At 40.8% G+C, this 72089-nt stretch overlaps 1 protein-coding gene across 1 annotated transcript; it reads left to right on the forward strand.

Annotated features, from left to right (window-relative positions):
• The first annotated feature begins 20974 nt into the window (after window positions 1–20974).
• adgrl4 (adhesion G protein-coupled receptor L4) lies at window positions 20975–49614 on the forward strand. Its single transcript, XM_064989062.1, has 16 exons — window positions 20975–21077; window positions 21600–21749; window positions 26149–26298; window positions 29418–29567; window positions 29852–29922; window positions 30239–30418; window positions 30678–30861; window positions 45128–45241; window positions 45484–45683; window positions 46040–46219; window positions 46964–47167; window positions 47360–47580; window positions 47668–47734; window positions 48001–48092; window positions 48373–48541; window positions 48811–49614. The coding sequence occupies exons 1-16, from the start codon at window positions 21032–21034 to the stop codon at window positions 48871–48873; spliced, it is 2241 nt and encodes a 746-aa protein (XP_064845134.1). The 5' UTR covers window positions 20975–21031; the 3' UTR covers window positions 48874–49614.
• Window positions 49615–72089: the final 22475 nt, after the last annotated feature.

The following is a 72089-nucleotide window of genomic DNA, read 5'->3' on the forward strand; positions in this document are numbered from 1 at the left end:
AGGTACCACGCTGCGCATTGGTCCTCATCTTATTCCACCGACGACGTCCATTACATCAGGGTTCCATAGCCGCAGGCAGAACAGTTGAAACTGGAGCAGCAGCATCGCCAGGTGGACTGGGAACAGCAATGAGTCATCGGGCCAGGTAGTCCTGAGGCATGGTCCTAGGGCTCAGGTCCTCTGAGAGAGATGGAGAGAGAGAAAGAAAGAATGAATTAGAGAGAGCATACTTAAATTCACACAGGTCACCAGATATATCTGGAGTATCTCTCCTGTCTAACAGATCGACCCTAGCCCCCTGACACAGGGCCAAACAGGCAGGATATAACTCCACCACTTTGCCAAAGCACAGCCTCCACACCACTAGAGGGAGATCTTCAACCACCAACTTACCATCCTGAGACAAGGCCGAGTATAGCCCACGAAGATCTCCCCCACGGCACAACCCAAGGGGGGTGCGCCCACCCTAACAGGAAGACCACGTCAGTGACTCAACCCACTGAAGTGACGCACCCATCCTAGGGATGGTATGGATGAAAACCAGTAAGCTAGTGACTCAGCCCCTGTAATAGGGTTTGAGACAGATAATCCCAGTGGAGAGAGGGGAACCGGCCAGGCAGAGACAGCAAGGGTGGATCGTTGCTCCAGTGCCTCTCCGTTCACCTTCACACTCACGACACTCAATCATAGGACCTACTGAAGAGATCTTCTTCAATAAAGACTTAAAGGTTGAGACTGAGTCTGCGTCTCTCACATGGATAGGCAGACCATTCCATAAAAATGGAGCTCTATAGGAGAAAGCCCTGCATCCAGCTGTTTGCTTAGAAATTCTAGGGACAGTAAGGAGGCCTGGGTCTTGTGACCGTAGCGTACGTGTAAGTATGTACGGCAGGACCAAATCGGAAAAATAGGTAGGAGCAAGCCCATGTAATGCTTTGTAGGTTAGCAGTAAAACCTTGAAATCAGTCATTGCCTTAAGAGGAAGCGAGCACTGGAGTAGTATGATCAATTGTTTTGGTTCAAGTCCAGATTCTAGCAGCCGTGTTTAGCTCTAAGTGAGGTTAGTTTAGTGCTTTATCAGGGGTGGTCAGACAGTAGAGCATTGCAGTAGTCTAACTTGGAAGTGACAAAAGCATGGATTCATTTTTGGACAGAAAGTTTCTGATTTTTGCAATGTTACGTAGATGGAAGAAAAGCTGTGCTTGAAACAGTCTTGATATGTTCATCAAAAGAGAGATCAGGGTCCAGAGTAACCGCCGAGGTCCTTCATAGTTTTATTTGAGACGACTGTAAAACCATCAATATTAATTGTCAGATTCAATAGAAGATTTTTGTTTCGTGGGACCTAGAACTAGCATCTCTGTTTTGTCAGAGTTTAAAAGTAGAACATTTTCCTCCACCCACTTCCTTATGTCTGAAACACAGACTTCCAGGGAGGGCAATTTTGGGAATGTACAGCTGAGTGTTGTATGCATTGCAGTGAAAGTTAACATTATGTTTCTGAATGACATCACTAAGAGGTAAAATATATAGTGATCGATGGTATCAAAAGCAGCACTAAGGCCTAGGAGCATGAGGACAGATGCAGAGCCTCGGTCTGACTCCGTTAAAAAGTAATTTACCACAAGTGCAGTCTCAGTGCTGTGATGGGGTCTAAAACCTGACTGAAGTGTTTCGTATACATTGTTTGTCTTCAGGAAGGCAGTGAGTTAGCACTAATACTAAGTTAGCACCGCATCACTGCCCGGTACGGCAATTGCTCGGCCTCCGACCGCGAGGCACTACAGAGGGTAGTGCGTACGGGCTAAGCTGCCTGCCATCCAGGACCTCTACACCAGGCAGTGTCAGAGGAAGGCCCTAAAAATTGTCAAAGACCCCAGCCACCCCAGTCATAGACTGTTCTCTCTACTACCACATGGCAAGCGGTACCGGAGTGCCAAGACTAGGACAAAAAGGCTTCGCAACAGTTTTTACCCCCAAGCTATAAGACTCTTGAACAGGTAATCAAATGGCTACCCAGACTATTGTGCACTATCTCGGTTGACTATAGTGCACTATGTCCCTCCCCCGAACCCCTCTCTTACACTGCTGCTACTCTTTGTTAATCATATATGCATAGTCACTTTAACTATACATTTATGTACATACTACCTCAATTGGCCCGACCAACCAGCATATTGGGTAACCGGGCTATGTGAATTGTGTCCCGCTACCCACCACCCACCACCCACCACCCGCCAACCCCTCTTTTACGCTATTGCTACTCTCTGTTCTTCATACAGTATTTGCATACTCACTTTAACCAGATCTGCATGTACATACTACCTCAATCAGCCCGACAAACCGGTGTGTGTATGTAGCCTTGCTACTTTTATAGCCTCGCTACTGTTATTATTCACTGTCTTTTTACTGTTGTTTTTTTACTTCTTTACTTACCTATTGTTCACCTAAAACCTTTTTTGCACTATTGGTTAGAGCCTGTAAGTAAGCATTTCACTGTAAGGTCTACCTGTTGTATTCGGCGCAGGTGACAAATAAACTTTGATTTGATTTGAGTTGCCGAGCAACAGCTTTTTCTAAAAATTGAGAGGAATGGGAGATTCGATATAGGCCGATAGCGTTTATATTTTCTGGGTCCAGTTTGGCTTTTTCAAGAGAGGCTTTATTACTGCCACTTTTAGTGAGTTTGGTACACATCCGGTGGATAGAGAGTCGTTTATTATGTTCAACATAGGAGGGCCAAGCACAGGAAGCAGCTCTTTCAGTAGTTTAGTTGGAATAGGGTCCAGTATGCAGCTTGAAGGTTTAGAGGCCATGATTATTTTCATCAATGTGTCAAGAGATATAGTATTAAATGTAAAAAAAACCTGAGTCTCTCCCTTGATCCTAGGTCCTGGCGGAGTTGTGCAGACTCGGGGCATCCAAGCTTTAGAGAAAGACGCAGATTTAAAGAGGAGTCCATAATTTTCTTTCTAATGATCATGATCTTTTCCTCAAAGAAGTTCATGAATTTATCTCTGCTGAAGTGAAAGCCGTCCTCTCTTGGGGAATGCTGCTTTTAAGTTGGCTTCGCGACAGTATCAAAAATACATTTTGGATTGTTCTTATTTTCCTCAATTAAGTTGGAAAAATAGGATGATCAAGCAGCAGTGAGAGCTCTTCGATACAGCACGGTACTGTCTTTCCAAGCTAGTCGGAAGACATCCAGTTTGGTGTAGCGCCATTTCCGTTTGAATTTCCTGGAAGCTTGCTTCAGAGCTCGGGTATTTTTTGTATACCAGGGAGCAAGTTTCTTATGACAAATTATTTTTGTTATTATGGGTGTGACTGCATCTAGGGTATTGCGCAAGGTTAAACTGAGTTCCTCAGTTAGGGGGTTAACTGATTTTTGTACCCTGACGTCCTTGGGTAGGCGGAGAGAATCTGGAAGGGCATCTAGGAATCTTTGGGTTGTCCGAGAATTTATAGCATGGCTTTTGATGATCCTTGGTTGGGGTCTGAGCAGATTATTTGTTGCGATTGCAAAATGGTGGTCCGATAGTCCAGGATTATGAGGAAAAACATTAAGATCCACAACATTAAGATCCACAATATTCCCCATTTGCACATGGCTACTAGGCTACACTGCATGAAAATGTACATTTACGGGTTGAACACTCCAGTTTACAATTCACAATTCGGGAAATTTGCGGGCCAGTGTCCAGCCGTGTATGGCCCTGCACAAGTCCCTTATATCTCCAATATCGGACCACTTTTGTGCACAGACGTATACGGGTGTGTATATGTGCAGGAATGGTTCAGTAAATCCCCTGAAACTACCACCCACGTACCAAGACACATCTTGAAATTCCAGTGCACGTTTGACATCAGATGCATTACATCTCCGTCCACGTCCGCCAAATTCTCTCTCATAAATGTCAGTTAATGACTGTGCACTTTTTCAAGGTTGTGCATGCTTATTCGCCCCACTGATTGCTAATGCTAGTCATTGCTAGCTTGCCTTAGTGGCTGTCACTGGTATATTAAAAGCACAATTAATTATTAAATGAATTAATTAATCATTACAGTGAATTATGAATGAATTAGTAAATTTTGTATTATTTTTTATTATTATTAATATCACAAATCCGGGTTCCTACTACACCTTTTCAGAAATCAAATTTGAGCACCACTATCAAGGTTTTCCCAGAATCTCACGACTTAGGTATACTACTCGATAAACATCTCTTAGATCCTTGAATAAAACACACAAATCCACTTAATCACTTCTTAAAGGACGATAATTCATTTCAGATGAGCAGGAAAATGCGGGTAAAAGTATTTGCATTTATGGTAAGCAGGGCCCAAAACTAAAGTAACTCCCATGGAGGCTCGCCCTGGGTCAAGCTGGATGACTCCTGCCAGTGATCTGCTTAATTATTCTTTCATTAATCTTTGCATTTCGAATGTGGTGCTTACCTGCTTAAATGGGTGGCAACAGGTAACCCCAGATGAAGGATATGCAGTTGAAGTCTGAAGTTTACATACACTTAGGTTGGAGTCAATAAAACTTGTTTTTCAACCACTCCACAAATTTCTTGTTAACAAACTATAGTTTGGGCTAGTCGGTTAGAACATCTACTTTGTGCATGAAAAAATCATGACATCATTTGAGTCCATTAGAGGTGCACCTGTGGATGTATTGCAAGGCCTACCTTCAAACTCAGTGCCTCTTTGTTTTGACATCATTGGGAAAATCAAAAGAAATCAGCCAAGACCTCATAATTGTTTTTTTAGACCTCCATAAGTCTGGTTCATCCTTGGGAGCAATTTCCAAACACCTGAAGGTAACACCTTAATCTGTACAAACAATAGTAATCAAGTATAAACACCATGGGACCACGCAGCCGTCATACTGCTCAGGAAGGAGACGCCTTCTGTCTCCTAGAGATGAATGTACTTTGGTACAAAAAGTGCAAATCAATCCCAGAACAACAGCAAAGGACTTTGTGACGATGCTGGAGGAACAGGTACAAAAGTATCTATATCCACAGTAAAATGAGTCCTATATTGACATGTAGTGGCTTCCTTTCGTCTTTACCATAGCCACTGCCCAAGCCTGAAGCGGGGTTGTTTGGTACGCATACAGTCCACTCTCAAGGTTTCCAAACGGTCAAACATTCAATGACATCCAAGGATATGGTGCAACAAAAATGTTTATTCTTCTTATATCAAACAAATAAATGATTCTCCAATCAACTTAAAGCATAGAATACTTGATATGGAAAATACATATTATGACCTGTCTGTATGGTCAAAAAACTATACCGCTCCCGCATCTAGCAAGGACTCCCTCTCCCGAAGGCCCAACTTCCTGCCTTTATCCTAACACACTTACCACAATACAATGAATAGGCAAGAGGGGGGGGGGGGGCAAAAACTGAGTTACACTAACAACAAATGAATATATCTCAATCAGGTAAATATAAATCATAAGGGTAAGTACCTAATATTTCATCATTTACATTAATATTTAATATATTTACACAAATGTACATGGAGCTCCATATGTTCGGTCTTTTATACAAATATGTCCAAATCGGCTCTAACACGACAACCTGAAAGGCCACTCAGCAAGGAAGAAACCACTGCTCCAAAACCGCCATAAAAAGCCTGACTACGGTTTGCAACTGCACATGGTGACAAAAATAGTACTTTTTGGAAAAATGTCCACCCTGTCTGATGAAACAAAAATAGAACTGTTTGGCCATAATGACCATCGTTATGTTTGGATGAAAAAGGGGGAGGCTTGCAAGCCGAAGAACACCATCCCAACCGTGAAGCACGGGGGTGGCAGCATCATGAAGTGGGGGTGCTTTGCTGCAGGAGAGACGAGTGCACTTCACAAAATAGATGACATCATGTGGCTATTGTGGTAAACCATGGGGCGTTGGGTTGAGCGTGCAGAAACTGACACAGAGACAGGGAGGCTTTTGTCCGCAAAAACAACTTTACTAAGACAGAAAAAAAAACATAACCAGAAAATCACTGAGTTTTGGCTTGGTCCTTCTTCTCTCCTTTCGCTTGGTGTCGGTCTCTCCCCGTTCTCTCTTGCGGTGTTGCTGCCGTGCTCCTTTTATTTGGCCTCCACGGCTGGTTGGCACTTTCCTCTAATTACCTCCACTTAGAGCTGTCTGTGTCGGGGGGCCCAGCTCCCGTATTCCCAGCAGAGGGAGCCAACGTCGCCTCACGTACCTCCCCTCTATTACCATCCCCCTTGGTAAACCTCCTGGGATACCACAATATATTGAAGCAACATCTAAAGACATCAGTCAGGAAGTTAAAGCCTGGCGGACCTTGCACAAGCCCCACCACAGTCTGGATCTTCAATTCTTGATCACAGACCACACCAAGTTTGCCCCCAACTGGTGCTTCGGCCTCATCAAGCAGCGCTTCCGAAAAAAAAACAGAATTAACACTTTGTCTGAGATTGCTGGTGTTACGAAGGTCAGCACTGTGACAGGAGTCAACATCCCACAGTTGGTTGGACTGGAGGATGATACGGTGCTGGTGGAAAGCTATGGCTGGCAACAACACCTGACTCTGTATTTCAGGCCGCTGCCACAGATCAAGCAGTACCAGCACTTCAGGTGAAAATAATTTTCCTTGCATTGTATGAGGTTATTTTTCTTATATAAACATGGGAGGTGAATTGATGTTGTGCAAGATTGTAATGTATTCTGATTTTTGTTGTTGTTATTCCCTGTTTAATAGCTTCGATGTTCTGGAGCCTGGTGTTGTTGTCGTCAAGGAGCATTCGGACTGCTGACATCCTTCCTCCAATTGATGGTCTGCCTGTACAAGCACCACCTGGACTGGACACAGCTTGACAAACGTATCTTTTTGAGAAGATCAGGGAGTTTTGCGATGAAGAGTCTGTGGACATCACATGCCCCGCACCAAAGTCAAGGGCAGGACAGAAACAGGCTCTCCGAATGTAGATTCCCTTGTTCATGCGTGGTTCGGACAGACCTCTCATCAGCACTATCGGCAGTGCCTCTATTCAAATGACTCTCACCTAACACAAACGCCATACGTTGCTACTACATATGTTTTATGTATCCTGCTGCTCAGCCACTTTACCCCTGATTGTATGCATATAACTACCTCGTCATTGATATTGATATTGTTCATGTACATGCTATATAGTTTATTTATATTGACACTATCTACTTCTGATATTGCTACTATGCAAGTAACCATGTTGCTGTGCCGTTTACACCTTCCGTAGAGACCCATCAACTTAGCTAAATATTAATACATAAAATGAATATTGATATGTGTGGTCGTAACATGATTTTGTGACATACCACAACAATATCATGTGACCGTATCAAGTGTCCACCACATAAATATATGGTGAATGTATCTGTTTATGTACATGTGCACCTCACTCACTTTCAACTCAGGTTGCATGGCATTTACATTACATTACATTTAAGTCGTTTGGCAGACGCTCTTATCCAGAGCGACTTACAAATTGGTGAATTCACCTTATGACATCCAGTGGAACAGCCACTTTACAATAGTGCATCTAAATCATTTAAGGGGGGGGGGGTGAGAAGGATTACTTTATCCTATCCTAGGTATGGCCTTAACTTATGGAATACTATGTGATACATGCGTATGTAACTGTGTCTATAAAGTATGCTAATGTACTGGGGTGATGGTATTTGGGCAGTGGTGTAAAGTACTTCAGTAAAAATACTTTCAAGTACTACTTAAGTTTACTTAACTATTTATATTTTTGCCAACTTTTACTTTTACTTCACTACATTCCGAATGAAAATAATGTACTTTATTCTCCATACGTTTTCCCCAACACCCAAAATGACTTGTTACACTTGTTTGCACACACTGTTTTTAGATTTCTTCTATTGTGTTATTGACTGTACCTTTGTTTATTCCATGTGTAACTCTGTGTTGTTTGTGTCGCACTGCTTTGCTTTATCTTGGCCAGGTCACAGTTGTAAATGAGAACTTGTTCTCAACTAGCCTACCGGTTTAAATAAAGGTGAAATAAAAAATTATAAACATTTTGACAGGAAATTTGTCCAACTCATTAAATAGCATTTATATATTTATTCACTATAAATTAGTATAGTCTATAAATTGCGCATATAGACTGTCTTAGTTAGAATTAAATACAAATGAAACAAAAAATGGCCTATTGTATAGATAAGAGATCAGATTTTTTGTTTATAAATACTTTGCTACAATGACACACTTAGTTACAGTATCTACCCACCTCATTCCTTTAATTTAGCATGTGCACGTAGTTAGAATACCGTCATGCTTTTGGGATACGTATCTTTTCAGATTTCACAATGGTTTTTACATCACCGGACTCCCTCTATCAAGTCACCTTGAATTAGCACCTGCGTGTTTTGCAAGTTTCTTTATGAAAATATTTATCAAACTCCATTACAGTTGCTAAAGGAATCTCGCTCCACACTCCAGTCAAATTGGGTATGCTCTGCTCCTCGCTCAGCTCTGCTCACATATTCTGACACAAACCACTTTTCCACTCATCATTTGCTGCTCTGTTTGTTATTTACTCATATTATTATCTATCCTGATGCCTAGTCACCTACCCTGCCTTAGTGTACATACCTCAAATACCTTGCACCTCTGCATATTGATATGGTACTGGTCTCCCTGTAAATAGCTCCATTCTTGTGCATACTTGTATATTTCTTGTGTTACTATTTTATTATTAAACTCTGCTCTGTTGGGAAGGGCTTGTAAGCAAGCATTTCACTGTGAAGTCTACACCAGTTGTATTCGGCAAATGTGACAAATACAATTTCATTTCATTGATTTGATACAGAACTAGTTGTTGGTTTATGGCCACAGCGAGACACGCATTCGGGCCATATAGGAAATGTGAGTCCCAACTGCTCCCCTCCCATTGTCTGGAGCCTCAAGGAAGCAGTCCCTGCCCTAACGCCTGACCATTTTTAATAGGTCATGAGATGAGCCAACTGCGGAGCACAGAGCCAATCTTTCCTTTTTCCATAGTACCACTGAACCAGTAGGAACAATGTAGTGTGGGTGGCGAAGGAAAACTGTTGGCAAAATGCAATTATATTTCATGAGTCATTTTGCTCGTTTTGTTGTAGTCAGACCTCATGCTGTATTTCTCTCAACAGAAAATTTGAGTCATACATAACACATTCAAGGCCATTCTGTTTCTCTGTAAAACATTGGGACAGACCAAATCAAGGCCATTTTGTTTCTCTGTAAAACATTAGGACAGACCAAATCAAGGCCATTCTGTTTCTCTGTAAAACATTGGGACAGACCAAATCAAGGCCATTTTGTTTCTCTGTAAAACATTGGAACAGACCAAATAAGGTGTTACATTTCTTGTAACACAGAAACATAATGTGGGCCAATTATAGTTGAAGTCGGAAGTTTACATACACTTAGGTTGGAGTAATTAAAACTCATTTTTCAACCACTCCACAAATTTCTTGTCAACAAACTATAGTTTTAGCAAGTCGGTTAGGACATCTACTGTGTTCATGACACAAGCACTTTTTCCAACAATTGTTTACAGAGAGATTATTTCACTTATAATTCATTGTATCACAATTCCAGTGGGTCAGAAGTTTATATACACTAAGTTGACTGTGCCTTTAAACAGCTTAAAATGATGTCTTTGCTTTAGAAGCGTCTAATAATTTGAGTCAATTGGAGGTGTACCTCTTGATGTAGTTCAAGGCCTAACTTCAAACTCAGTGCCACTTTGTTTGACATCAGCAGCATACCACCCTATATACCACTGCTGGCTTGCTTCTGAAGCTAAGCAGGGTTGGTCCTGGTCAGTTCCTGGATGGGAGACCAGATGCTGCTGGAAGTGGTGTTGGAGGGCCAGTAGGAGGTGCTCTTTCCTCTGGTCAAAAAAAATAATATCCCAATTCCCCAGGGCAGTGATTGGGGACACTGTGTAGGGTGCTGTTTTCCAGATGGGATGTTAAACGGGTGTCCTGACCTCTCTGAGGTCATTAAAGATCCCATGGCACTTATTGTAAGAGTAGGAGTGTGTCCTGGCTAAATTCCCAATCTGGCCCTCAAACCATCATGGTAACCTAATAATCCCCAGTTTACAATTGGCTCATTCATCCCCTTCCTCTCCCCGTAACTATTCCCCAGGTTGTTGCTGCAAATGAGAATGTGTTCTCAGTCAACTTACCTGGTAAAATAATGGATGAAAATCAATAGAAATCAGCTAAAACCTCAGAAAAGAATTGTAGACCTCCACAAGTCTGGTTCGTCATTGGGAGCAATTTCCAAATTCCTGAAGGTAACACCTTCATCTGTACAAACAATAGTATGCAAGTATAAACACCATGGGACCACGCAGCCGTCATACTGGTCAGGAAGGAAACGTGTTCTGTCTCCACGAGATTAACGTACTTTGGTGCGAAAAGTGCAAATCAATCCCAGAACAACAGCAAAGGACCTTCGAAGATGCTGGAGAAAACAGGTACAAATGTATCTATATCCACAGTAAAATGAGTACTATATTGACATAACCTGAAAGGCCACTACGGAAGAAGCCACTGCTCCAAAACGGCCATAAAATAGCCAGACTACGGTTTGCAACTGCACATGGGGACAAAGATAGAACTGTCCTCTGGTCTGATGAAACAAAAATAGAACTGTTTGGCCATAATGGCAATCGTTATGTTTGGATGAAAAAGGGGGAGACTTGCAAGCCGAAGAACACCATCCCAACTGTGAAGCACGGGGGTGGCAGAACCATGTTGTGAGGGTGCTTTGCTGCAAGAGGGACTGGTGCACTTCAAAAAATAGATGACATCATGAGGGAGTGAGTTAAAGCTTGGTCGCAAATGGGTCTTCCAAATGGACAATGACCCCCAAGCATACTTCCACAGTTGTGGAAAATGGCTTAAGGACAACAAAGTCAAGGTATTGGACTAGCCATCACAAAGCCCTGACCTCAATCCTATAGATAATTTGTGGGCAGAACTGAATAGTGTGTGCGAGCAAGGAGGCCTACAAACCTGATTCAGTTACATCAGCTCTGTCAGGTAGAATGGGACAAAATTCAATTTGTGGAAGGCTGCCCGAAACGTTTCACCCAAGATTGACACCTCGTCAACCGACAGTGAAAGTGCAGGGCGCCAAATTCAAAACAACAGAAATTAAAATTCCTCAAACATACAAGTATTTTACACCATTTTAAAGATACACTTGTAAATCCAGCCACAGTGTCCAATTTCAAAAAGGCTTTATGACGAAAGCACACCAAACGATTATGTGAGGTCAGAGCCAAGTCACAGAAAAACACAGCCATTTTTCCAGCCAAAGAGAGAAGTCACAAAAAGCACAAATAGAGATAAAATTAATCGCTAACCTTTGATGATCGTCATCAGATGACACTCATAGAACTTCATGTTACACAGTACATGTATGTTTTGTTCAGTAAAATTCATATTTATATCCAAAAATCTGAGTTTACATTGGCACGTTATGTTCAGTAGTTCCAACACATGCAGTGATTTTGCAGAGAGCCACATCAATTTACAGAAATACTCATAATAAACATTGCTAAACGATACAACTGTTATGCATGGAATGTTAGATCCACTTTTCCTTAATGCAACCGCTGTGTCAGATTTCAAAAAACCTTTACGGAAAAAGCACACCATGCAATAATCTGAGTACAGCACTCAGAGACCAAAACAACCCAAACAGATACCCGCCATGTTGTGTAGTCAACACAACAGAAATAGCTTTATAAATAGCATTATAAATATTCACTTACCTTTGATGATCTTCATCAGAATGCACTCCCAGGAATCCCAGTTCCACAATAAACGTTTGTTTTGTTCGATTATGTCCATCATTTATGTCCAAATACCTACTTTTTGTTTGCGCGTTCAGCCCAGTAATCCAAATTCATGACGCGCGATCACTAGGAGCATGTCAACCGATGTATAGAATCAATCTTTATGATGTTTTTAACTTAGCTTCAATAATGTTCCAGATGGAGAATTCCTTTCAGAAATGCAATGGAACTCAAGCTAACTATCATGTGAACGCGCGTGGCTCTCTGGCAGACCTCTGACTCATTCCCCTCTCATTTTCCCCCACTTCACAGTAGAAGCATCAAACAAGGTTCTAAAGACTGTTGACATCATAGACACTGTGCATTCAATAGGGAATGAGTTGAAAAACTACAAATCTCAGATTTCCCATTTCCTGGTTCGATTTTTTTCAGGTTTTTGCCTGTCATATGAGTTCTGTTATACTCACAGACATCATTCAAACCGTTTTAGAAACTTCATAGTGTTTTCTATCCAAATCTACTAATTATATGCATATTCTTTTATGGCTGATTAGCAGGCAGCTTAATTTGGGCACGCTTTTCATCCAAAATTCCCAATGCTGTCCCCTACCCTAGAGAGGTTAAACAATTTAAAGGCAATGCTACCAAATACTAATTAAGTGTACGTAAACCTCTGACCCAATGGGAATGTGATGAAATAAATAAAAGCTGAAATAAATCATTCTCTCTACTATTATTCAGACATTTCACATTCTTAAAATAAAGTGGTGATCCTAACTGACTTAAGACAGGGAATTGTTACTCGGATTAAATGTCAGGAAATGTGAAAAACTGAGTTTAAATGTATTTGGCTAAGGTGTATGTATACTTACGACTTCAACTGTACATGTTTGCTTCAAAAGATGCTTTCTTGACACAGCTTCTTGTTACACCACCCAAAATGTGAGAAGACTGCAGTGCAGAGATGGCCGAGGGCTCCCTCGTAGTGAAAATGACTAAGCTGAGGAATGAGAACAAAGTCTGAGGACAAGTCCAGCGAGCCAACTCCTTCACCATCAACATTACCATCATCAAACCTGTCCCTATCAACTAACTCTTGTCACGTTCTGACCTTTATTTCCTTTGTTTTGTCATTATTTAGTATGGTCAGGGTGTGAGTTGGGGTGGGCAGTCTATGTTTGTTTTTCTATGATTTGGGTATTTCTATGTTTCGGCCTAGTATGGTTCTCAATCAGAGGCAGGTGTAATTAGTTTTCTCTGATTGAGAATCATACTTAGGTAGCCTGGGTTTCACTGTGTGTTTGTGGGTGATTGTTCCTGTCTCTGTGTTTGCACCAGATAGGGCTGTTTTGATTTTTCACGTTTCTTGTTTTGTTAGTCTGTTCATGTGTAGTTGCTTTATTAAAGAACCATGAATAGTAACCACGCTGCGTATTGGTCCGCCTCTCCATCAACTCAAGAAAACCATTACAGAATCACCCACCACAACAGGACCAAGCGGCGTGGTAACGGGCAGCAGCAGGAGCAGCGAAATAAAGACTTCTGGACTTGGGAAGAAATCCTCGACGGGAGAAGACCCTGGGCAAAACCGCCCCAAGGTGCAGCAGGAGAAGCGGCAGCAGGAGCAGCGTGAGGAGGAATGGACATGGGAGGACGAATTGGACGGAAAAGGACCCTGGGCACAGCCTGGAGAATATTGCCGCCCCAAAGAAGAGCTGGAGACGGAAAAGGCAGAGAGGCGCTGGTATGAGGAGGCAGCACGGCGGTGTGGATGGAAGCCCGAGAGTCAGCCCCAAAAATGTATTGGGGGTGGCACACAGGAAGTGTGGCGAAGCCAGGTAGGAGACCTGCGCCAACTTCCTGTGCTTACCGGGGGCGAGAGAGACTTGGCAGGCACCGTGTTATGCGATGGAGCGCACGGTGTCCCCAGTGTGGGTGCATAGCCCGGTGCGGTACATACCAGCTCCGCGTATCGGCCGGGCTAGAGTGAGCATCGAGCCAAGTGCCATGAAGCCGGCTCTACGCATCTGGTCCCCAGTGCGTCTCCTTGGGCCGGCTTACATGGCACCAGCCTTGCGCACTGTGACCCCGGTTCACCTGCATAGCCCAGTGCGGGCTATTCCACCTTGCCGCACTGGCAGGTTGACTGGGAGCATTCAACCGGGTAAGGTTGGGCAGGCTCGGTGCTCAAGAGCTCCAGTGCGCCTGCAAGGTCCGGTCTATCTGGTACCACCTCCACGCACCAGCCCTCCGGTGGCAGCCCCCCGCACCAGGCTGTCTCTCCGTCTCATCCCTACAGGTGCTCCCGCCTGTCCAGTGCTGCCGGAGCCTTCCTCCTCTCCAGCGCTGCCGGAGTCTCCCGCGTGTCCAGCGCTGCCGGAGCCTTCCTCTCCAGCGCTGCCGGAGTCTCCCGCGTGTCCAGCGCTGCTAGAGCCTTCCTCCTCTCCAGCGCTGCCGGAGTCTCCCGCCTGTTCGGCGCTGCCAGAGCTCCCGCCCCTCAGCCCAGAGGCGCCAGAGCCCCTCAGCCCAGGTCCCGAGCTGCCCCTCTGTCCCGAGCTGCCCCTCTGTCCCGAGCTGCCCCTCTGTCCCGAGCTTCCGCCCCTCTGTCCAGAGCTTCCGCCCATCTATCCAGAGCTTCCGCCCCTCGGTCCAGAGCTTCCGCCCCTCTGTCCCGAGCTGCCCCTCTGTCCAGTGGGGTCATTTAGAAGGGTCGCCATGGTTAGGAACAATAAGGCGGACTAAGACGATGGTGAAGTGGGGTCCGCGTCCTGCACCAGAGCCGCCACCGCGGACAGACGCCCACCCAGACCCTCCCCTATAGGTTAAGGTTTTGCGGCCGGAGTCAGCACCTTTGGGGGGGGGTACTGTCACGTTCTGACCTTTATTTCCTTTGTTTTGTCATTATTTAGTATGGTCAGGGCGTGAGTTGGGGTGGGCAGTCTATGTTTGTTTTTCTATGATTTGGGTATTTCTATGTTCACTTTTCAAAGGATTTAAGAAAAAAAAATACTTGTATGTGTTATGTACCACAATTAGGCCAAGTAAGGCCGACATCTAAAATTAAATAAACCACTCCTAAATGAATCAACAACAGGCCCGTAACAGTATGATAGAAGTGGGGGCATCCTGGAATCAGCAGAGTATCAATCTGGTATGATTTTGCAAAAAGATATGCCTCAATACATGACGCCTCAGTGGATACATTGCATTCAACTGGGTGGAAGATTAACCTCACACTTGATGTCTAGAGAAATGCATCAAGGATATGATGCATAAGTGAGTACATTGCATTCAGTGGGAGGAAATAATCATTGCACTGTGGAGACAGACAAACTAATCCCACAATCTCCTCTCTTTCTTCTTTCTCTCTCTCCCTTTGCCTTCCTCTGTGTCTCTACTTCTTTATCCCCCCTCCCCCTTCTTTCACCCCTTCAACCTCTAACCCCTCTCTCACTTCCTGCCTCCCTCCTGCCCTCCATCTCACCCTTTCTCCCTCCTCTCTATCTCTCAATCTCATGCATGTAAATTATGCACATGATGCCTTTCTCTAGGAATCCATATTGTGTTGCTACTCTCACCCCCATTGAATGCAATGTTTAATGACTTGTGAAGTTGTACCACTTTGATGCTTTTTAATGATTTCATCATATCCATGTGGAGAAATGGAAAGAAGCGAAACATTTCAGAGCTTTATTTTCCAATTAGTTTTTACAATGTCATTGTGTATCAAGCACCTCCAAGAGGTTTTAGCATTTACAATTAATGAGAGATTTCCTGACTTCAAAGGACTGAAGAGGAAGGGAGCAAACAACATTGGTTTGTTCTAGACAACATCTCTTCCTTCCTCTCCGTTAGCACAGTGTCAGAGTGAGACATTCGGATGTTTTTTTCCTTCAAACATTTGACCCAGAACCAGACCTGGGATAACTATAGTTTTAACTATGCTTTGTGGAAATGAACTATTTTTCCAGGGGAACAAATACTTACTTTAGGGGTGACTACAACTATTTGAAAACAGATCCCAAAAAATGACTACTTTTGAAAACTATTTGAATACAGATCTCAGGAAGTGACAACTTTTCTGAAACTATTGGATTGGCTGTATCTGGAACTTGTTGAAGATAGAAATATAATGTATAGAGCACACACAACCTCCTACACTATTCCAATCTATCTGAACGTCATATTTGAACTACACAATACATTTCTATTTTTGTGAATGTCAATTTTCCTGAATGTCCATTGCCTCAGGTGTACATAATCAAATCAAACCAATGATATGTTGTACGCATTAGTATAAATAAGTTGTGACGCTCAACTACTGTATAACTCTTTCAACATGCCACTGAAAAGGTTGAAAGCTGCAACTCATTTTATGATACCTGAAAATACTGCAGAGTAATTCAAAGCCATTTGCAAACATTGCAAATAGCAAGTTGAATGCTTAGCAAAAACAACTTTGAAACTCTTTGTCCATTTGAGGGTAAGTGTTCTTGTTGAAACACACACTATACCATTTTAAAGGGATAGTTTTATTCAGAATACAAACTAACATCATTGCCCACCTAACTTGGCTGTAGTTGATTGAAGAAGGCAGTGATGGGATATTTAGTTTCCTTTAGACACATAATAGCCATATCTTGTTACTGTTAGTATTCTCAACAACTCTTAACATTCAACTGTCATTGTGCCTGTGTAATACAATTGTAATTACATCTGGAGCAACATTTCATTAGCATACATAATACTTTGGTAATTGCATAGCAATGAGCTGAGAGTTTGCGTAACTACTGCACACAAGAGGAATGGTGACTGTTCCTTATTCCAATTGTAATAACTCCATTATTATGCAATTAAAAAGCCATTTCCAAAGTCCTATGTAACAACAATGTTGCTATTGTAATAATCACACATTTACTACACATGTATAAGAACTTGATGTCAAGTGTTACTGTATTACTGATTATGAAAATACATTTCTTAGTCATTTTGAAGCTGCAAAAGTGGTCTAATCTAATGTTTCAGTGATTCCATGTCCCTAATTTATTTCATATTCGGCTATATGCTATATTAAGAAACATATCTACGTAGATGTAGCTGATGCACCACTAAATTACATTTTCTCTGGTAAACGCAATAGATTTTGGTCCCACGTTTAAGTCACCAGTTCATATTCCTTATCTCATCATTTTGTTATGTGTGACTCAGATGTTTGGCATGAGACTTTCTCCTCACCGCCCATAATCTGTTTCTGTCTGTTTCCCACACAAAGAATAGGGTAATTTTGACATTAACAGTGTCAAATAACCATAAATAAAACCACCAACTGAGTGTTACTTCATGCCTTATCTTCAAATGCACATTTGGTATAGAAACATGAGACAAAAGGCTTTATCGTTTTGCATGTATGGCTGTTTTTAAACACAACTAGACTCTGTTGATAGAAATATGCTATCATTCTAGGGCATAGCGGTGGCATCATTTTTTTTTAACAATGGCAAATTGACCGATATTTCAACACATAGCACATGGCTATTCATTATGACAGTGCATTGTGATGTGTGTAATGTCTGACAAGAAACAGTGAAACACCATTCCATACAATGAAATTTGGTATCATTAGAAAATGTGGTGTTATGGAGACGGTTGTCATGAATACCACCGAAGGTGGCTCCCCTTCCTGCTCGGGTGGCGCTCGGCGGTCGTCGGCACCGGTCTATTAGCTGCCACCGATCTCTTTTTCCTTTTCGTTTGTTTTTGTCTAATTGTTTTCACCTGTTCCTTGTTGGGGTTTTGGGATGGGTGTTATTTAAGTTTGTTTTGCCAGCTGGTGTTTATGCGGGCTTGTTGGTTGTTAGGTTTGGTGATGTATCGTGTTTTTGTTTTGGGTTTTCGCTGTCCAGTGTTTGTATCTAGGTTTTGGGTTGGTTTAGCGCCAGTGTTTTGGGCCTTCACCCATGTTTTGGACCTGTTACGATTTGAAGGACATTAAAGCGATTTCCCGTTCATTTCGCTCTCTGCATCTGACTCCTCACTCATTTCACTCACCCGTCATTACAACGGTATAGCCGGTCTACCCCCAGCAGGCATTTCACCCAAAGCCCTTCCTTGTTTTCTTGATTTCATTTAATCTAAATTAATTTTCATAATGTTTCTGTTGTTTGTGTTGCGGCCACTCTATCCTGTTGTATTGTTTGGTTTGGAATTAGGCCTATACAATGCTAATTAGCAAATATACTGTTATTACTCATGAGAACTCAAAAGTATATATGCTAAAATCCTAGTCAATGTCTGCTTTAGAAATAGTTATGAGCATTATGTATGAAGGTGTTTTGCCTGTGTTTATAAACTGGGTAGTTTGGATACTGCGTTCCTGCCGTGTGTATCTCAGACAATACACCATGGATATGACAAAAAAAATACTTCTTTACTGTTCTGAGTGTTACATTCCCCAGGAAGAAACCAAAAATTGTCGCTCAAACAGAAGGGGGAACTAACAAGGAGTCATTAACAACAACCTAAATTAAACAGTTGTGGCTCTAGAAGGGGTTATGAAACACACTCATGGGAGTGAAAGTTGACTGCCAACAACAACTGGGACCTAAAAGACACCCACCATGAGTGCCCACTAAATAAAGGATATTTAAAAAAAAATCACATAGGGAGAGCAAACTTAAGGTGTTAATAACAGCTAACATTTCGATGGCAATAATAAATAGATATGCCAATAGTGGACAACCTTGTTTTACTCCTCTAGAGAGTTTAAAACTTTCTGAGATGTAGCCATTATTTACTATATAGGGTTACTATACATAACTTTAATCCTCCGAGGTGAGGATTTACAGATTTACTCCCGTGTACATCTGTGTCACGGCTGGGGTCCGCCCCTATATATAGACCCAATGCCCGCGACACACGTTCTCCTTCATTTTCTCAGCGGACGTCCATATGGTTTGAGGTACACATTTTCTGAAGTTCACTTGGTAAGTCACTAGTAAGTGTAACATCTTAACGGAGTTACTCCATTATATGGTGCTGTTTTCACTGCTTGGATATTAAACCGACTCAGTAATATTGCAGTTGGTGTAAAACAAAAACAAAAATAATAATAAATCAAATCCATTACCTGGTTGCTGTTTCTTTGTCTGCCTGCTTTTCCTACACAGGTCTTCCCCATTTTTTTGCAGAGGTACTGGGCAATATATTCCTCACCGGGTTCCTATTCCCCCAAGCGGGTCACGACATAAGCTCTCCCAGGGCATTGGACCCCTGCTCCGTGGCCTTGTTGGCTTGGCTGAGCTCATGGCTGAGCTTATGGCTCCCCTTTATGAATTCTGTATTCACTGCCTGGGTTTGAGCCACAGTAAGCTGTTAGTCCCTCTACTGGGCCTAGTGTCCTTCCCAGGAAGCATAGCCGGAGCCACCACAGGCAGAGCCCCTCTGCTGCCAGTCCTGGACGGGGGCAGTAGTCGGATTGCTGAGACCACCTTGAATGGAGGGCATTTGCCCTGCATCAGGAGGTTGATAGCTTCGATGGCTATTCCCTGTTGACCAGTGATAGGCTGTTCCTGGGGGTCGATGCTGGCACTGTTCACCACCGTGAGCAGGGCTACTAGGCTGACAGGCCATCAGAAGCCAACAACGGGGCTTCATTGCCCCCAAAGGCTTGAGAGGTTATGAGGAGCCTACTCACTCAGGTAGCCACTGCACTGGACATCAAACTGGTGGACAGTGATGACTCTCCATCTGTCCCCATCTCTGCTGAGTTCCGCAAGGCCTTGCAGGAGAGTACACAGGAGTAAATTTGTAAATCCTCACCTCGGATGTATCCCTCCGCTGCGGAGTGATACCAATTTATTGGAGTGATCCATATAGCTCACATAAACATGGTTACATGCGTAACCTTTGTTATGGTACCTATTCTATTAGCATTTTTTTGTGCGTGATGTCCAAATCATCCTGAAGTATTTACATTTGATTGTGTATCTCAACAAAGTCACTTATAGACAATTTGGGCATAATGCATGGAGAATACTTATATAAGTATCATAACTTTCATGGGAGTTGTGCTACAAATTATAAAAGTTTAGCATTTGGAAACAGTGCCAGGGAAACTAAAACAAAGCATAGATTTATGTCATACCTTGTCCAACATATAAAGTGTTACCAATAAGCCTTTTAATTTTGGACTTGCACCAGTGTGGGGTTTTTTTCCAATCTTTCTGAGAATTTTCCTAAACAATTTTGATTGTATATCACCCATCATTTAATGACCCTACAACGAATTTTGCAGGCTAAAGTGTAGGGTACGTTTACTTACATTTTCCATAAAATTTGTTTGGAAGACCCTATACCCCAAAAGTCCTCATTTAATTCTACATGCATGTAAATGAACTGAGCAACTCAGCCAGCGAAATGGTCCACCACTGGGAACTTATCAAAGGGATGAAGAGTGAATTAATAGCATGCAGGAAACCATTACTTTCATTTTCCATATTAAACATTTACAGTATAAGATATTCATATTCCTTAATTCAATTACTTGGCAGCTTCAGAGTGGCTTAGTGGCTATCATCTTCTTGATTGCTAGTCTGGAGATCATCTGAATAAAATTAATGAAAAGATGCGTAAATACTGATGCAAGTTAGTCGAGTGCATTGAAATCAGTGTTACATTTGTAGGAAGACATCTCTGGAATTTGTGTACAGTGTCCTAGAAAAAGAGGGTGTTGTTCTTCACTGAAGTCAATGTTGTTCAGCTAGTGTTTCTGTTTCTTTTGAGAACAATGTCCTTGTGGTTTTGTAAAATGGCCACCCCAGATGCACAATAACATTACTACTTAAAGAACACTTAGTATTGAGATGGAGTTGAAAGAAAAAGCCACCAAATAGCAAATCATAAATTGTAAGAATGTATACTCTTATACTACAGCTACAATAAATGTAATTAGGAAGCCAGACTATACTGGTTAATAAGCATTCTCTTATGTTGTTGATTAGACTCCATTGTCATGGGACGGTGGCGTGTCCCCAGTTGAATGTTTGTGAAAGCTGATTAAAGATCAGGACAGGAAGGGTCAGGTTTAGGGAAACAGGAAAAGTGACGCAAGGAAATGGACCACGTCACCAGCCACAGAGTTTCAGCTAAAAGTATTTCTGTCCCAAAGCAAGTATGGAGTCTTTGCTCAAGTCCCAGATGAAACTTATACTTTTAGCAGGTAAGTGAGTCTATCCATTCTTCTGTCATATAGTATGCACTGTAGCATAGCAGACCCCTTGAACATGATACAAATACACATATGTTTTTTGCCATTTCCGTTATGTGTATGTGGGATTTACCAGAGAAAATAATCAGGATGCATGGCGGGATATTTTTTATCCCAAATTCCAGGTCTCCTGGCCTTTTAGTGATCATAGTTGAATAGATATAATCAGGAAATTTGCAGTTGTGCGAGTCCATTTCAATATCAGTCTAACATTACTTCTGAGTAGTTTATTGATGTTGAGTAGGCTTACATATGATTTTTCTCTTTCTGTTATTATGTTACCATTTGCTGAAAATGTAAACATTCTTAGTCATAATAGCATAATATGATTGTATGCAACATTCAATACCTACCATAGTTCATGGTACCATTGTTCCTTCCATATTGATGAGTTAATGCTGATCTAATAGTACATTTTTTTTCACATATTTTAATCAATTCACAAAGCAAATGTATTCTATTTTTATCTCATAGCATGGCTTTCCAGTGTTATAGACCCATGCAGATTTTATGACATTTGTCATACATGCCATCAACTTGCCTCGTGTAAAACCCTGAATGGATCCAATAATGCCTGTTACTGCAACCGTGGATACACTGGCGACGGAACCAAGTTTTGTAATGGTAAATATAAGTTCTAGATTGTTTACAAACCTATACAGAACAAGGTTAATTAGGCCTATGGAATACATAGCACTTAAAGGGACATTACACTCAGGTTTAGACCTGATAGGTAGTCTAATGCCTCAACCCCAAATAAATGAAAAAAAGAGGCTCTATTTTAGGCAATATTGGGTGATTATCCTTGCATTAATTCAGGGTTAAAAGGGTGTATATTACTGGTCTGTAAAGTAAAGTTGCATAATGATGTCTGCGGCTAAAGGCACAATCCGATATTTGTGTTTTAGTCAAACAACAGCCACCTGGTTGGCTGTAAAGCTGAGGGGATGTAGGATTTTAACCATAGTTCATAGAGGATGCTCTGGATGCAAGGACTGAGAGAGTCCATACGATCAACAGGATTTTGCATAGTGTTTAGTTGAGGCTATTTGTTTGTTTACAAAGACTCAAATGGACACCATTAATATAACAATGGAAAAGTTGGGATAAAACGGTTGTACTCAGCTCATTTGGGATTTAGAAGTTATATTATTCAAGCATATATATTATTAAATGAGATAACCATTGAAACTTTTAAATCACCACGTTTAACACCAACACAAGAAGTATTAGCTTTTAACACTCAGAGTTTTTGTAACTCTAGGTGAAAATATTCATGGCCAACACTGGTTATTGTTGCATTCAATCTACACTGGTGTAAAGTGTGAAAAACACTCCAACATTTGACTACCTTTTAACACTAGGAGTAAACTTGAATCATAATCAGCTGATTGTACTTGGATCCTTACTGCATACATGTATGTACTGCTTCACATATATGGAAAACTTTTAGCCGGTGGTAGCCATTTGTCTTATATCTTTCAACAGCAGGCGTACTACCATCATCAGGTCTGCAGGTTTGCAAAAATGAACACTTTCTCTGTCCTGTTTAACAATGTTAAGGCTGGAATGTAATTTACACACTGTCTTTGTTTACAAATTACTGCCTGAGAACACTTGCTATTCTTAAAATTGGAAGAATCTACAGTACCTGTGAGAGGAGTCCACTTGGTGGTAATTCAACGTATACCCAAAACCAATGAGCCAAAACCAATCTGTAATTTAATTTGCGTAAGTACAGCAATGCAGGTTCAATTGAAATGAACCCGGGGTTCATCTGTCCATGTGGACTGGAAGTTACCCAAATCTAATTGGAAATATACACTTAGTATACAAAACATTAGAAACACATTCCTAATATTGAATTCCACCCCCTTTTGCCCCCAGAACAGCCTCAATTTGTTGGGGCATGGACTACAATGTGTCGAAAGCGTTCCACCGGGATGCTGGCACATGGTGACTAATGCACTGTTGTGTCAAGTTGGTTGGATATCCTTTGGGTGGTAGACCATTCTTGATACACACAGGAAACTGTTAGGCGTGAAATACCCAACAGTGATGCAGTTCTTTACACACTCAAACCGGTGTGCCTGGCACCTACTACCATTTCCCATTCAAAGGCACTTTCATCTTTTGTCTTGCCATTTCACACTCAACGGCACACATACAATCTCAATTGCCTCAAGGATTAAAACTCCTTCTTTAGCTACACACCCAGTGAAAATACATTAGGACATTAATTCAATCAAAAAGGGCTTATTTTTCGACTGCATCGCTTTTAAGTAGAACAACACTTGACATACATGTATTCCCATGGTAGAAATGGTCAGATTGAGAATTGAGAAGGGAGAAGAAAAGTATATCACCAATCGTACCCGTTTTTGTGGCAAAACAATGTTCGACATGTTAGCAAAGGAAGTTAGCTAACAAATAATAACATACTCAGCAGTGAACACAGCTTTTTAACAGTGTCACTAAAAATAACTGTCTCACTAATTCCTTATTATGTATTTAGTATTTTTATGCTGCATTTTGTGAATCAGGGCTTCATTGTAAAAGGGACATTGGTCTCAATGGAACTTCCCTGAATAAATGAAGGTTTAATGACATGCTGAAGAAAGGTTAGACAGCTAACATATTGTTAGGGTAACAAACAATTTGGCCATTTTGTTTAGCTCCAATATTGACTTAACTTTATTACATACACTGATTGTACAAAATGTTAGGAACAACACTTCTTTCCATGACATAGACTGACCTATGATCCCTTATTGATGTCACCTGTTAAATCCACTTAAATCAGAGTAGATGAAGGGGAGGAGACAGGTTAATTTTAAGGATAGGACCCTTTTTTTCAATTTTCACCTAAAATGACATACCCAAATCTAACTGCCTGTAGCTCAGGACCTGAAGCAAGGATATGCATATTATTGATATCATTTGAAAGGAAACACGTTGAAGTGTGTGGAAATGTGGAATTAACGTAGGAGAATATAACACATTAGATCTGGTAAAAGATAACACAAAGAAAAAAACATGATTTGTTTTTTGTACTGACATCTTTGAAATGCAAGAGAAATGTCATAATGTATTATTCCAACCCAGGCGCAATTTAGATTTTGGCCACTAGAAGGCAGCAGTGTATGTTCAAATTTTTAGACTGAACCAATGAACCATTGCATTTCTGTTTAAACTGTTGTATCAAGACTTCCCAAATGTGCGTAATTGGTTTATTAATACATTTTCAAGATCAGAATTTTGCACTCTCCTCAAACAATAGCACGGTATTATTTTACTGTAAATTGGACAGTCCAGTTAGATTAACAAGAATGTAAGCGTTCTGCCCATATCAGATATGTCTACATCCTGGGAAAAGTTCTTGTTACTTACAACCTATGCTAATCACATTAGCCTATGTTAGCTCACCCATCCCATGGGGTGAACCCCGAACCCGTAGAGGTTAATTAGCACCTTATGGGCACCATCCTCTCAGGCAACTAGCACAATTATTGTAAACCTGGTTCAATCATGAATCATTCCTAGAGTTTTTTCCCCCCAACATATCTATTCTATTGAAATTGTAAACATCAACGTGTGTTTATCATAACAAAAGGACTGAAATGTGAAAAAGTATTGCTCCTGTTGAAAGTGGTCAAATTGTATTATTGCTCAAGTTCGTCTGTCAGCCAACATTGTTGCATTTAGGTTTGTGGGGCACTTTTGCTTAGTATTCATATTTCCTTATCTGATCATAATCATGGGAGTTTACATATTCAAGGGCCCGATGTAAATGAAACTGTGGTAATATAAACATACAGTAAATGGCTTCTACATGGAAATACAGTACAAATATGGGTTTTTGAGAATTGAAAAAATAATTTTGAACAATATATCACTTCATTAATATAGAGCAAAATTGATGACCCATTAAATGAAATATTCCTATTCTAAATTTAAAGATAGTCCATAATTTTAAGGTACATTATAATTTTTGCTCCACCAATGAAATGTTCTTAGATTCTAGAGAATAGATATGAGTGGGGAACTATCCCTTTAAGACAGTCAACCTGAGTACGTCATTTTGTTTATATCCCTAATGCATATTCATTTTGCTGCCATTGTACTGTGAAATCCAATTGAGCTATCCATAGGCTACTCAGAGAAAATAGAAGCCAGCCATTGTCATTATGGAACCCTTTCCTACACAGTGTTTGTGTTAACAATGGCGGTTCAGAGGTGTGGAATCTTAAGGTCATATTTCATCCTGAATATTGTCACCTCCCTTTCTCAGAACTAAGGATATCCCTTCCCGGACAGGCTTTGTACACAAGGTACAGTGGGGGAGGATGACCAGTATATTCATCATAACTAGACAGATGAACACAACAATTGAAAGTCCTATCGGATCACTTCCAATAAACACTGTGAATAGCTCATGCAGGTGTGTTTTGATGTGAACTGGCATGGTGAATATCTGACGGTTGCCAGATTTTACAAACCAGTTACAACCAGGATGAACTGTGTGCACAGCAAGCTATATCAATGTAGTTAACTTGTATGGGGTCGTAGTAACGTTCCTTGTAAATCTAACTATGACTTGTCTCAGTAATGTTTGAATAATAACCCCTTGTTGATACAGTTGATACTGATAAACAGCTCCTATCCCAAGGCCATCAAATTGTTAAACAGCCACCACCCTTCCCTCTGCCCAGTACCCTAGTCTGCCCCTCAGTAACAATTACTAGCCAGCTACGACGGGTATTCGACCCTGCACCGTAGGGACCTGTGCACTATGTACATAGTCATTGATCACTGGTCACGTTACCATACCTACCACTGTAAAAAAATATATAGATTTTAATTTTGTATTATTGTGTGCTTGTTGACATTTACTACATTGATTGATAGGTTCAGGGAACATAAAGACATTTCGCTGCACCCACCATAACACCTGCTAAACTGTGTAAGCAGCATCTACAATTTAAATGTATTTTGTTTCTGTGTCCTTCTTCCATCATAACAGATGACAATGAATGCCAAAATGTCACTAATATCTGTGGAAACAACAGCAACTGTACCAATACAGAGGGCAGCTACTACTGCACCTGTGCCTCAGGATACACTTCAACCGGGCTGAATCACTTTCAACCAAATGACGGGACAGAATGCACTGGTATTATATATATATATATTTATATAGTACCAGTCAAATGTTTGGACACACCAACTCATTCAAGGGTTTTTCTTTATTTTGCTATTTTCTACATAGTATAATAACAGTGAGGACATCAAAACTATGAAATAACACATATGGCATCATGTAGTAACCAGAAAAAGTGTTAAACAAATCAAAATATATTTTAGATTCTTCAAAGTAGCCACCCTTTGTCTTGATGACAGCTTTGCACACTCTTGGCCTTCTCTCAACCAGCTTCATGAGGAATGCTTTTCCAACAGTCTTGAAGGAGTTCCCACATATGCTCCAATTTATCCCAAACCATCTCAAAATGGCTTAAGGTCGGGTGATTGTGGAGGCCATGTCATCTGATCCAGCCCTCCATCACTCTCCTTGGTCAAATAGCTCTTACACAGCCTAGAGGTGTGTTGGGTCATTGTCCTGTTCCAAAACAATGATAGTCCGACTAAGCGCAAACTAGATGGGATGGCGTATCAATGCAGAATGCTGTGCTTTGAATTCTAAATAAATCACTAACAGTGTCACCAGCAAAGCACCCCCACACCATCACACCTCCTCTTCCATGCTTCACGGTGGGAACCACACATACAGAGATCATCCGTTCACCTACTCTGCGTCTCACAAAGACACCACGGTTGGAACCAAAAATCTCAAATTTGGACTCATCAGACCTAAGGACAGATTTCCACCGGTCTAATGTCCATTGCTCGTGTTTCTTGGCCCAAGCAAGTCTCTTCTTGTTATTGGTGTCCTTTGGCAGTGGTTTCTTTACAGCAATTCAACCATGAAGGCCTGATTAACGCAGTCTCTTCTGAACAGTTCATGTTGAGATGTGTCTGTTACTTGAAATCAGTGAAGCATTTATTTGGGCTGCAATCTGAGGTGCAGTTCACTCAAATTGACTTATCCTCTGGGTCTTCTTTTCCTGTGCCGGTCCTCCTGAGAGACAGTTTCATTATAGCGCCTGATGGTTTTTGCCACTGTACTTGAAGAAACTTTAAAAGTTCAATGTTTTCCCATATTCTTAAAGTACTGATGGACTGTCGTTTCTCTTTGCTTATTCGAGCTGTTCTTGCCATAATATGGACTTGGTATTTTCTGTATACATTTACCAACCATTCCTTGTCGCAACACAGCTGATGGGCTCAAAAGCATTAAGTAGGAAAGAAATTCCACACACCTGTTAATTTAAATTCATTCCAGGTGAATACCTCATGAAGCGGGTTGAGAGAATGCCAAGTGTGTGCAAAGCTGTCATCAAGGCAAAGGTGTCTAATTTGAAGAATCTAAAATCTAAAATATATTTTGATTTGTTTACCACTTTTTTTGGTTACCACATAATTCCATATGTGTTATTTCTACAATGTAGAAAATAGAAAAAACAAAGAAAAACCCTGGAATGATTATGGGTGTCCAAACTTTTGACTGGTACATTCGGAAAGTACTCAGACCACTTAACTTTTTCCAAATTTTGATACGTTACAGCCTTATTCTAAAATTGATTAAATTGTTTTTTTTCCCCTCTCATCAATCTATACACAACACCCCATTACAATGAAGCAACAACTGTTTTTGCAATTTAAAAAATATAAAATACAGAAATATGACATTTACATGTGTTTTCAGGCCCTTTAATCAATACCTTGTTGAAGCACCTTTGGCAGCGATTACAGCCTTGAGTCTTCTTGGGTATGACACTACAAGTATGGCCCACCTGTATTTGGGGAGTTTGTCCAATTCTTCTCTGCAGATACTCTCAAGCTCTGTTAGCTTGGATGGGGAGCGTTGCTGCACAGCTATTTTCAGGTTCAAGTTCGGGCTGGGCCACGCAAGAACATGCAGAGACTTGTGCCGAAGCCACCCCTGCATTGTCTTGGCTGTGTGCTTGTCCTGTTGGAAGGTGAACCTTCAGCCCAGTCTGAAGTCTAGAGCAGGTTTTCATCAAGGATTTCTCTGTACTTTGCTCCATTAATCTTTCCTTTGTTCCTGACAAGTCTCCCAGTCCCTGCCACTGAAAAACACCAACACGGCATGATGCTGCCACCACCATTCTTCACTGTAGGGATGGTGCCAGGTTTCCTCAAGATGTGACGCTTGGCATTCAGGCCAAAGAGTTTAATCTTGGTTTCATCAGACCATAGAATCTTGTTTCTCATGGTCTGAGAGTCTTTAGGTACCATTTGGCAAACTTCAAGTGGGCTGTCATGTGCCTTTTAATGAGGAGAGCTTCCATCTGGCCACTCTACCATGAAGGCCGGATTGGTGGAGTGCTGCAGAGATGGTTATCCTTCTGGAAGGTTCTCCCATCTCCACAGAGGCACTCTGGAACTCTGAGTGACCATTGGATTCTTGGTCACTTCCCTGACCAAGGCCATTCTCCCCCGATTGCTCAGTTTGGCCAAGCTCTAGAACAAGCCTTGTTGGTTCCAAACTTCTTCCATTTAAGAATGATGGAGGCCACTGTGTTCTTGGGGACCTTCAAAGCTGCAGACATTTTTTGGTACCCTTCCGCAGATCTGTGCCTCGACACAATCCTGTCTCGGCGCTCTACGGACAATTCCTTCAACCTCATGGCTTTGTTTTTGCGCTGACATGCACTGTCAACTGTGGGACCTTATATAGACAGGTGTGTGCCTTTCCAAATCATGTCCAATCAATTGAATTTACCACAGGTGGACTCCAATCAAGTTGTAGAAACATCTCAACAATGATCAATGGAAATAGGATGCACCTGAGCTCAATTTCGAGTTTCATACCAAAGGGTCTGAATACTTATGTGAATAAGGTATTTCTGTTTTTTATTTGTAATAAAATGTGCAAACATTTCTAAAAACCTGTTTTTGCTTTGTCATTATGGGGTATTGTGTGTACATTGAGGAGGAAAAACACAATAAAATCCATTTTAGAATAAGGCTGTAACGTAACAAAATGTGGAAAAAGCCAAGGGGTCTGAAAACCTTCCGAATGCACTGTATATATCCGTTTTTTTCTCAACATTACAACACATATTTAAGAAACTGATATTCTAGATTTTTTCTCAGTTTGAAAATGTCATTCATCATTAAAAAATACCCTGTTATTCTTTTTACTATTAGATATTGATGAATGCAAGAACGACCAAATCTGTGGGCCATTCTCACATTGCACAAACACAAATGGATCTTTCTCTTGCACCTGCCAAAGAGATTACATTTCTACTTCAGGCACTAAGCGATTTCATACAGAGAATGGGATAATATGTCAAGGTAAGTCTATCAATTCACCCTCAAAATTTTGAAACCAAAGTTGAGGGAATTGGGGGGATACATTATTAAAATTATGTGAGGATACCATATTATATAAAATCTTAATAAACAAATTGTGAGCAGTGTTATCTTAATCTTTTAAAAATTAAATATGTAACAATTGTGGTATGTCCTGGTGATATCATAGTTGTAAATATTTAAATATTGTTAAACAAACAAGCAGTTTTGAGGTTACTCTAGCAGACTGTTAAATTAATATGATGATTCCATATGTTGTATTCCAGAGCATCCCAAGAAAAATTGTCATGACAACGTTGTGTGCCTAACACAAAGTGTCAACAGAACACTTGAATATGTAAGTACTCCAACAAATGAACTAGGAAGGCAGTACCACTTATAATATATAATAGGACAGTGCCCTCTGTTGGTCACTATATAGATATTTAATTGGTACATGTGTTTATCAATCAGGATCTCCTATTAGGAATATATGTTAATATCCATGTGTAGAAATGTGCATAGGTCTGAACACTTTTTGTGGGAATAACTTAGCTTAATTGTCTGCTTTGCTTTAAGATTTAGTAGACATTTTAAATTGACCATCCTATTTATCCTATTTGGAGAGGAGGCATCCATTGGAGCTTACTTAATCGTGTCTCTTCCATTTGTAGATCAGAAATCTTACAGATCTTCGGAGCCTGCTGGTGGAGATTGAAAAACAGACGTCGGGAGAGCTGACGTCGGTGGATGTGATCTCCTATGTGGAGGCCCTCTCTCAATCGGTCTCGCTGATGAGCTCTGGGAAGAAGAATCAAACCGCCAAACCAGCCGTGACCAAAGCAACTCTCAGAGTAATCTTTATTTACACTAGCATTGTTATTGCTTTTTTTAAAGTAGGATACTAAATGTTCTTGGTCTAAGGGTATATATATATATATATATATATATATATATATGGTTTCTGTCATCATTTGTAAGGCTACTTAAACTTTGCTGCGTATACATTAAAACAGAGAAAGGGTTGTTCAATCCATGAAAATAAACTGTATGATTTGTCTTGTTTCTTGATATTCATAAATGCTTTTGTTTGCCTTCCTTTCTATTCCACAGACATTTTTACATGTGGTGAACAATTTGGTTGAGAAGGATGAGTTGGTGGCCTGGAACAGACTCAAAGAGGAGCACCGGGACCACACCATAACCAAACTCTTACACACAGTGGAGGAGAGTACTTTGGCACTGGCCAGGAAATATAAAGCGACAACTGAGATTGAGATCAAAGAGAAAGAAATGGGTAAGAAGAGCATCACACCCATGTCTCTTAGCACGGACACACCTGTAGCAGTTGTCGGCCGAGAGCAGGGGCATTTCTAGGATTTAAGGACATTGGGGGCTTAGCCCAAAGCCAGAGATGGAACACTAGTAGGGTAAAAAAAATAAAAAATAATTACAGCTAAATGCATAAATCTGGTGCACTTTGAGATGAATATTGAGAGATTAGATATTTATTAAGAATTTGTACAAAAAAAATAAATATTATAATAACTAGAAAAGTACATTTCCTGAAGAAAATGTGGTGTGCATACTAGCTTGTGAAGGATTGATTAATTGAGAGGATAGGATACCCTGAACATGTGAAAGTTGGTTTGGTGTCTCCAGCGTGAACGTTTCAAGAGTTACTAATGGTGGGTTATTTTATGCAAATCTTTGCAAATGTATGTAGTTATAGTTTATAAAAGTGTTTAAGAATTTGAAGTCAGGATAGCCTTAACATCTGAATGTTGGTTTGGTGTCTCTAGCTTGAACAGTTCAAGAGTTACTGTTGGTGAGTTATTTTATGCTAATTTAATACATATTTTTATAGTTTCATTTGATACGTTTTTTTATGAATCGGAAGTGAGTATAGCCTTAACATGTGAAAGTTGTTTTGGTGTCAACAGTTACTGTTAGGGAATTATTTCATGTAAATGTGTGCAAATGTATAGAATTATAGTTAATTTACATAAGTATAGTTGAATTTAACGTTAGGATAGCCTGAACATGTAAAAGTTGGTTTGGTGTCTCTAGCTTTAACGGTTCAAGAGTTACTGTCGGTGAGTTATTTTATGCTCATTTATATAGTTATAGTTGATAAAGATCTTAAAGAATTTGAAGTTAGGATAGCCTGAATGTTTTAAAGTTGATCTTACCAAGCCTACCTACATGAATGCCTACAAAAAGGCTTAGCCTCTTGTAATTAATTTAAAAAAACACAAGTATGCATGTTGGATTTATACATTAGATTGCAGGCAATAAGATGCACCAGACAAATTGGGAAGAAATGTAATAATCAAAGAAGTACAAGGAATAACATTACTATTCTTTCTGACAAGCATATCCTATAATATGAAAGACAATCATAAATAATAGGAATTGGTCCACTGACTTACATCAACTAGTGTGAAATAAATATATGAAACAGACAATCTCCTGAAGACAACATGGCATAACATAAATCTACCTAGGGCTACACCCAAATTAGGCTGTCTATCTATTTTCCCTACTCCCCCCATAGGACAAAACATATACTTCTGGATTCACAATCTCTTTGTCAATGTGCCATCTTCAACCAAATGTGTGCCTGTCCAGTTACCTGGGGGGGGGAGGGGGGTAATTCCAAAAAGATGGTTTAACAAATTCAGGATTCCCTGAACATATCCAGCTTACCTTAACCAGATAATGGAGTCTGTGATTTCTTGGTTCCAGAATGGCTGCCTCTCCTTGAAGTAATTAGACTAACCGAAGTGCAGATTGGTCGATCTGACAATTGGCGCGTGCACACGACATTCAAAAAGGTCCTCATGTCGATGACATAAAAGTACATAGATATGGAGTCAAAAGACAGAGCCCAATAAGTCCACAACAAGAAACACTTGTAACAACATACAACAAATATGTTCACTTATTTACCCCAAAATAGTAATACAGCCGCCACAGCAAAATACAGCCTGACAGAAAATTGCAAACAGAGTAAATGTGTAAGTGAACCGGCACTATTCCAATATCTAATAGGCCTAATTTACACATGGGTGATTAGTAATAATGCTTTCACTTTATAGAGCACTTTTATTGCCACTTTGGTGATATTACATGTGAAGGCTATATACCAATATATAAATTGTGGTAGCACCACAATTAACACCAGAAATGTAAAACATTTTTTTATCATGTTGCCTAGTGTTGTTCATTTGAGATTAGCAAAACATCGCTGGCAGTCAATTGACCACAGCCAACAGTGCCTGCAATTCTGTAAAAGTTCTCCTTGATTATATGGACAGGTTGATGGCCAAAAATTATTCAATGCGAAGCAGACTCTTCTTATGGCTCTACACACAATTGCCTTTCCAAATCATTCTGCATCACCCAAATTGTACAGGAAACTTTGTGGGGGAAAAATCACTAAAGTAATGCACAGAGTTTTTAGGCCTGTTGCAGTCAAAGCAAAACTGTATTGGGTTACATTGGCTATGTAGGGGTTGAGTAAATTGGCCAGATATATTATTGTGTGGAAAAACTATAACTTTCTAAAAGAAAATCTTCTGAATGACCTAAAGGATCTATTCGAGATCCAATAATTCCTTCCATTTGTAATACAAGGCGAACAATGCAGTCTCGGGTGTCAATTGTATTTTCGACAAGAATCTGATTGGCGGAGAAGCCCTGTCTTTATTCATCATTAAAGGTTAAGATCAACTTAACCTAGTAAGTAGCAGGTTTGCTTCAAAGCATTCGTTACCATTGCTCAAAGTTTGGTTTGACAGATTTCTCTAACTGTAACGGCGTTCTTCGTTTATCGCAAGAAAGTCGGACCGAAATACAGCGTGTTGGTTACTCATGTTTTTTAATGAAGAAAAACGGAACGATACATGAAATAACTAATAAATACAAAAAACAACAAACGGAACGTGAAACCTAAGTTGCAGCCTATCTGGTGAAACTACACAGAGACAGGAACAATCACCCACGAAATACAAAGTGAAACCCAGGCTACCTAAATACGGTTCCCAATCAGAGACAACGAGAATCACCTGACTCTGATTGACAACCGCCTCAGGCAGCCAAGCCTATGCAACACCCCTACTCAGCCGCAATCCCAAAACTACAAAACCCAATACGAAATACAATAACATAAACCCATGTCACACCCTGGCCTGACCAACTAATTAACTAAAACACAAAATACTAAGACCAAGGCGTGACACTAACTTACTAATCAGGCTTTCTGGAATACCACTCAAGTTGTCAGCTGATAAGGTAACATGACTTAACCAGCTTGTTTGTTATCAAACTAATAGGCTACAGTCCGTGAGTAGCATAGTTTTAAAACAGCCCACGAAATGGTTTATTTATCTCATGTTTCCCTCGAATTTGCAATAGAAAAAACAACAACAGCCTATCTCTGGTAAAATGAACCATATCTTTTGAACAGCTTGGGCACACAGTTTTCAGTAAAGTATTGAGGAAATCATGAAGGTCACGAAGCTGTGCTTATTTTTTCCCTGTGGCATTCAGGTTGCACTATGCAGGCACACATATTTTAAAAGATAGTTTATGCCTTTTGAAAAAGTAGACTGCTGAAAATGAGTCAATGGACGTGAGTTGATGGGTCCAGAGTGATCCACTGTGTTGTGGAATCTCGACCAATCACAGCAGGCACTGCTAGCTGTGCTTCATTCCAAGGGCTTCTTGCAATGCTTACTCTTCTACTTATACCACAAGTGATGCAGGTTTATGGACCATAATAGGATCATCATAGGATGCCACCTTTCCAACGAGGCAGTTTGTCAAATTTCTGCCCTGCTCGAGCTGCTCTGGTCAACATGGCTCAGCTGCGGTAGTCTACACAAGCTTACAGAACAGGACTGCCAAGTGCTGAGGCTCGTAGTGCGTAAAAATTGTGGGACCACCTCCATATCAATACCCATGATTTTTTTATGAGATATTTGACGAGCAGGTGTCCACATACTTTTTGTCATGTAGTGTAGCTACTGGATTTCCCTGACTCTCCCTCGGCCCGGTGAAGTGCCCGCCTCCCCCTCGCTTTGGTATCTAACACAGCCTGCACTCTTTTAAAAGTTTTACCATCGGATTGGCCCCCGCCATCAATCTGTAACACGGAATCCAAACCGGCTGTGCGAGTGCGCCATCGTGCATAAATGTATTTGTCCCCCACACCAAACGTGATCACGAAAAGCAGGTTAAAATATCAAAACAAACATTACATTAATTTGGGGACAGGTCGAAAAGCATTAAACATCAATGGCAGTTTAGCTAGCTAGCTAGCTTGCTGTTGCCAGCTATTATTATTTTAATTTTTTTACCCCCTTTTTCTCCCCAATTTTGTGGTATCCAATTGTTAGTAGCTACTATCTTGTCTCATCGCTACAACTCCCGTACGGGCTCGGGAGAGACGAAGGTCGAAAGTTATGCGTCCTCCGATACACAACCCTAACAATCCTCACTGCTTCTTAATACAGTGCGCATCCAACCCAGAAGCCAGCCGCACCAATGTGTCGGAGGAAACACCGTGCACCCGTTGCCAGCAAATTTGTCCTGGGATATAAACACTGAGTTGTTATTTTACCTGAAATGCACAAGGTTCTCTACTCCAACAATTAATCCACACATAAAATGGTCAGCCGAATCATTTCGAGTCATCTCTCCTCCTTCCAGACTTTTTCAATCTTTGAACTTATACGGTAATTGGCATCTAAACTTTCATAGTATTAAAACGACGACCAGCAACAAAGTTTGTTTTTCAATCACCCACTTGGGTATAATCAATGAGGAGATGGCACGTGGGTACCTGCTTCTATAAACCAATGAGGAGATGGGAGAGGCAGGACTTTCAGTGCGATCTGCGTCAGAAATAGAAAAGAGTTCTAATTTAGCCTTTGGCAGCGCAGACGCTCGCGAGCAGTGTGGGTGCAATAATTGAATAACATAGATTTCTACATTTATTTTGCAATGCTCGCTCACGCGACGCAAGCGGTGTAGTCAGGGTATAAGTCTGCTCTCTCTTTGCTTTTCATCTGCATTTATGTTTTAGTTCTGTTATGTTGTGTTGTGTTGTGTTCCAGCTGGTTTCCAGAAGTTGTGCTCTAGCTTGCCGACGATAACCATGGGGTTTGCTAGGCTGGCTAGGCTAATACCTAGTTGGCGAAATAGCTAACAGTAGCTGGCTGGCTAAGATAACTTTATATAGCTACCATTCTTTGATAACTGGATTACTTTAATGTAAATGTAAACGAGGTGTTGATAGTGACTGGCTGACTCATTCAGTGCTAACGTCAGCAGGCTGACTAATAGAGCTAACGTTAGCAGGCTAGTTGGCTAGTAACCTTGCAAGTTGATTTCTAACAATAAATTCATAAAGCATTTGCTTGTAAAATTGGCTGAAAATGTAATTGAATCCAGCATGGGTGCAATGAGTGCCAAATATTTGGTTTAATTTGAAGTTATACATTTGAAGTTATTTCTGTTGGAGTTTATGTTATAGTGAATGGGCTTGCTTGCCAGGTCCTTCATATTACATCACACCCCAGAAAAACATTTTCAGACATGACTTTGGCATTCTTCAGAATTCTGATAGAAAAATAGAAAAGTGAGGTGTAACTTTGCATTGGGTCTTTGCATGTGCATACTAGTGCAAATCCATATGTTAAGTGTGGTGACATTTATGCTACTCAACCTTTAATGACGGAATATATTTGAAACTTAACGCACATTAACTTTTATATGACAAATAAAATTATAATTATGATATAATTATTTTATCTATAGGTGTGAAAAAGGTGTTCATGCATTGATAGGCACACCAAAGATGGCATTAATGATAAGAAGTAAAATGAAGATGGCACTTCTAAAAGCCTATTTCACACCATAGACTCCTTCTTCATTTTGATTTCAGCACAAATTCTCGAGCCTGGATTTTGAATCGTGCATGGAAAAAGTGGATCATTCAATGAAGACATTGGACCTTGTTAGTTACTTTAGTTATCTAATAAAACAATGGTCAAATCAACACGTTTGAAAATGTTTCTCGCTTTTAGTTTTCTCGGCTGTTCATGCACCAGATTGGAATGAAACTTTTTTTGTTCAAGTAAGTAACGTTTCTACTTTCCTTCATTTCTGTGTAGTTTTACTTGTGTAATGTCAACAAGGACAATAATGCAAGCTAGCTAGCCAACCTTAGCCAGCTAATTAACGTTCCTTGGCTATCGAGCTTGTTAACGTTAGCTAGCTAAAAACATTAACATGGCCGTTGCTAGCTAGCTAAATGCTGTTAAGTTGCTATCTTATTGTGTCCTTGCTAGCCAAGTTACTTAGCTAGCTAGATTACTAACGTTAGATGGCTTGCTAATGTTAGTTAGTCAAGGTTGTTAGCTAGCTAGTTAACTAACATGATATGTACATTCAGAGGAGAAAATAGCCCCTTTATTCATGTAGCTAATCTGGTATGGGTGGTAGGGAAGGGAAATATGTTAACATAGTGTGCCATTTCTAATACTTTCTAATCCTACATTTTGTAGCTTTGGTTTCTGCTGTAATGGGTGCCAAGGACCTGAAGTCGACGGTGTGGCGGATGCTACCTTGCACCATCTTGCCATCGCCACAAACTGGATAATTGCATGCTGCTACTGGACAGTATGTTGTCCAACTCACTTTGCACATGGGAAAACAATGTCCACTATGGATATCCATGTGGGCAATTTAATAATTTGTTGTATATTGTTTATGTACAATGTCACTTATTTGATTGCTTTACTGTCACTTTTTTTGCCATTGCACTGTCAATAAATGTATTTTATTTTTATTTATTTATTTGTCGTCACCTGTTGATCACCTGTTGATCCAGTGAACCAGGACTGGCCTTAGTTATCATATATGTTTTGGACACACATAATCAAACTGAAAAAATTGCTTGCCCCCGGCTGTAGTGTCGCCTGTCGGGAGAAGGGTGGCTGGGTCATGTGAGAAAAGTGTCACGTCAGCGGGAGGAACATGGCTGCCACGTGACTCATGCAACCTATCAGGAGTTCCCCGTCAATGAGGACGATGGGCAAAAAAACTGTTACACGGCACCTGACGACGTCCTTCCGAGTGCCCATTGCTAACTGGGTTGTTGTTCAACGCGACGTGCCATTCCATAATGGCTGCTGTGGCTACTGCTTGCTAGCTAGCATGTTTAAAAAACAGCAGTTGTTCAGCCTTCTCAGTGTAACAGTTGGGATAATGGGATAATTCAGAGTACAACGCATTTCTCATCCCGATATCTCATGTCAACTCCGCAGTGTCTTAATATACACAGGAAGCCTGTCCGACCCTAGTGCGTCTGTAAGCCAGCTGGTCGGCTCTGCTTGCTAACGTACAACTTGCAATTTAAAAATTATTCGACCATCAAAAGGTTTGGGGCTGGAGTAAAAACATATGGGGTTGATGTCCCAGAAGCCCACATTGTACAACTTTTCCCTTTAAATTGACAGCATTATGCTGGCTCCGGAGTTGCCAGCTTAGTACTGCAATATAAGATATATAATATATATATAATATAAGCAGAGATGCTGTAATATATTTTTACAATACTATTTTCCTTATTGTAAAACATTACTGCAGTAGAAATATCTGTTATAAAGCAACATTACAGTATTAAGCTGGAAATTCTAGTGGCAGTATAATGCTGTAAATGTACAGTGTAATTTTCCCTGAAATCTAAATGTGTAAAACAAAAACATACAGTTGATGTTGAAAGTTTTATACATACACTTAGGTTGGAGTCACTAAAAGTTGTTTATCAACCGCTCCACAACCGCTGCCAAAACTATAGTTTAATTCACTGTATCACAATTCCATTGAGTCAGAAGTTTACATACACTGTATTTACTGTGCCTTTAAATAGCTTGGAAAATACCAGAAAATGATGTCATGGCTTTAGAAGCTTCTGATAGGCTAATTGACGTCATTTGAGTCAATTGGAGGTGTACCTGTGGATGTATTTCAAGGCCTACCTTAAAACTCAGTGCCTCTTTGTTTGACATCACGGGGAAATAAGCCAAGACCTCAGAAAAAAATGGTAGACCATTACAAGTCTGGTTCATCCTTGGGAACAATTTCCAAATGCCTGAAGGTACCACGTTCATCTTTACAAACAATAGTACGAAAATATAAACACCATGGGACCACACAGCCGTCATACCGCTCAGGAAGGAGACGCGTTCTGTCTCCTAGAGATGAACGTACTTTGGTGCAAAAAGTGCAAATCAATTACAGAACAACAGCAAAGGACCTTGTGAAGATGCTGGAGGAAACAGGTACAAAAGTATCTATATCCACAGGAAAACGAGTCCTATATCGACATAACCTGAAATTCCGCTCAGTGAGAAAGAAGCCACTGCTGCAAAACTGCCATAAAAAAGCCAGACTACGAATTGCAACTGCACATGGGGACAAAGATCGTACGTTTTGGAGAAATGTCCTCTGGTTTGATGAAACAAAAATAGAACTGTTTGGTCATAAAGGCCATTGTTATGTTTGGAGGAAAAAGACGGAGGCTTGCAAGCCGAAGAACACCAACCATGAAGCACGGGGGTGGCAGCATCATGTTGTGGGGGTGCTTTGCTCGAGGAGTGACTGTTGCACTTCACAAAATAGATGGCATCATGAGAGAGGAAAATTATGTGGATATATTGAAGCAACATCTCAAGACATTAGTCAGGAAGTTAAAGCTTGGTCGCAAATGGGTCTTCCAAATGGACAATGACCAATGTTGTGGAAAATGGCTAAAATACTTAAGGACTTAAGGACAACAAAGTCAAGGTATTGGTGTGGCCATCACAAAGCCCTGACCTCAATCCTTTAAATTTGTGGGCAGAGCTGAAAAGTGTGTGCGAACAAGGAGGCCTACATACCTGACTCAATTACACCAGCTCTGTCAGGAGGAATGGGCCAAATTTCACCCAACTTATTGTGGGAAGCTTGTGGAAGGCTACCCAAAATGTTTGACCCAAGTGAAACAATTTGAAGGCAATGCTACCAAATACTAATTGAGCATGCATAAAATTCTGCCCCACTGGGAATGTGAAAAAATAAATTAAATCTGAAATAAATCATTCTCTCTACTATTATTCTGACATTTCACATTCTTAAAATAAAGTGGTGATCCTAACTGACCTAAGACAGGGAATGTTTACTCGGACTAAATGTCAGGAATTGTGAAAAACTGAGTTTAAATGTATTGGGCTAAGGTGTATGTAAACTTCTGACTTCAACTGTACATTTTTACATGAAATACATTTATTCAAATTGGTGACAACATATTAACAGAATTGACAATGAAGTAACAACAGTTAACATATAAGAGCACCAAAAAAGAGCATCATTAGAACACTCATTTATAAACTATATTGTGTGCCTGTGCATTGGAGATGTGGGGGAGAGAGAGACAAAGAGAGAGAGAGAGAGAGAGAGAGAGAGAGAGAGAGAGAGAGAGAGAGAGAGAGAGAGAGAGAGAGAGAGAGAGAGAGAGAGAGAGAGAGAGAGAGAGAGAGAGAGAGAGAGAGAGAGAGAGAGAGAGAGAGAGAGAGAGAGAGAGAGAGAGAGAGATGGATTTAAAATTGGGATTGGCTACAATCCTAGATCTATGATCAGGAGCAACTCTATTCTTTGTATGGTGTTTCAGAGGTGGTGAAACACACAACGGGACAGTTTGGGCAGGAGAACATCCAGGAGAGAGAAGTCAGTGCAGCATCAGGCGTTCTCCATGAGTAGCCATAACAATCCTCTTAATTTCTGATTTGTTAGCTCTTCTCACCCCTAGGACAACCATAGAAAAATAAAGAATACAGTATCATGATAGATAGAGCGCACCAGGGCTGTTACTCTGTGGGTAAAAAGAAAGGTGACAAGGGACATATCAAGAATGTGTGTGTGTGTGTCTGTACTTACCACACTAGAGGGCTTCATTCAAACTCAGTGAGCTCTTGGAAGAATGGGTTATTGTTTGTAGGGGTTGAGAACGGCGGGCGGGAAGCCTAGTGGTTAGAGCGTTGGGCCAGTAACCAAAAAGTTGCTGGATCCAATCCCTGAGCTGACAAGGTAAAAAATCAGTCATTCTGAACAAGGAAGTTAACCCACTGTTCCCAGGTAGGCTGTCATTGTAAATAAGAATTTGTTCTTAACTGACTTGCCTAGTTAAATAAAAACATGTGTTTGGCCCTCATGTTTCCTGAGCTGAAATAAAAGATCCCAGAGTTTTGTCCACATATTTGTTTAAATCCCTGTTAGTGAGCATTTCTTCCTTGCCAAGCTAATCCATCCACCTGACAGTTGTGGAATATGGAGAAGCTGATTAAACAACACAATCATTACACAGGTGCACCTTGTGCTGGGGGACAATAAAAGGCCGCTTTAAAATGTGCAATTTTGTCACACATCACAATGCCACAGATGCCTTAAGTTTGAGGTTGCATGCAATTGGCATGCTGACAGCAGGAATGTCCACCAGAGTTGTTGTCAGAGAATTGAATGCTAATTTCTGTACCAAAAGCCGCGTCCAACGTTGTTTTAGAGAATTTGGCAGTAAGTCCAACCGGCCTCACAACTGCAGACCACGTGTAACCACACAAGCCCAGGACCTCCACATCTGGCTTCTTCACCTGCAGAATCGTCTGAGACCAGCCCCCCCGATAGCTGATGAAACTGTGGGTTTGCACAACTAAAGAATTTCTGCACAAACTGTCAGAAACCATCTCAGGGAAGCTCATCTGTGTGCTCATCATCCTCACCAGGGTCTTTACCTAACTGCAGTTTGGCGTTGTAACCAACTTCAGTGGGTAAATGCTCACCTTCGATGGCTACTGGCACACTGAAGAAATGTGCTCTTCACGGATGAATCCCAGTTTCAACTGATGGCGTCATGTGTTCGAGCGGTTTTGCTGATGTCAATATTGTGAACAGAGTGCCCCATTGTGGCGGTTAGGTTATGGTATGGGCAAGCATAAGCGATGGTTAACAAACACAATGACATTTTATCGATGGCAATTTGAATGCACAGAGATACTTTGACAAGATCCTGAGGCCCATTGTCGTGCCATTCCTCCGCCGCCTTCACCTCATGTTTCAGCATAATAATGCATGGCCCCATGTCGCAATGATCTGTACACAATTCCGAGCTGAAAATGCTGAAAATACCCAATTCTTCCATGACCAGCATACTCACCCGACATGTCACCCATTGAACATGTTTGGGATGTTCTGGATCAACGCGTACAACAGCATGTTCCAGTTCCCGCCAATATCCAGCAACTTTGCGCAGCCATTGAAGAGGAGTGGGACAACATTCCACAGACCACAATCAACAGCCTTAACAACACTATGCGAAGGAGAGGTGTCATGATGCATGAGGGAAATGGTAGTAATACCAGATACTGACTGGTTTTCCCAGTGAAAATATGTGAAATCCATAGATTAGGGCCTAGTTTATTTATTTCAATTGGAAGATTTCCTAATGAACTGTAACTCAGTAAAATATTTGAAATTGTTGCATGTGCATTTATATTTTCTGTGTAGTTTAGGCAATGAACAAATACAAATAAGACGACTAGATTCACCTATTTTAATCCAATAAAACATTGATATACCAGACTCACAACATTTTCCTTTCTTTTCTTTCTTATTTATTTCAATTGGAAGATTTCCTAATGAACTGTAACTCAGTAAAATATTTGAAATTGTTGCATGTGCATTTATATTTTCTGTGTAGTTGAGGCAATGAACAAATACAAATAAGACGACTAGATTCACCTATTTCAATCCAATAAAACATTGATATACCAGACTCACAACATTTTCCTTTCTTTCTCTGCCACCAAATGTTTATATACTACTGGTAAAGTGAACAGGTTTGGCTAATACTGTAACATTATGCAACAAAGTTTGAGAGGATATATGGATACGGCTGAGAGCCGAGTGAACAGTGACAGGTTGTTGCCGTTCATGCTCTCCCCATTTAGCATACTGTATCACTGGGCATCTAGATGGCTACCAACATTAGTAATTTCTTTTGTAGGCTGTTATCTTACTTGACATATAGTCCTGGGAGGAAAAATTATTGGCCACGTTACCTCCTACCAATGGTGACACTGTGATACAGCTCCCCAGTGGAATCACTTTAGATCGGAAAGCACCTCGATACAACACTGGTCATTCGCTGCAGCTGTGATTTATGTGTTAAATGCGGCCTTTCAATCATAATGTTGTGCCGGTAATATATTTTGAACTGCTAGATACGAGCCATTTTCTCTGTAGTAATGGTGAAAACATAATGGTCATGAATCTGCACTCAGTTTATGATCTATGGCACTCAGAGGCTGAGGGAGAGCGACGCCTATCATCACAACAATCATTATCAGGGTGATTTGTTTTTTCCCTAGGTATCACAGAAATATATTCATGAGCAATTTAGGGCAGACCGGAATGGCTTGTGTCCGCTTGAGCTAGCTTATTATAGCTAGCTAGCAAATGTAAGGCAGCTAGCTAGCTCGCTAGGAAAACATGTAGTAATACAACATTGGTTGGCAGTAAAGATAAACAAGTCAAGGTACCTACCCAGCAGCTGCTGAAAATATTATTCCACTTCACAGCAGCTTCAAGAAGATATTTTACTAAAATAGTCTAGCTTTATATCTCACCTGACAGTATGTTGGATTATTTTTTACTAAAGGCTTCCAATTACAGGTAATAACACTATTTTCATAATTTTACCCATAATTCAGTGAAATCCACAGCAATAATGGTGTAAAACAGATTGACTTATTTTTTTCTGTGGATTCAGTGATTTACTGTTGACATGACAGAAAAGTCTTATGCAGGTCTAATGGCCGATTGTACTTGGCACCTCTGAACAGAGTGTCAACCGTAATTTGCAAACCGATTCTACATGTAGAAACCTGAGAAAATGTCGACAGTTAGATGCCTACTGGCGGTTGGTCCATAAAACACACAGCGCTGAACGAATGGTGAACAAACGGCATATGAACAACAGACCGTCATTTGGTGCAATGTGTTTTCTCCTTTACATCCAACTCGAACACCAAAAGCTATTCAATGCCTACTTTAAAAAAAACTTTTACCCCTTTTTCTCTCCGATTGGTAGTTAGTCTTGGCCCATCGCTGCAACTCCCCTACGGACTCGGGAGAGGCAAAAGTAAAAAACCATGCATCCTCCAAAACTGCCAAGCCGCACATTTTCTTGACACACTGCTCACTTAACCAATGTGTCAGAGAAAACACTGTCCAGTCGGTGTCCGAAGTCAGCTTGCAGGCGCCCGGCCCGCCACAAGGAGTCGCTAGAGCGCAATGAGACATGGAAATCTCGGCCAGCCAAATCCTCCCTTAACCCAGATGAGCATGGTCCAATTGTGTGCCGCCTCACAGGTCACTCAGTCACGGCCGGCTGTGACACAGCCTTGGATCGAACCTGGGTCTGTAGTGACGCCTCAAGCACGGTGATGCAGTGCCTTAGACCGCTGCGCCACTCTGGAGGCCACAATGCTTACTTTTGACCATATCCATTTTGATTGTATCAAAATGGGGATGATGCCGGGGATGATGCTACAGTGGGGAGAACAAGTATTTGATACACTGCCGATTTTGCAGGTTTTTCCTACTTACAAAAGCATGTAGAAGTCTGTAATTTTTATCATAGGTACACTTCAACTATGAGAGACGGAATCTAAAACAAAAATCCAGAAAATCACATTGTATGATTTTTAAGTAATTAATTTGCATTTTATTGCAGGACATAAGTATTTGATACATCAGAAAAGCAGAACTTAATATTTGGTACAGAAGCCTTTGTTTGCTATTACAGAGATCACGTTTCCTGTAGTTCTTGACCAGGTTTGCACACACTGCAGCAGGAATTGCCTATTGTCCTGTAGCCCATTCCAGCCTTGTGCAGGTCTACAATGTTATCCCTGATGTTCTTACACAGCTCTCTGGTCTTGGTCATTGTGGAGAGGTTGGAGTCTGTTTTATTGAGTGTGTGGACAGGTGTCTTTTATACAGGTAACGAGTTCAAACAGGTGTAGTTAATACAGGTAATGAGTGGAGAACAGGTGGGCTTCGTAAAGAAAAACTAACAGGTCTGTGAGAGCCGGAATTCTTACTGGTTGGTAGGTGATCAAATACTTATGTCATGCAATAAAATGCAAATGAATTACTTAAAAATCATACAATGTGATTTTCTGGATTTTTTTTGGGGGGGGGGGGATTCCATCTCTCACAGTTGGAGTGTACATATGATAAAAATTACAGACCTCTACATGCTTTGTAAGTAGGAAAAACTGCAAAATCGGCAGTGTATCAAATACTTGTTCTCCCCACTGTATATAGTTAAAGTCAGTTTTATGCGGTTAAGATCTTGGTTTATTGGAAATCCGTTCTCTATTGACGCAGATGCTGTATTAATCAGATAATTATTATTCCACTCAACTGAATAATTTCTGTTCTTTCATTTACAGAAATGAAACTCTACACTTTTGATGTCCAGCAAACAAAGAAAACCGAGCTCTCTGTCTCCATGGGAGGAGATCGTATCAACTTAAATCCTAAAAGGCAGAAGGGAAACAAAAATGGTAAGAGATCAGATTAAAGGGAAAAAACATTCACTATGACAACATTAAGGCATTGTCAGCTAAAGATGCATTTTAATGAGATGAGAATCTTATCAAAGTAACAAGTCAAATGTTATTGTTTTTGGGGGAACCTCTACATTTGTCAAATGTAGAACCAGACACTAGCACTTACTGTATCAACACCTGACATAAACGTCAATATTACTACATTCAAATTCAATCTATTTTTTTCTGTACATCAGGAAGTGTGTCCATAGTTTTCCTGCGGTATGACAGTGTCGGTGGCATCCTGAAACCAAACACTGACCCTGGTGTTACAGACTACACGAGCTATGCAGAAACAGGGGAAATCACTGTGAACTCTCGGGTGATAGCGGCTGCCATCAAACCTGCTGACATGTACCAGCTGGACCATGTGACCTTCACTCTCAGACACACAGAGGTATGTTTGCAGTCACGCAGACAGCCTAGACTCATCCATTAGCTCTCCAGTGGCAGACCGCTAACTTGTGACACACACACAAAATTACAACACTCCTGTAAATCCTGTTTTGATGTCAATGAGAGATTTGTGTTACAATTTAAGTTAAGTTATGGAGAGTTGTGATTAATGTGTATGGCCATATGTTAGTTTAAAAGTGCATGCAGGCACGATATGGTCGTTCAGTGTTTCCACAATCAAAAGGTGGCCATTTGTTTTACACAAACCACCTTATTTATTTTGTACCTTTTTCGAAAAAACATATTTTGCCATAACATATCCAATTCCTATCCTATTTCATTCCCTTTCTTTTGAAGCCTATTGACACGAAAGATGATGTAACCAAATGTGCCTTTTGGGAGTACGATCCGGCCAGCATGCAGGGCCATTGGGCCACACAGGGCTGTGAGCAAACCCACGTCAACAGCACCACCACCACATGCTCCTGCAATCACCTCACACACTTCGCCATTCTTATGTCTTCTGGACGTGCCAATGTAAGTGTCCATACCATCCATATTAATGTATTCCAATCCCCCGTGGCTGTCTTTTTGGTGACCTGAAAATCCTGCATGAAAGGCCAAATGGAAGTGATTTTTAATAGAAAAGACAAGCTAACTTGTATTTAGATTTTTTTGAAAGGAGAGTGGAATTGCACCCTCTTTCATATTTTTTGTTGTTTATTCAGACAGCACATAAATATACCTTTTGGGCTCTATGCATAGTATTGGCGGCTATACCAATCAACCACACCTACTAGATTGTAGGTTAAACCTCTCAAACTCTGACGCCTTCCGGTGGCCTTTTCTAAACAACACATAATATTGTAAACTACCCTCATAAAGTACCGAGATACAGCAGGCCAAAAAAAACTGAAATGTACAGATTTTTTGTTTGAGGAAAAGGAGATTTGAAAGTTGAGGTTTGAAATAAAATATTTCCCCAATTACTGTTCCAAAAGGATAAAAAAATATATATTTAAAAAAATTCAGTTAATTGTTTACCTAATGGTGTCGCTCTAAACATGTGCGAATTCCCATAGGAACACACCCATTTGAAAAGCACAGGGCATTCTTATGACATTGCCAGCAGTAAGATGTGAGTTTGATTTCCAAAACCACAAGGGCTGAAGCTTTCGAATGATATGTCACTTTCTATTTTCTGACAGCAACAAAACTAGGGGAGAAGCAGGGAGCTGTAAAAATGATTCACCTTTCCATTGTGTTGGTTCTTCTTTTCAGATGGCGGCCCACTACAACATTCTGACCAGGATCACTCAGCTGGGAATGATCATCTCAATCATCTGCCTGTCCATGTGCATCTTCACCTTCTGGTTCTTCAGTGAGATACAGAGTACCAGAACCACCATTCACAAGAACCTGTGCTGCAGCCTCTTCATGGCTGAGTTCATCTTTCTGGTCGGGATCAATATGAACACCCATAAAGTGAGCACTGACTGCACTTCGGCTCCAGTAAATAGTATATTCTTGAACATATAAAGACCTGTGTGTGTATTTGTGCCTCCGTCTGTATCTCATTTGCATTTGTTTACATGTGCAGTCACCCTTGCCTTATATGATTTCATAGATGGTCTAATTTGATAAAGGTCCATTTTGTTTCTCTTTCTCTGCCCTCAGCTATTCTGCTCTATCATTGCTGGGCTTCTCCATTATTTCTTCTTAGCGGCTTTTGCCTGGATGTGCATTGAGGGGATCCATCTGTACCTGATAGTGGTTGGTGTCATCTACAACAAAGGATTCCTGCATCGCAACTTTTACATCTTTGGATATGGAAGCCCTGCAGTGGTGGTGGCCATTTCGGCTACACTTGGCTCCAAGTACTATGGTACCAATAAAGTGTAAGTAGAAAAAGGGAGTGTGCTTGTTAGGTGTTGTTGTAGCACTACACACCAGCATGTGGTTAAATCATGTTTTATGTTTCAAAGGTGTTGGCTGAGCACAGAAAATAACTTTATTTGGAGTTTCATTGGGCCTGCGTGTTTGATTATCCTGGTAAGGTTCAACATTTTAATTTCATCATATTATTTTCAATACATTTTCACAAATTTTATTGGACATTCAAGAATTTCCTTTCTTTCAGAAATGTCTGGAAACACTGATTAAATCATTTACAACATGTTATCATTTTGCATGTCAGTAATGGGTAATAAAGTTTATGACATTCCACAATTACATCAAAAAGTTGTTTACTCCAAAGAACATATTGCAGTAGTCCTAGGTTGTTTCTCATGGTTTTGTATGTGTCTATCCGGTCTAAGGTCAATCTCCTGGCTTTTGGAGTGATCATTTACAAAGTATACCGACACACTGCTGTGAAGAAGCCAGAGATTAGCCATTACCAAAACATAAGGTAAGCTTGATAAAAACATCCCAAGAATGTATTGACTTCATGCCAAAGACCCAGTGTTTGTTGAGGAAAACTTAACATGTGTAAAAAAAAATAAAGATTACTACAGTTAGTAAAATTGTCACATAGAAGTATTGAATATTGAGCAGATACTTTACGTTAGGGCAGAACTTGAGCTACAAACGGTAGCATTAAGCTGATTGTATGAGCCTTAGTTAAGCACACATACTGTACATCACGTCAATATGGCTCACAATTACAAAACCATATATGGTCCTTCCAGGTCCTGTGCTCGTGGTGCCCTTGCCCTTCTGTTCGTCCTGGGCGCCACCTGGACATTTGGTGTGTTGCACATTCTCAATGAGACTACCCTCACAGCCTATCTCTTCACCATTGCCAACGCTTTCCAAGGGATGTTCATCTTCATCTTCCTCTGTGTGTTGTCCAGAAAGGTAAAACCTTTCTCTAAAATAGGTTCATAATTATGGCCAGGGGTTTTTCCTGACCACATGACCTGACCAGGAGAAACGCAGGGCCCAGAGTTTTGCCTGGACATATCATATGGTCAGGAGATAAACAACTTCTGGCCCTATTTGTAATTACTTTAGCATTCCGTCATTTAATTTCTTTATTATAAAAATGTTGTAATATTTTACCTCATCCACACACTGAGGCTAACTAATGCGTGTAACACATTCACCCTTCCATTTGACTTTACCAGATCCAAGAGGAGTATTACCGGCTGTTCAAAAATGTGCCATGTTGTTTTGAGTGCCTGAGATGAACAAGGCTGCGAAATCCAGAGGGCCCATCATCGGCAAAAGTTACTGGGGGACTCTGGAGTCTTTTTTTAAAAGTAGAGTACAGCACTGCAATATCTTTACCCCAATGTATGCTTTGTTTACCAGGCAAAGAGAATAATAATGAGAACAGACTTGTTCAACTGATGTAAATTGTTCATGTAGCAAATAATGTTTTGTGTTTAAATCTATTTTGTCTTCTCGTAAGATTGACTTAAAGGTAGACTCTGGGAAATGACATTGCCACAAGCAGCACCACAGCTTTGCGATAAGTGAGATGTAAGACTTCTCTCTCACACACAGCAGTATCTACGCATGTGCATGGGTTTGCTTCACCACGGGCCCAAAACAGCTGAGTTGTTGCTGAAATTGACCCACTATGTTTTTTACATCTATGGCACATTGCTGAGTCGACTTTAAATATTCTACATTTTGACTTGTAAGTATTTTTGGAGGGTTAGTTTTTTATCACTAAACATTTCACTGTCTTATCTTAAACCGAGAATCTTACTTCTGTTCTATTTTTATCTAATGACTGAGCATTCTCACATTACTTAACAGTTTCTCAGATACCTTATTAACTTGGTGCTCACCAGATTGCACTTCTGTTTTCTATCAAAATCTCTCTTCATTGTTAGCAAATGGAGGATAAGGGTAGTACACCAACACGGCATGGTATGTCCTATTAAGTATTTCCTTTTAATAAAGATTCAGATTTTTCAGTATGTGTGTCATAAGTTTGTAAATTATTCAAGTTAGTCAAAAACAAATAAAAATGCATTAAAATATAGACATAATGACCTCTTCTGAACGTTTTCCACTTCGTAAAACCTAAAGGTGTTTTTTATCTTCTCATCCCTTTAACAGTAGTTATTTGTGACCTGTTTATGGAAACCAGGCGTATGTCGTGGGTCACTACTTCACAGGAGAGCCATTTGCACCGAATTGTAAAAAAAAAAATCAAAACGCGTTTTTTGGCTGGTCTCGCTAGCTAACATTACGTATATGCTCTCCACTTTCTGGAGGACTGAGTTTTAAAATGAGTGGGATTTGAGTATGATAGTTAAGGAGATGGAGAAAACGCCTGTCTCTGGATTACATCTTCAAACTAAGGGCAACCATGACATCCGACAGGGGATGCGTCCATCCATGATGTATAAGATAGTCTAGCTAGCGACATTTACAGATATTACACATTTCTAATTTTAACAGTCTTTTCATTTCAAGTTAGTGTACTGTTAGCTAGCTAACGTTAGCTGGCTAGCTTGCTAGCTAACATTACATGTATGATCTTATTATTCGTATCTCAGAGCCATTTGCTTGACTAGTTATAGCCTAATGTTAGCTACCTAACATTGAACCTGGTTGGCTAGCTACCTGCAGATACATGCAGGGTAGTAGCGTCATGAGTTGGATTATGTTTTATTGTTTACCTAGTTAAATGTCTTAACAAAAGACTCTCGTCTGAGTGTGCCAGAGTGCAGAATAACTGAATTTATGAACACTCAATACCCATTGAATAGGGCCGGTGTCAGTAAACATCAGCAAAAAAGAGTAATTAAATTGTTGCCAGCAGCACAGTTGCAGTCACCAACACTCTAGCTAACATGAAAACAGCCTAACCAGCTCTGCTAGGTCGAGTAAAATGGTCAGAGTGGGGTGTTCTCTCATGTGTCTGGAAGTAACTAGCAAGCTAGCCAATTAGCACATTAGCTTGGGTGCTTGACTGCTGTTATGAGGTTAAAACGTGTGAATCAACCCTTAGCCAAAGCGTCCAGTGTGATCTCTGAACACTCCGAGAGCAAAACAATGAATTTACAAACGGACAATCTGACAGCAAAGTTGCAGTCACCAACACTCTGGATAAAGTAACAGCCTAACCAGCTCTGCTGGGTCGAGTAATATTCAGTGAGCTGTTCTCTCATTTGTGTCTAGAGTAGCTAGAAGGTTACCTTGAGTGCTTTAAAAAATATGAGCAAAATAAATACAAAAACAGAAATCTACAAACAAAAGTACATAAACCTAACAGGCGTATTACATATCAAGATACATTTTTAATTTGTCAAAGTTTTATGGTATGTATTGTTTTACACTTACTGATAATTTCAAAATAGTATTTAAATTCTCTCTTAAACAATGTGAAGAGGGATTTGTTCTTCCCCCACTTCATTTCATGGATAAAGAATCTGCCATGAAAAACTAACAAATTAACCATGGAAGTTAAATCAGGATCCATATAATTTGGATCAAAATAAATCAGTCTTTCAAATTAACATTAATAGTAGTTTCTCTTAAAACAAGATCTTCTAACTCACTCCAACATTTTCTGACATAAGAACAGTCCCAAAATAAATGGTCACGAGTCTCTGGGTCACAACCACAACATCGGAGTATAATAAGTATTTTAGAGGGGTGCTTCACTGCTGTTAATACAGAACGCTCGGCTCAACACTTAAAGAGATAGGTGGGGCTAAAGCTTTTGAAGGTGTTGTCTAGTTTTGCACGCTTTGTACAAAATAATAAAATGCAGTACTACAGGATATTTCTTAACGTAGATCTTTATTAGCTAGCTTGTTCACGTATCTCCAACCATGATCAACTGCCCATGACCTAACCATCTAGGTGGTCTTAACCAATCAAAGCACAGTATGATACGGCGGTAAAATGCATCCAATTATAATTCCGTATGTTTACACATATGAATATTACAGGTGGGAACGATGCTGAATGGGTGTAGACAAAGAAGGTTCTCCAGTAGTAGTACCAAAACATTCAAAGGCCATTTTCTCAAATGTGAGTTTACAAGTTTATCAACTTTCAAAACAAAATTACTTTCCCATTGTTCCTCAACTGTAGTGTTTGATAAACCATTGTGTAGCTCTGAATCTCTACTTTTATCCAATGTAAAAAACAGGATTTCAAATTTTGCTACATAAGATCGATTTGAGCCAGTCGGTCACATTCGATTTTGAAAATAAATCCTCTTGAGTATGAGGAGCTTTGAGAGGGATAACTTGGCACAAAAAAAGTAATTCTCCAGCGAGCGAGGACTTTTTGCATGGAGGTCAAATATAATGGCTTATTTGCTACATGAGGTTTATTTGATCAGAAATATAAATTACTGCTATCCAGGATCCTTGGGACCTCCATACCCTAAGCCCTAAACCATAACTGTAATCCTTACCTAACCCTAACCTTAACCATTTCAAATGTCAAGTTCAATGGGGTAGGGACGTCAGTAGGATTCCGAATAAAAAGGATTGTTGTGGTTGTTCACACGTGCATCTGCCCTCTCATTGGCTAGAATGTTCCCACCAGATTTTGCATGCTCCCGACTGCCTTTCATTTTTTAAGACATTTATTTTCTTTGATAAAGCAACCAATGGAGTATCTGGTCAATATAATAGAACATATGTAAATGACACTGACTGGTGGTTTCTGAAAAAGGCTATTTTGCACCATCTACTAGAAACTAACACTATAACTGCACATAACACTATTTAATTGTAGAGTTACTTACATTGTCTGAAAGTGGTATTTAAAGTGCACAATAATTAAACACTAACCAATGCCCCATTGCCTTGACTTCATCAAAATGTGTATTTTGCTAGAATTCACAAAGTTGGCAAAATAACTGAAGGGGCATACGTGAGACTGTAAGGGGGGATTGGTTTCCTCTACTGGAGCTCTGTCAATTGGATAATATTCATAAAATAATGTATATCTTTCATAAAATAATAATCTTTCCTCTATCCAATAATGCTCTCATCATTTCATATTCCGGTTTTCCTTCCTTCATTCACAATGAATAAGATCACATGGGATAGAGGACTTGATCCTAGATCAGCACTCCTACCCTGAGATGTTTTATGAATACAGGTCCTGTTTTTTACAACGGAGATTTACATAACTAAGGCCAGACAGGAGCTACAAGTAAAAATCACAACAAAGACTGTCAGTAACATTGCCAGAAGAAAATACTTTAAAAAATGGCCACTCAAATGGTGGATTGCTGCTTGATGACATCATCCTCCTGTAGTTATCTGTGTCTGTGGCCTTCATGCTCTTTTACTGGGAGTAAGAGCCATATGTCCATCAAACAAAGAAAACCAAGCTCTCTGTGACCATGGGAGGAGATCATATCAATTTAAATTCAAAAATGTTAAGACATCAAATGAAAGGTTTGGAGAGCATGGCACTTGCAACGCCAGGGTTGTGTGTTCAATTCTCACAGAGGACCAGAAAATGTATGCAGTCACTACTGTAAGTCGTTCTGGATAAGAGCGTCTGCTAAATTACTAAAATGTAAAATGTATGATAACATTAACACTAGAACAGCTGGGTGTCGATGCCCCCCCCCCCCCCCACCCCACCCTTCAAGCTAATGAGAAGTCATTTTGACTGCAACATTCTTGGTGTAATTCATATATGCTAAAGCAAAAATAATAATTGTGTTGTGTTTATGAAGGCCTTGGGTAACATTAGAAAACAATTTGTATTTTATTTCAAGTAACACAATAGCAGACGAGTGGTCAAATGATGAAAACATCAGTACCCTAAACATCATTATAAGCGCAAAGTGGCCTTAACAAATTGTGAAACTCGGCACAAAAGCAATAATGGCATTATAATGAATACAGTATGTGTCGATATGACATCAGTCAAAAATAAATTGTCAACTCGTGCTTGTGTGCATCTTCACGGAGTAGCATTAGTTGGATTTCATTTTCTGTTATCTTTGTCCTAACAGTTGATACAACTTTCACATGCTTGACACATTTTGTCATGCCTTTGTTTGGTTTTAGTGTGTAATAGTATCCTGTTTTCTCTTGATTGTGTCCTGTTTTGTCCTTATTCAGCAATGTTGTTGAGTACAACAGCTGTAAATCAAATCAAATTTTATTTGTCACATACACATGGTTAGCAGATGTTAATGCGAGTGTAGCGAAATGCTTGTGCTTCTAGTTCCGACCATGCAGTAATATCTAACACGAAATCTAACCAAACAATTTCGCAACAACTATCTTATACACACATAAGTATTAGGCAATGAATATGAATATGTACATAAAAATATATGAACGAGCGATGGCCCAACGGCATAGGCAAGATGCAGTAGATGGTATAGAGTACAGTATATATGAGATGAGTAATGTATGTAAACATTATATAAAGTGGCATTGTTTAAAGTGGCTAGTGATACATTTATTACATACATTTTTCATTATTAAAGTGGCTAGAGATGAGCTATTATGTTGGCAGCAGCCACTCAATGTTAGTGATGGCTGTTTAACAGTCTGATGGCCTTGAGATAGAAGCTGTTATTCAGTCTCTCGGTCCCCGCTTTGATGCACCTGTACTGACCTCGCCTTCTGGATGATAGCGGGGTGAACAGGCAGTGGCTCGGGTGGTTGTTGTCATTGATGATCTTTTTGGCCTTCCTGTGACATCGGGTGGTGTAGGTGTCCTGGAGGGCAGGTAGTTTGCCCGCGGTGATGCGTTGTACGGACCTCACTACCCTCTGGAGAGCCTTACGGATTTGGGCAAAGCAGTTGCCGTACCAGGCGTTGATGCAGCCCGACAGGATGAATCTATAAAAGTTTGTGAGTGTTTTTGGTTACAAGCCAAATTTCTTCAGGCTCCTGATGTTGAAGAGGCGCCTGCTGCGCCTTCTTCACCACGCTGTCAGTGTGGGTGGACTATTTTTGTTTGTTCATGATGTGCACGCCGAGGAACTTAAAACCTTCTCCACTGCTGTCCCGTCGATGTGGATAGGGGGCTGCTCCCTCTGCTGTTTCCTGAAGTCCACGATCATCTCCTTTGTTTTGTTGACATTGAGTGTGAGGTTATTTTCCTGATACCACACTCCCGAGGGCCCTCACCTCCTCCCTGTAGGCCGTCGCGTCGTTGTTGGTAATCAAGCCTACCACTGTAGTGTCGTCAGCAAACTTGAGGATTGAGTTGGAGGCGTGCATGGCCACACAGTCATGGGTGAACAGGGAGTACAGGAGAGGGCTGAGAACGCACCGTTGTGGGGCCCCAGTGTTGAGGATCAGTGGGGTGGAGATGTTGTCACCTACCCTCACCACCTGGGGGCGGCCCATCAGGAAGTCCAGGACCCAGTTGCACAGGGTGGGTTCGAGACCCAGGATCTCGAGCTTAATGACGAGTTTGGAGGGTACTATGGTGTTAAATGCTGAGCTGTAAGTCAATAAACAGCATTCTTACATAGGTATTCCTCTTGTCCAGATGGGTTAGGGCAGTGTGCAGTGTGATTGCTTCGTCTGTGGACCTATTGGGGCGGTAAGCAAATTGGAGTGTGTCTAGGGTGTCAGGTAGGGTGGAGGTGATATGGTCCTTGACTAGTCTCTCATAGCACTTCATGATGATGGTAGTGAGTGCTATGGGGCGATAGTCATTTAGCTCAGTTACCTTCGCTTTCTTGGGAACAAGAACAATGGTGGCCCTCTTGAAGCATGTGGGAACAGCAAACTGGGATAAGGATTGATTGAAATCCGTAAATGTCCGTAAACACACCAGCCAGCTGGTCTGCGCATGATCTGATGACGCCGTATGGGCCGGCAGCCTTGCGAGGGTAAAAGGTAAATGTTTTACTCAAGTTGGCTGCAGTGAATGAGAGTCCGCAGGTTTTGGTAGCGGGATGTGTCAGTGGCACTGTGTTGTCCTCAAAGCGAGCAAAGAAGTTGTTTAGTTTGTCTGGGAGCAAGACATTGTGGTCCGCAATGTATAGGTAGGTGCATTATCTTGCACAGAGGGAGTTCCCATCTCACTTTGTTCATGTTTTCTTTATTTTCTTTGCAAGCAACTTGTTTGCCAATGACATTGAAGTGAAGAAATTGTCCATGGTGACATTGCTCCCCTTGCCAACATAAGGTTCCACAAGCCTCATCACCACATTCTCCAACTCTCACGCCTGCTAACCGATGTGGATATTTTGCCAGAGATTGAAAGCCATTCAGCATGTACAATTACGAACATTTTTACTGTGTAGCCTATTCCAAGCCAGAGTAGACTGATAAAACTGCTTTGATTTGGTGAACTGATATAGGGTACATACCATTTTAAGATTAGGCATATAATTAGAATGGATCAATACAATAGAATGGCCTGCCCTCATACTTTCATTTATTTAATCTGTTATGTGTGAAATTAGTTTAGGTTCAGTTTCTAGGCAATTGTTGAGGCGATTATCAGTCAAAATGACTGCTTAGTGGTTTTAGTGGTAGGCATTTTGTCATCTACAGATGCATTTAAATGTGACAAGAATCTTATCAAAGTAACAACACAAATGTTGTTCCTTTTCAGGAACCTCTACATTTGTCAAATGTAGAACCAAACACTAGCACATATTGTATCAACACCTGATATAAACTTCAATATTACCTCATTCAAATTCAATATTTTTTATGTACATCAGGAAATAGTCCATAGTTTTTTCCTGCAGTAGGACAGTGTTGGTGACATCTTGAAACCAAACACTGGCCCTGGTGTTACAGACTACATGTGCTATGCAGAGGCAGGGAAAATCACCCAACTCTCAGGGAGTTCTGGGAGTACGATACGGCCAGCATGCAGGGCTGTGAGCAAATCCAAGTCAACAGCACCGCCACCATATGTTCCTGCAATGACCTCACACACTTCGCCATTCTTCTGTCCTCTGGACGGGCCAACGTAAGTGTCCACAGCATCGATGTGAATGTATTCCAATCCACTGTGAATATCTTGTTGGTAATCTAAATGTCTTGGATCAAAGGCAAAATTTAATTATTATCTTTGATGATATCCAATTGGTGGTTACTGTCTTTAATACAACATTGCTGCAACTCCCATATGGACTTGGGAGAGGCGAAGGTCGAGAGCCATGCGTCCTCCGAAACACGACCCTGCCAAGCCGTACTTCTTTTTGACACACTGCTCACTTAACCTAGAAGCCAGTCGCACTAATGTGTCAGAGGAAACACCGTACAGCTGGTGACTGAAGTCAGCGTGCATGCAAATGGCCCGCCACAAGAAGTCGCTAGAGCGAGATGGGACAAGGACATCCCGGCCAGCCAAACTTTCCATAACCCGGATGACTCTGGGCCAATTGTGCGAATCCTCATGGGTCTCCCGGTCGCGTCAGCTGCAACACAGCCTGGGATCAAACCCGGTGCTGTAGTGATGCCTCTAGCACTGCGATGCAGTGCCTTAGACCGCTGCACCACTCGCGGGGCTTATCTTTGATTTTCAATAGAAAACACTCGCTGACTTTTAATTTTTAATGAATTTATTTGCAATTTATGGTGGAAAATAAGTATTTTTAAGCACAATTAGACATGCACCTGCATTAGGAGTATGTGTCTGCATAATTTTTTTGTATTATGGTTACGCCAACAATAGAATCTATGCCCTAATGTCAGTGCCAATAAGAGGAGGGAAAACCAAGTTAACTTCATATGGCTGCAGGGGCAGTATTGAGTAGGTTGGATGAAAAGGTGCCCATTGTAAACGGCCAGCTCCTCAGTCTCAGTTGCTAATATATGCATATTATTTTTAGTATTGGATAGAAAACACTCTAAAGTTTCCAAAACTGTCAAAAATATTGTCTGTGAGTATAACAGAACTGATATTGCAGGCGAAACCCTGAGGAAAATCTAAACAGGAAGTGGCTTCTATTTTGAAAACTCCATGTGCCATTGCCTCCCTTTGCTGGATTTAAAGGGATATGAACCAGATTCCTTTTCCTATCGCTTCCTCAGGGGGCAACAGTCTTCAGACATAGTTTCAGGCTTTTATTTTGAAAAATGAGCCAGAACAATAAAATCGCGTCAAGTGGTCACATGAGTTTTGCTGGCGCAACAGAATTTGGACAGCCATTTCCTTTCCCTCTCCTACTGTGAAAGACATTTGCGGTTGATATATTATTGATTATATATTTTAAAAACAACCTGAGGATTGATTATAAAAAACGTTTGACATGTTTCTGTGGACATAATGGAAGCTATTTGGAATTATCGTCTGCGTTGTCGTGACCGCTCTTTCCTGTGGATTTCTGAACATAACGCGACAAACAGAGTTATTTTGGATATAAAAATACACTTTATGGAACAAACGGATCATTCGTTGTGTAACGGGGAGTCTATTGAGTGAAAACATCGGAAGATCATCAAAGGTAAACGATTAATTTGATTGCTTTTCTGATTTTCGTGACTGAGCTACCTGATGCTAAGTGTACTTAATGTTTTATCGTGCGATCGATAAACTTACACAAACGCTTGGATTGCTTTCGCTGTAAAGCATAATTTCAAAATCTGACACGACAGGTTGATTAACAAAAGGCTAAGCTGTGTTTTCCTATATTGCACTTGTGATTTCATGAATATAAATATTTATAGTAATATTTATTTTATGTAGCGCTATGCTATTCAGCGGTTGTTGATGACACTTATCCCGATAGAGGGATTGCAGCCATAACAGGTTAAGATAGGAGTCAACAAGTTAGAAGCAAGACAAAGAGTTAATGGTGGCTGAATGCCAAAGGATATTAATCATTAACATAAAGAGGAGTGACTATGTATGTGATGTAAGGATGAAACTGTATAAAAGGAGTGTGCCGAGACTGGGAAGACAGTTGCTCCATGGACCAGCTTGGCTTGTTACTTTGTAATAAAGTTTACTTTGAATTCCAGTATCTGAGAAATATTATTGGACCAATATTTCTATGACATATGATAAAACATTACTTTTTACTGTTCTAATTACATTATTAACCGGCTTATAATAGCAATAAGGCAACCAGGGGTTTGTGGTATATGGCCAATATACCACGGCTAAAGGTTGTACCCAGGCACTCCGCGTTGCGTCATGCTTGAGAAATGCCCTTAGCAGTGATTTATTGGCCAAATACCATACCCCCTTGTGCCTTATTGCTTAAGCATAGCAGTCAAACAAGTTCAATCTACATTCAAATATTTTCTCTTGCCACATATTCAAATTCCTTTTTATGTCATGTCATAGCTTGCAATAATTATGAGGAAACCCAAATTTAGCTTCTAACATCATTACAAGTTACTATGATATAAAAGAGTTTATTCTATAAATATGGCAACTCCTCTCTTACCGTGGGGAAAAAATAGGGCTTGTTTTCAGGCCTTTAGGTGGGCTAGAAATTGGGCAATTTGTTTTAGCTTGACCTGGCAACCCTGCTAGAGACAGCCATTAGTTGAGTTAAGAGAGCTACTATAAACTCGCTGTACATTATTTTTAGCAAAATAATAATTCTGGTCGACCAAGGGTGTTCCTCAAAATGCATACTACCGTGCTCCGAGGATGCAAAATTGGAGCATGGGAAGGTCGGAGTATCAAAGTATGTGAAAAGCGAGCATGGAAGGCACTTCTCGAATGTGTACTCAGTTTGTAAATATTTTTGACGAATGCATCGATGCAAGCTACAACGGAAAGTAGGCAAAGAAATATGACGCACCAATGTAAAAAACAATGCCAAATTTATTGAAATCAGTGGCGGACATTATTTGAACTGAAGCAAGAGAAAAACAACTCAGAATTCGGATTAAAATGTTGCCTATTCACATCTCATATGTTGCTTGACTATAATATTTTATCTTGATACGTTATTAAATACATGCTGTGTCCATTTTGGCATGTTTATCTGCCTACGTACCCTCGCCCCATAATCAATCAATAGGGCTAACTGGCTAGCTACTAATGTTAGCTAGCCAGATAGCCACAAATAATTGTTAGCTAGCTGCACACAAAGAAATTATATCTTGCATAATATTAGTTTTAGGTCATTTTTGCTGGTTATCTGGTTAGCTACATTATTGCGATTCACATATAGCTGATAGTTATGAAGTAAAACGGTTGCTTTGTGTATATCTTGTTTCGTCTCTATTGCCATTGTCCTGACTGGAAGACAGTACAGTGAATGGCTAAGCCCCAAGTCCATAAGTCAATAGGGCTAACTGGATAGCTAACTAGCCACAAATAATTGGTAGCTACCCATGAAAAATGTACATCTACCTTGCTTAACATTAGTTTTAAGTCATTTTTGCCTGTTTAACTAGCTGGCTAGCTAGATTATTACGATTCACATATTTAGCTGATAATGATGACGTAAAACATTTGCTTTGTGTATATCTTGCTTCATCTATTGCTTTCATTGTCCTGGCTGGAAAAAGGTTCAGTGAATGGGGAGGTGAAGTGTAAGGTAATACAGTAGGGGGAGTGTGAATGCTTCTCAAATGTTATGTTTTATGCATTCTCCACACTCTCATCCTAGAAGGAACGTACTCAAGAGAACGTCGTCGGAGAATGCACTCGGAGCATAAGTGTGGAGCACGGTAGAATGCTTAGAGAAACACCCACTTTTCTTTTTTTATGACTGACAAGATTTGTTAATTTATGACACCAATTTAATTCCACGAAATGTATTTTCAGCTGCTAACCAACTAATAATTAATTATTGGCTCTTAACACAGCCATTAAACTCTGTAACGGTTTTAAAGTCACCATTGGCCTCATGGTGAAATGCCTGCGAAGTTTCCTTCCTCTCTGTTAACTGAGTTAGGAAGGATGCCTGTGTCTTTGTAGTGACTGGGTGTATTGATACACCATCCAAATTGTAATTAATAACTTCACCATGTTCAAGGAGATATGCAATGCCTGCTTTTAAATTGTTACCCATCTACCAATAGGTGCCCTTCTTTGCGAGGCATTGGAAAACCTCCCTGGTCTTTGTTGTGGAATCTGTTTTAAATTCACTGCTCGACTGAGGGACCTTACAGATAATTGTACTTATTGACTCAAGACATTTAAACTTGAATTATTTTATTACATTTGTAGAAATTTCTAAAAACATAATTCCACATTGATATTATGGGGTACTGTGTGTAGGCCAGTGACAAGATCTCAATTTAATACATTTTAAAGTCAGGCTGTAACACAACTACATGTGGAAGAAGTCATGTGAAGTGTGAATATCATTACGATATTCAAAAAATTATGTGGGGATGAGAAATGTCTGTTTTGTTAATGAGAAGCAATTAGTTCAATCTGCAAATAATAGAAGACCAACATTATGAGTTGGCAAACAATTGACCACATCACTGAAATGGTTCTCTGACTTTTTCCACTCACATTTGAGCTTTTTAGTCGTTTCTTCTCATGAGAAGGCCAAGTGGGGTAAAGGTGTTGTTTGAGAATAAGAACCTCCTTCTGAAGGCATATAGGCAAATACATTCACTTGTGGATATCGAAAGACTACTCCTCTAGGTAATGCATATTGGTGAATAAACCTTTTTTTTATGATTGGAGTTTGAAAAAGTGTTTACGTAAATGAGACTGTTTTTACGTAATAAATATCATAATTTAATGTCAACTTCAACTAGTATACAATTGTTTATGGATAAACAGCAAAATCATATTTTAGTAGAATAAATTAGGTTTTTCTAAAGTAAAATTGTATAAAATGACCCGAGACTTTAATCTGGATGCATTTCAGTAATGAGAATTTGGGGTGAAAAATGTAAAAAATTCTGCTGGAAATGTAAGAGAGTTTGCCAAAAACTAGACATCTTACTCTTCAGAATGACAGTTGGTTTTGTAACTCAATTTGCTAGAGACATGTTTGAAAACTGGTTTAATGAGAACCTGATAGTACAACCTCACCCAATGTAATCAATTAATACCATCACACTTATCTATAGCCTAATCATTTACTCACACTGACCAGATCTCAATGACATTTACAGCGGCAATCCCCTTTTCTAACATACAGTGCATTCAGAAATTATTCAGACCCCTTGACTTTTTCCACATTGTCACATTAAAGCCATATTCTAAAATGTATTAAATAGTCCCCCCCCCCCTCAATCTATACATAATACCCCATAATGACAAAGCAAAAACAGTGTTGCAAATTGATAAAAAAAATGTCAACTTAAAAATCACATTTACATAAGTATTCAGACACTTTACTCTGTACTTTATTGAAGCAGGCAGCACCATTTTCTTGTTTTTACATTTTATGGTAGCCTGGGCACACTCCAACAATCAGACATCATTTACAAAAGATGCTTGTGTGTTTAGTGAGTCCGCCAGATTAGAGACAGAAGGGATGACCATGTGTTGTCTTGAGAAGTGTGTGAATTTGACCATGTGTGAACTTGACCATGTTCCTGTCCTGCTAAGCATTTAAAATGTAACAAGTATTTTTGGATGTCAGGTAAAATGTATGGAGTTAAAAGTGCATTGTATTCTTTAGGAATGTAGTGAAGTAAAAGTAAATGTCAAAAATATGAATAGTAAAGTAAAGTAGATATCCCAAAAATGACTTAAGTAGTACTAAAACTGATTTTTACTTAAGTACTTTACAACACTGGTATTTGGGGAGTTTCTCCCAATCTTCTCTGCAGATCCTCTCAAGCTCTGTCAGGTTGGATAGGGAGCATCGCTGCACAGTTATTTTCAAGTCTCTCCAGAGATGTTCGATCGATTTGTCAGGGTTGCGTCAATTCGAATCTGGTATCAGGATAAATATGACAATGAGTCACTGATTGTATGCTATGTATTTTTTATTAGCTAAGCAATAAGTGGTAAATGCAATTTTCGTATATACGGGCTCTCTGTCCCACCTCGCAGGGCAAACAGAGAACTGACTTGTTCCTGACAAAGATATTATAATATACTCTTGACAGAAATAGTTCCTGCTTCCGAGCCGGCCTGTCACAGAGTAGAGACTGGGCGTGGTTTAGACTCACCCAGCCTATCGTTGATTGTTGTCGTACGAGCTGGTACCAGTCCCCGGGCTCTCCAGTTGATAGATGTAACTGTTGCTGTGTATAGTATCTATGCGCTCATTCCCTAGATACCATTATCACATATCTGGTTTCTGTTATTGTTAAGTTTGAGTTCTAACAAAAAAACAGTCTGTGGTTTGCTACACTACGTTCTGTATGTGTCCGTTTTTATGTTATTCTGTATTTTTCCATCACGAGAAAGGCCCATGGCTCTCAAACTGTTCACAATGTTTCAAGTCAGCTATGTTGCATAACACATACATATATCCACACAAGCCAACAGCAGATAATATTCAATCACATATATGGTAACGGGCTATAGTACATAACACAGAATCCTCATAGGTTCAAGACCTGGCTCTGGCTGGGCCACTCAGACACTTGTCCCGAAGCCACTCCTGCGTTGTCTTGGCTGTGTACTTAGGGTCGTTGTCCTGTTGGAAGGTGGACCTTCACCCCAGTCTGAGGTCCTGAGCATTCTGGAGCAGGTTTTCATCAAGGATCTCTTTACTTTGCTCTGTTCATCTTTCCCTCGATCCTGACTAGTCTCCCAGGCCCTCCCACTGACAAACATTCCCACAGCATGATGCTGCCACCAACATGCCTCACCATAGAGATGGTGCAAGGTTTCCTCCAGACGTGACGCTTGACATTCAGACCAAAGAGTTCAATCTTGGTTTCATCAGACAAGAGAATTTTGTTTGTGGCTTATGTCTTGCCACTCTACCATAAAAGGCCTGATTGATGGAGTGCTGCTGAAATGGTTGTCCTTCTGGAAGGTTCTCCCATCTCCAGACAAACTCTGGAGCTCTGTCAGAGTGACCATTGGGTTCTTGGTCACCTCCCTGACCAAGGCCCTTCTCCCCCGATTGCTCACTTTGGCTGGGCGGCCTGACATGCACTGTCAAATGTGGTATCTTATGTAGACAATTGGACCATCAAGTTGTAGAAACATCCCAAGGATGATCAATAGAAATGATGGATGCATCCAAGCTCAATTTCGAGTCTCATAGCAAAGGGTCTAAATACTTATGTAAATAAGATATTTCTGTTTTTATTTTGTCATTATGGGGTATTGTGTGTAGATTGCTGAGGACATTTTTTTTCATCCATTTTGGAATAAGGCTCTAATGTAAAACAAAAAGTGGAAAAAGGGAAGGGGTCTGAATACTTTCCGAATGCAATGTATGTCAACTCCTGCGGTCTTTTATTTCATTCAATGTTACAAAATGACTTAAGCCTAATGCTACGACTAATACAAAGACAAGAAACCACTACCCTCTACTACGTCGTCATCCCGGCCTACTTCTGCTTCGACGATTCATCGTTACAGGAAAACTCTGATGACAACAACCGTATGTGCACCTGACCTACATATAATTCACAGATATCCCTGGACAGAATCACTTGCTCTGAGCAGCCTCAGCACCAGGCTCACCAGTGACGTCATTAGTCCAAAAGGTTTCAAAGTTTTGTTTCTTATCATAATAGTCTTCCATTGCACAAAAACTATTTTCTATTCCACAACACAGAAAGTTGTTATTTGCACCATATATTATCCATCAGCATCTTTCTAAACATTCCAACCTACTGAATAGGCTCTTGGTGAGGGGGCTGATCTGCCCTGACTGAGTAGCGTAGCCTGTCCAGTGCACCTGACCCAGCCCTAGGGTTAGAGGCCGGCAGAGCAGTCAGTCAGGTGTGGAGAAGCTGTCCTAACAGGGGTAAACTCGGAGCCACTGGAGTAAGCTATTTTGCACTGGCACACCAGCCAAGCACAATTAGCACCATGTGACCCTGACCCAGTGAGCTAAGAGCACAGAGGGTTTGGTTGGAAATGTGAACACCTAGTCCAGACATGGGCCTGAGTGTTTGAGTGTTTTTCACTCCCAACTTTTCTTCAGGAAATGTACCTTTTTCTAAGTTTAGTCATATTTATCTTAGCTACCTTAGAAGTGTTTACTTTGCAGGCTGACTAGCATATATGGGAGTATTTAGAAGTATCTACAAAACAAGTTTTGAAGCCACATAATCCAAAAGAAAGGCTACATCTAATATTGTTTTCTAAAATTAATGTTCAATATTCACAAATTATTATTTTGATTCAAATGATTCGATTCACCACAATTGAACCAAATCCCAACTAATGCAATGACATAGTGAATTGTTTGTTTTTATCAAAAATAGTAGTTTAAATTAATAATTAGAATCGTTTAAAAAAATCTACTTAGTATATGGCCTTATTCAAGAGTGTCAGTAGATTTTTGGGGGGACATGACGAAAACAATAATACATGCTATCAATCGCTAAACAGTTAACTACAGGGTATAAGATTTGTTTAAAATTGGCTACCTAGTTAGTCTGTTCTCGATCATCAATGACAGTTTAGAGGCTAGGCCTACCTGCTACTGTAATGTCCAACTTTCTCTCTCCTTGAGCAACGGCCCACTCGTCTTGCACACAACGCAGGTGATACTCGCAAACACAGACTGCTTAAGTGTCATTCTGATCCTGGCTGATGGGTAGATTTTTATTTGATTGATACAGTATTTAAAAACGGTGCCTAAATTATGTACATTAACATAAATTATTACATTCATTTCCATGACTTTCCCAAAATGTCAGATTTGATCATTTTCCAAATGCTTTCCAGGCCTGGAAAAAAAAACATTAAAAAAAATCCATGACTTTGCAGGATTTTCATGACCGTACTAACCTTGCAATACATTATTGTAAACATATGGATGTACTGTTAAACTAACATGAAAAATGGCTAGCTCTGTTTGCTAACAGCAAGCTAAACAAAACTGATCAAGCTAATTAGCTACTAGCTCAATGTGTGTGGAAAACATTTCATCACAGGTAAGACTTTTTCTTCTGTGGGGTTTATCGGCAGTTGGCATCCAACGTTATGGTGCATTACCGCCACTTACTGTACTGGAGTGTGGGCCAGAAACTAAATCCCATCTGCCAGCACCTTGGCTCTTAAAAAATAGAAAATATTTAAGACGATATCTAATGATGTTCTACTCATTATACTCTTTAAACTGATTTCCTGTATCCTCTTCTCCCTCATACTATATCTCAGTCTCTCTCTTTCCCTCTGATACTACCCACACTGTAGCAATAAATGCTTGACCGTCTCTGTTTCCTGGCAATAATCACACTTTCCTGTTTGATGCTTTCCTATCACATTAAAGGTCTTATTCAACCGGCTGTGTCCCACCCTTTATCTTGTAAAAAAATAGCCTCCTCTCTTCCATCCCTTCCTGCTGTCCTCCCATCCCCGACAATCCTCTGCACATTAAATAAATGCTGGCCCTTATTATCCATATTCCACTGCTTCTGCCATCTCTGCACCATCACTATCCATACCAGGCTTTTTGCCTCTGCCTTGCTCATACAACCTAAACATCCCCATTACTAAGTACTTGTTTAGCCAGTACATCAACTGCCTCGTTCCCCTCTACCCCCACATGGGCTGTGACCCAAGTAACTCTTATATGTGTACCCATCTGTCTAATCCTGCCATGGGCATGTAGCACCTCATAAAGCAGGTGTTGTCTGCTTCATGAGTTAAAGGACTGGAGACTCCTAATCTGCAATGGCATATCCCCCATCTCCACCGGTAGTGCAGCCAGTGGGAAGGTCCGAAAAACCCCTCTTCATAAGAGTCCTTGACCCTGTATGACATCTAACCTTTCCAATGAGGTCTGGGCTGCCCAACCATACGCTATACTGCCATAGTATATTACAGATTGGATCAATGAAACATGCATGGTCCACAATGAGGAACGCCCAGCCCCCCACTCCTTCAACCGTCAGACAGCGCATCACACTTAGCACCTTCTTACACTTTCCCACTACTCTCTCAGTGTGTTCTGCCCAGGTCTGTCTAGTGTCAAAGTATACCCCAAAGAATCTGAAGGCCCACACCCTCTCCAAGTTTCTCCCATAGAACCTCAATTGTACCTCATCTGCCACCTTTCTCCTGGTAAAGAACACTGAGTTTTCTCTACAGAGAACCTGAATCTCCACATTAATGCCCACCGCTCTACCTCATCAATTGCTTCCTGTACCTTCCTGACTATGTATGGCACATTTCTTCCCCTCTTCCATAAGGCAGCATCATCTGCAAATAACGACCTTACAATATCCGGCCGTACCTGAGAGTTAACATCACTGATCATGAATGAGAACAACAGAGGACTAAATCCCACTCCCCTGTGGTGTACCGTTATCTACCTGGTAGCTTGCCTTATAGAGACTTCCCCACTCTCACCTGGCAAATCATTTATCCAGTTGTACGTTCTTCCTCCTAACCCCAATAATATTAAGCTTGATTTGTATTTGTATTTAATGTGGATCCCCATTAGCTGCTTCCAAGGCATCAGCTACTCTTTCTGGCGTCTGGCAAAATTAAGGCCATTATACCATTTTTAAAACATTACAATACATTCATAACAGATTTCCTGTATCCTCTTCTCCCTCATACTATATCTCAGCCTCTCTCTTTCCCTCTGATGCAACACTCTAAGTGTGTACCCTCAGGCTCCTACTCCACTATCACATATATACAAACACAAAATCCATGTGTACGTGTGTGTATAGTGCATGTTATCGTGTGTGTATGCATGTGTCTGTGCCTATGTTTGTGTTGCTTCACAGTCCCTGCTGTTCCATATAGTTTATTTTTATCTGTTTTTTCATCTGATTCTACTGCTTGCATCAGTTACCTGATGTGGAATAGAGTTCCATGTAGTCATGGCTCTATGTAATACTGTGCGCCTCCCATAGTCTGTTCTGGACATGGGACTGTGAAGAGACCTCTTGTGGCATGTCTTGTGGGGTATGCATGGGTGTCTGAGCTGTTTGTTAGTCGTTTAAACAGACTGCTCGGTTCTTTCAACATGTCAATACCTCTCACCAATGCTAGTAGTGATGAAGTCAATCTCTCCTCCACTTTGAGCCATGAGAGACTAACATGCATATTATTAATGTTTGCTCTCTGTGTACATCCAAGGGCCAGCCGTGCTGCCCTGTTCTGAGCCAATTGCAATTTTCCTAAGTCCCACTTTGTGGCACCTGACCACACGACTGAACAGTAGTCCAGGTGCGACTAATCTAAAGCCTGTAGGAACGGTCTTGTTGATAGTGCTGTTAAAAAGGTAGAGCAGTGCTTTATTGTGGACAGACTTCTCCCCAACTTAGCTACTGTTGTATCAATATGTTTTGACCATGACATTTTACATTTCAGGGTTACTCCAAGCAGTTTAGTCACCTCAACTTGCTCAATTTCCACATTATTTTTTACAATATTTAGTTGAGGTTTAGGGTTTAGTGAATGATTTTTCCTAAATACAATGCTTTCAGTTTTTGAAATATTTAGGACTAACGTATTCCTTGCCACCCATTCTGAAATTAACAGCTCTTTGTTAAATGTTGCAGTCATTTCAATCGCTGTAGTAGCTGACGTGTATAGTATTGAGTCATCCGCATTCATAGACACACTGGCTTTACTCAAATGTCATTAGTAAAGAATGAAAAAAGTAAGGGACCACATCAAAAAAGACAGCTACAACATTGAGCCCTTTGTGAGCTAGGTAGCTAACTATTTAACGTTAGCTCACCATTCGTGTAGTCACTTTTCCACATGGTAACATGCTACTCCACCAGGGCAGGAATATTGGACTAACGTTTAGCTAGCTAGTTATGATAGCTCATTGTTCATGTAGTCAGACTTTTCCCCAGGCCCCACGTAGCTCATCCAGCATGGCAGAATAGGACGATCCAGACTGTTGATTGGGAAACAAGAACAAACAATGTTACATGCGGATAGTGTGTTGAATTTGATAAACAATGTGTTTTCCGTCCAGATAAAGATAGTGGAAAAAAAACCTACGGTACCACTGACCAAATGTCTCTTTGTTTTCCAGTCCAACATGAGTGCATCCCTCAGGCCATCCGGTGCATGGAAATCCTGTGCCAGTGTGATCCGGTTGTAGAGACTACAGCAGATTGAGCATTTGGAAGGAAAGTTCAGTAACTCAAGAAATGTGATACAATATAGTGTAACACATTGAATTTGTAGATGCATCAAAATGTGGAATTTATGTCCCCTTTCCCCCATGTTTTAGACATGCGGAACATGAGGCTCACCCCATGAGAAGCAGTGCATGATCAACGCCACCCTCAGCAAGGAGATCTGCTGGTAGTGATGTACGCTCTCACTCTGGGGGTAAGACATTATTCATTGCTCACTTGTTTTTTAACAATGTCAGGTACAGGCAAGGATGACTGGGGCCTTCAGCAAGACCAGGGGGTAATAAATAATGTGAATGCCACAGATATAAATTCCAATGCAATGTGAATTGTGTTGTACTACTGAATGAAACTGAGGAGATGCACTCAGACCAGCCTTTGTTAACTACATTACTTTAGTTGGATGCTTTGAGAAAAACTTGCATGCAATATATAACCTATTCTGGGAGCCTAATGTGTATGAATTATGTGGAATATTTTTGAACCATTGGCTTCTCTGAAAACAGGTACTGACAGGGGGAGCAATGTGAGTCTCAGAGGTCGTCACGCTGCTGGGGAAGGTGATTGAGGCTTTGGTGGGCCACACGACAAAGAAGCAGGTGTCCCTTTCAGTGATGCGGAGCTGACCTTGGACCTGGCGTCAGTAAGGATTGTCTTCACTGAGGCTGTAAGGCCCTCTGTCCTTGATATAGAAATTATTTGACTTCACTACCTTTTCAAATGGTCAGGTCCCTTGCACCATAGGGACACTTGACCTCCACCACTGCTGTGGTGCCCACCAGACCATCCGACGAGGCACCCAGGATCCCAGACAGTTTTGGGAAGGGGTGTGTCCAGGGTGGGAGGGGTTGGCGATGATCTTTCCTGCACACTTCCTTGCCCTGGAGTTGTGCAGGTCCTCGAACGAGGGCAGGTGGCAGCCAATGATCGTCTCAGCAGACCGGACAATCCGCTGCAGTTTGCATTTGGTGTTGGCAGAACCGTAGAACTGTAGAATTCTATGAGTATTGCTTGTGAGGGATTTAATTTCTTCAGGTGGTGCAAGAAGTACATCCACTGGTGTGCCTTCTTGGTGATCGCTGTGATGTTGTCCTCCCACTTGAGATTGTGGGAGATTACAGTTCCTAGAATTGTTTATATTTCAGCCGTGCTTACAGCTGAGCCATTGATGTCTAGGTGGAGAGGTGGTGAGGGAAGATTCCTGAAGTCAATCACCCTCTCCACGGTTTTGAGTGTTAAGTTCCAGGTTGTTGTGCCACCAGGGCACCAGCCAGTCAATCTCTCTCCGGAACATGGACACCACAGGAGGTTGGTGGCACCTTAATCGGGGAGAATGGGCTTGTGGTAATGACTGGAGCGGAATAGGTGGAATGGTATCCGTGTATTTGATGTCAAACCATTTGCTCCGTTCAGGCCATTATTATGAGCCTTTCTCCCCTCAGCAGCCTGTTGTGAGATCAGTTGGAGATCAGACCAATGAGTGTGGTGTCGTCTGCAAACTTGAGTAGTTTGACAGATGTGTCATTGAAAGGATTCAGCTCAGTTTCATCTGAGATACAGTGCTGAGGGATACAGAGTCCGAAACAATTCCCCCAGCTTCACTTCAGCTTTTCTATGCAGAACATCTACTACATTACACATTCTGGAGGTTTGTGATATATGGACAATATACCACAGCTAAGGGCTATATCCAGGCACTCTGCGTTGCATCGGGCCCAAGAACTGGTAGTGTACTAGTAATATGTAAGAAATATACCTCTGAATAGCACATGACTTTCAGAGAGGGCTGAAATTGGCTCTATCAGAGGACAGTAGAAGCAACAGTACACCCATAGGGTGTACACCCACATCTGCAAGCTGGGGATAGTCAAGGAGAGATTTGTGCAACCATAGGGTATTAGAAGACAAAACAATGTACACTATATATACAAAAGCATGTGGACAACACTTCAAATTGGTGGATAGAGCTATTTCAGCCACACCAGTTGCTGACAGGTGAATAAAATGCAATCTTCATAGACAAATATTGGCAGTAGAATGGCCCCGACCTTTCCAACAAGTCAGTTCATCACATTTCTGCCCTGCTAGAGCTGCCCTGGTCAACTGCAGGTGCTGCTATTATGAAGTGGAAACGTCCCGCGAAGTGGTAGGCCACACAAGCTCACAGAACGGTACCACAGAGTGCTGAAGCGCGTAACACGTCAAAATCATCTGTCCTCAGTTGCAACACTCACTACCGAGTATCAAACCGCTTCTGGAAGCAACGTCAGCACAATAACCGTTCGTCTGGAATTTCATGAAATGGGTTTCCATTGCCGAGTAACCACACACAAGAATAAGATCACCATGCGCAATGCCAAGCTTTCAGCTGGAGTGGTGTGAAGCTCGCCGCCATGGAAACGCGTTCTCTGGAGTGATGAATCACCATCTGGCAGTCCGATGAACAAATCTGGGTTTGGCGGATGCCAGGAGAAAGCTACCTACCCGAATGCATAGCGCCAACTGCAAAGTTAGGTGGAGGAGAAATAATGGTCTGGGGCTGTTTTTCATGGTTCGGGCTAGGCCCCTTAGTTGCAGTGAAACTACAGCATACAATAACATTCTAGACGATTATGTGCTTCCAACTGTGTCAACAGTTTGGGGAAGGCCTTTTCCTGTTTCATCATGTCAATGCCCCCCCGTGCACAAAGCGAGGTACATACAGAAATGGTTTGTTGAGATCGGTGGAAGAACAAGTCTGGCCTGCACAGAGCCCTGACCTCAACCCAATTCAACAACTTTGGGATGAATTGGAACACCGACTGTGAGACAGGCCTAATCGCTCCAACATCAGTGCCCGACCTCACTAATGCTTGTGGCTGAATGGAAGCAAGTCCCTGCATTAACATCAAGTGGAAGGTCTTCCCAGAATATTGGATGCTGTTGAAGCAGCAAAGAGGGGGACCAACTCCATATTAATACCCATGATTTTGGAATGAGATGTTTGCATGTCCACATACATACCTTTGGTCAAGTAGTGTACCTCATTTGAATAAGATGCAATCAGGAAGATGATGGTTTGTCATTGGTTACAATGTGCACCTCAGTCAACAACTTCCCCAAATAAACGTCCACATCGGACAAAGCTGATGTCCACTGTTTAATCAAAACAACACAGACAGACACAGACAAAGACAAAGGATCTAGAGTAGGCTAGATCCTACAGAGCTCTGTCAACAGAGGAAACTTACTCTTTTTACACTTTCACGACAAGTTGTGATATGCTTAACAAGTTGTAACAGAGGTTAGGTAATGGTACAATATCAACTATCGAGGTGAGTGTCTGTGTGTGTCTTTGAGAT

The sequence above is a fragment of the Oncorhynchus masou genome, chromosome 15 (assembly GCF_036934945.1).
Source record: "Oncorhynchus masou masou isolate Uvic2021 chromosome 15, UVic_Omas_1.1, whole genome shotgun sequence".
In the NCBI taxonomy this organism is placed as follows: domain Eukaryota; kingdom Metazoa; phylum Chordata; class Actinopteri; order Salmoniformes; family Salmonidae; genus Oncorhynchus; species Oncorhynchus masou.

Coding starts and splice junctions, on each gene's coding strand:
- adgrl4 (XM_064989062.1), top strand. CDS start 21,032: ATGGAGTCTTTGCTCAAGTCCCAGATGAAACTTATACTTTTAGCAG. Junction 30,862..45,127: donor GATCAAAGAGAAAGAAATGG/GTAAGAAGAGCA, acceptor TTTCATTTACAG/AAATGAAACTCTACACTTTT. Junction 48,542..48,810: donor TCTGTGTGTTGTCCAGAAAG/GTAAAACCTTTC, acceptor TGACTTTACCAG/ATCCAAGAGGAGTATTACCG.